General features: G+C 38.6%; 2 protein-coding genes across 2 annotated transcripts; both read left to right on the plus strand.

Annotated features, from left to right (window-relative positions):
* The first annotated feature begins 2981 nt into the window (after positions 1 to 2981).
* On the plus strand, positions 2982 to 4699 carry Gje1 (gap junction protein epsilon 1). The gene is made up of 3 exons (XM_005065855.1): positions 2982 to 3020; positions 3678 to 3860; positions 4304 to 4699. Exons 1-3 carry the CDS (start codon positions 2982 to 2984, stop codon positions 4697 to 4699), a joined length of 618 nt encoding a protein of 205 aa, XP_005065912.1.
* Positions 4700 to 9502: 4803 nt separating this feature from the next.
* Positions 9503 to 58113, plus strand: Vta1 (vesicle trafficking 1). The gene is made up of 8 exons (XM_005065856.4): positions 9503 to 9672; positions 27680 to 27774; positions 34173 to 34300; positions 35045 to 35120; positions 45327 to 45435; positions 48410 to 48586; positions 54966 to 55043; positions 57574 to 58113. The coding sequence occupies exons 1-8, from the start codon at positions 9561 to 9563 to the stop codon at positions 57717 to 57719; spliced, it is 921 nt and encodes a 306-aa protein (XP_005065913.1). The 5' UTR covers positions 9503 to 9560; the 3' UTR covers positions 57720 to 58113.
* The last annotated feature ends 10735 nt before the right edge of the window (positions 58114 to 68848 follow it).

A 68848-nucleotide genomic window follows, 5' to 3' on the forward strand; every position in this document is an offset into this window, starting at 1 on the left:
GTATTGTTTTGGAGGCTGTCATGGAACTCGCTCTGTAGACCAGGTTGGCCTTGAACTCATAGACATCCCCCTGCCTCTGCCTCCCGAGTGCTGGAAGTAAAGGAGTGTGCCACCAACACCCAGCTGCCATTATAAGTTTAAAGAGAAATCTGGCACTAGGGAAATGTCCAGAGATCTACAAGCATGACACCAACTAACAATCTAAGCAATAGTGGAAAGGCTACCTTAAATGCCCTGCCATGATAATGAGATTGACGACTACTTTATATGCCATCCTAGAGCCTTCATCCAGCAGCTGATGGAAGTAGAGGCAGACACCCACAGCTAAACACTGAACTGAATTCCTGAAATCCAGTTGCAGAGAGGGAGGAGTGATGAGCAAAGGGGTCAAGACCAGGCTGGTGAAAACCACAGAAACAGCTGCCCTGAACAAGAGGGAACTTATGGACCCCAGACTGATATCTGGGAAACCGGCATAGGAATGATTCAGAACCCCTGAACATAAGTGTCAGTGAGGAGACCTCGGCAATCTATGGGGCTTCTGGTAGTAGATAATTATTTATCCCTAGTACACGAATGGATTTTGGGAGCCCATTCCACATAGAGGGATACTCTCTCAGCCTAGATACTGGAGGGAGGGCCTAGCCACTGCTCCAAAGTATATGACATACTTTGAATATCCTCTATGGAAGGCCTCACCCTCCCTGGGGAGCAGAAAGGGGATGGGATAGGTAGTTAGTGGGGGGCAGAGGAAGAGGGGGGTGAGAGGGAACTGGGATTGACATGTAAAACAATCTTGTTTCTAATTTAAGTAAAAAAATAGGGAAAAAAGCAAATCATTTTTAAACACGGTAATAGCTATAGAATAGCTAATATTGTTTTAAAGAACTAGATTTGGTCAAATTATTGACTTCTGGTTCCCTGATTTTCTTGTGGAGGCCAGCAGTTAAAGAAACCATCTGGCTTCTAACACAACTACTGTTTTCCTAATAAAAGAGGGAAGGTGCTCTTAGCCAAGAGCAAAGTACAGAGTTGTAGGTCATTGCAGAGCTGCAAATTGTAGTAGCTGTGGATCTGGGAAACATTCCTGTTAAACAATAAAATTCCCAACTATCAATATTTTCCCATGTGAAATTTCAAAATCTGCTTTGCGGTCATGATGGCTGTACTCTCCTGCTCTTTGGGATTTGGAGTGGCCATGTCAATAGCTCTCCAGTGTGTTTCACCGTTTCCTGTGGATAGCAAGTAAAAGAAGATATTTACCTTTGTACCTCCAGACTCTAGAGCAAGAAGAGTCATAGGTAAGCCCTACCCAGGCATGGTAGCTTAAGTCTGCTATTAGACAGGTGAGAACAGTGAGAGAGAAGTGAATGTTTGTGGTAGAATATTTATAGTAGAAAACATTTGAGCACAGTATTTTCCTTATTTTGTGCCCAAACCCCTGTCAGGTGACTTCAGATGAAGCAGTAGAAACTAGTTTTCTCATTGTGTTACTTAATGTAACATTAGCAAACATGCACCCAGCAGATTCCCAAGCACTGCTTAAGCTGTGTTTTTAGGAACCTGCATGTAAAGAAACTCAGATGATCACCCAATAAATGACCCTAGCAACTGCCATATGTGCAAGGGCCCTGTCCCAAGAAGTGCTCTTACCTGGTGAGTTCACTATCCCTTTGGAAGCTAAGAGTGAATATATAGCATTTATTGATCGGGATTTTCCCCTTGTAATCAAGTAGCCCACAAAAGGATGTTATGATTCATACATGTATGCTTCTGTATATATTTAACTAAACATTATTTATTGTTGCACATAGATAGAATCCTAAACATGACTCTTCTGGCAGAAATAATTGCACGAGCTTTTACACATATCTTTCTAGGAAGAAAGTAAAGTATATCTATAGTCTGATTCTAAAGAGATGAGAATATGAAATAATTTTTTATTATTTAAGAAATCATTAATTTGCTCATTTTGACTGTTCCTATTAAAACAGCACTCAAGAATATCCCTGCATTTGCCCATTGGTTACAACTATATATAACACTGTCACGTCTTCACGTTGGGAAAAGAGAAACAGTCCGGGGTTAGTCTTCAGGATATCACAAGAGAAAGAACAGTGAATAAAAGAATTAGATATGATCCATAATTGGTTATGTGCTATTATTGGTCTATAGAAAATACGCCAATTGGTTTAAGTTGAAGTAGTTATTTATCTTTCTAGGTCCCTTGGACCTCAGTACTCATAACAATTTCCAGCAGATAATGTATCTCCTAAAGGACAAACTGAAAAGATTGTTATGATTCATGATAGACACTAGTCTTATCTTGATTATCGTTCCACAAATATATCCTCAGGGCACATATTTGCATCTTTTTTCCACATCTGTTGCAAGTATTCAGCAAAAAGATACATATCACAACACACTAATAATATTCAGTGTTGTAATAATCATCAAACTCCCGTGTTTGCAACTTCTTAGACGTCTTAGAAATTAGCAATATATGTTGTGGAAGGGAATCAGAAAATATCAGCAATGTTTCCGTGTACTTTAGGACATGCCAAATAACACTGTAGATTACACAGTGTGCCAATTCACATCTAAGCAATTCTCAAGAGATTGCAGGGCCCTGGGTGCTCAGGGCATCTGTCTGCTGGCCTGCTTTGCTGGCACTCCTGGCTGACTGGCTGGCTTTGCTGATCTTGCAAGCCAAGGGATTATTAGATTGACCACATGCCCTCCGCTTTTGTTTCTTTGTTTTTTGTTTTGTTTTGAGATGGAGATAGGAAAGTTGACTAGGGCCCCAGAGGTCTATGAGGAAAAAAGAAAGGAAAAGGAGGAGGGGAGAGAAATTTGCAGAGATAGGTGGTTTCTGCTGTACAAGTCAAGAGAGAATGTAAGAGTTTGATGCTGGTAGAAGCAAACTGACAACATATTTTAACAATAGTCCACAGGAATGCCAAGATAACATCTCCTGAAAGATGTCTCTAAACTACATCAAGAACTTCTACGAAGGATGTGTAAGTAGCGAACAAGAAACTCGATTGCGTGAATTTTTGTCTGTGTATATTTAACCCCATTGGCATGTGTGTTGATGAGCACATTCAATGTGCATTTACAAATAAAAGTAACATATCTAACAACCATGTTCTGTAAAATAGTCTGAACTTAAAATTCTAGGTAGATTAATTATTGAAGCACTTTCATCGATTGATTCTTTGAAGTAGCTTGCACTCTTAATATTAAGTATGAAAAAAATCTTGCCAACACTAAGCAAATAACGTTCTGTCATTTTGATAGTATTAGTCCTAAGTTTAATGCTGTATTTGTCATCCAATCTTCCAAAAGAGGCAGCCAGACATTCTAAGATATTATGGTTTCATTTCAAAGAGATTACATTGAATTCAAAGCTGGTTAAAGTGTTTCAAAACTCACCCATTTGATCGGCAATAGAGCCCGATTGACTCCTGCCCTCTATAACTGAAGAGTAACGAGGCACAACACTCATTCAGGCTTTAAGTGACTATGATCATCTCAAACATCTGTCTTGTTTCAAAACGTCTCAGATCTCAACATTTTTAAAATCTTTTTTAAATGTGAACATAAAAATATCCTTCCAATTATCCTTTTTAAATGTTCCTTTCCAACCCAATTCCCCCTCCCTCCCAAACCAACAGGTGAAACCTCCGACAGTGATCGGTCAGTTCCACACCCTCTTCTTCGGTTCCGTGAGGATGTTCTTCCTTGGAGTGCTGGGCTTTGCAGTTTATGGCAATGAGGCTTTGCATTTCAGCTGTGACCCAGACAAAAGGGAGATAAATCTATTCTGTTACAACCAGTTCAGGCCAATAACTCCCCAAGTAAGTTTTCGGGTATGCATGCAAACATTGACTCCTCAGCACATGTAGTTTTTTTTTTCCTCCTATAATTTTGAGAACTGTATTCCTCTTAATTGACTGAATATTTGAGAAAATGTAACTTGAGGTCCTCAAAAAATTCAAATCTAGTATTCTACTATCTCTGACTGTATTTAGCATAAAGACATGAAGCCGCTATTACCATCAAATAATTCATCATAATTAGCGGATAGTAGTAATAGTAAAATATGATGTTTTCCAACTGTCATATGTTTAAAGTTATAAAATCTTAGAAAATAAATGATATGTATCAGCGCTACTATGTTTGTTCACCATATTTTCATTTGCATCAGGCAATTGTGAAAACAGAATTTTTAAGTTGGCCCTTGCTACATCCATGACCTGTTGCTTATCTGATTTGACTAAAATAGTTCTGATACACTCAGGTGTTCTGGGCATTGCAACTGGTGATTGTCCTGCTTCCTGGAGCTATCTTCCACCTCTATGCGGCATGTAAAAGCATCAATCAAGAATGCATCCTTCAAAAGCCCATGTACACTGTGATTTACATCCTCTCTGTCTTGCTAAGAATCAGCCTGGAGGTGGCAGCGTTTTGGCTACAGATTCACCTCTTCGGCTTCCAGGTGAACCCTGTATACTTGTGTGATGCTGAATCCCTTGGTAAAAAAATAAATGTTCTAAAATGCATGGTTCCGGAACACTTTGAGAAAACTATTTTTCTCATCGCAATGTATACCTTTACTGTAATCACCATGGTATTATGTGTTGCTGAGATTTTTGAGATCATATTCAGAAGATCATGTTTCCTCTTTAAACAATGACAGGGTGGATTGCTTATTGTCACACTATAGTTCCTATCAATCATTTATGTTCAGTTTTCTCATCGAGTACCTCAATCCCATATGCTGTTTAAATTTTGCTGTGTCTGTAATTTATGTGTATTAGAGACTAAGATACCAAGTTGTAAACTAGGTGTTTTTGAGCAAATATCTCCTATTTTTATTTTATCACTTATTCTATGATAATGTACACATACATCTAATGATAATTCATTTTTAAAATAGGAATTGTGTAGGCTTCTCTCATATGCAACATTTTAGGTGATCACATTATTTTGTGACCAGAGAAACGTCTTACCTCAGTTAAAGACTGGAACGTTGATGTCCGGAGACGTTATGTTATGTGCAGCAAGTCACACAACCGAACCACAATCCAGGTCTTCCCTATCTTTGAACCATGTAACTTTAACTTTGAGGACGTGATTACCTTTACGTTTGTGTCAAATATAACTTTAAACACAAAATAAAATTAATTAAAAGTCATTACGTAGTTTTATCCCTAATTCAGAGAAAATGAGCAATTGCATCTTTAATATTAAACCCATATTGTTTTCCCGAAACTTCAATATTAAATGGTCATGGAGATAGTTAAGAAATAAATTAGAATTGCTATGAATAACACTGTGCATGGCTTCCTTGTTTTTTGTTGTGCCTATACATACCCTGCCTTTACATTAATTCTGTATTTAAAACTATCTGAATGGAAAATTTTGTTTACATTAAGCTATAATTCATCAATATTTTTGAAATTATCGCACAGGTAATTTTATAGAAAATCAGTGCACTTCTTTCTTTTTGTCTGTATTTTCAACGATCACCCTCACTTATGTCATTTAAGAATAGTTATAGCCAACTGTTTCATGTCGATATTTTAGTAGGGAACCATGCACACTCAGTCAAATACTGAAATTGTGGAAGTTTATTAAGCATTCTTAAGACTATATTTGATGTTACAAATTACATATTAGGATTTTAAATCATTGATGTTGCTTCATATGAAAGCATAGAAGAAAATCCAACGTAGTTTCACTCATGAATAGCTCCTGAGGACCTCTTATTTAATATGTACTACACTAATAGGTCAAATTTTTAAAACAAAACAAAACCCAGTACCTAAAGGAAACACACACTGTTGGGTGATTCAGTGATATTCAGAAAGTAGTGACTTTTCATAATGGAAGTAAATTGTAAATAAATTTGAAAAATAAGATGTTGAGCAAATATCTAAATATTTGAAAAGTCACTGATACATTTATATTAATCCAGGGACTCAGGAAGAACCGCATCAAAATTAAAAAGTACTATAAATCAAATGATAATGAAAACAACTTATTGAAATTTGTTAAAAGAATTAAAAAATTGTGTGGCTGCCTATAGAAGTTCTACATTGTCTCATTAAATTTATAAATTTATTTATCTTCACACTTCAAGAAATTAGCAAAACAACAGCTAAAAATCATTAAATAGGATAGCAATAAAAATAACATGAAACAGAAATATGAAAATGAAAGTTAAACGAAATGCATAAAAATGGTTATTATTTCACAGCTTAGCAAAACTAGTAAGTTTTTAGATAATGAATAAAAAAGAAATCACCATTATAATAAATGAAAAGTGATAGGACATTCGCATGATCACAAGGATACTTGAACAATGTAACAATAAGTTTGATGGAATGAAGAAATTCTTTGAAACCCATACTACTATGACAAGAGAAACTGACAAAATTCACAGAAAACATAAATATTCTTGAATCTGCTAAATAAATTAAAGTTAAAATCCTTTTCATAAAGAAAACTCCAGATCCAGGTGGCCTCTCTGTTCAAGTTCACCAAATGGTTAAGGAAGAGAAAACATTACAAAATCTCTTTACAAAGATAAAAAGAAGCTCCCAGCTTCCTGAGCAAGACCATGTCAGAAAAAGTAGAAAATATTTCCCATTTTGTTTAAAGAGAGTAACATAGCATAATTTTGTTATTGAAAGTTCTTAGAAAAAATTATATTAGCAAATGTAATCCAGCTATGTACACACAGAAAGAACATGTCCAGGTTGGGTTTATCCTGGAAAGGACAGGTTTTTTATAAACACTTAAAAGACAATTGATATAATTGAACTGTATTATAAGAATAAATAATATAGCCATCTTAACATATTAAAATAAAAGTATTTAATTTTTAAATTTAATAGTCATTTCTGATGAAATAAACAAAACCAAAACATTGTACTTGATAAGAGAATAATCTAAATTTGATGAAAAATAAAGCATATAAAGGAATCTTGGGAAACACCCAATAATATTGAAACTAATGAACAGTTTTCCCCATGATCTGAACCAAGAGAAGCATTTCCACTTTTGCTGTTTTGGCTTAATTTGAACTGTAATTCATTAAGAGCCAAATAACAAAAAATGTACATGTGCCAAAAGATCTCTTCAGTAAATTCACTAAAACCAAATAACAGATATGCAGATTGTAAAAGAAGTAATATCATCTCCTCTCATGCAACAGTACATAAAAATTCTAAAACATAAAAAACAATAAAGAAAAATGAAATGCATCCCCCCTCAAAAAAGTACATCTGTAGAGCAATAAAATACTGAAGTATATAAACATATTCCCATTTACAATAGGCTAAAACTCAGGAAACACATAAAAAAATCACACAATATTTGCTAGACAGGTACAATAAAAATAATGTGACATTACTGGAAGAAATTAAATTATAAAAATAAAGCCTCTCCTGGCCATCACTGTGTTGGTAGCCTTAATCACTTACATAGATCTATAAATTCAATATAATCTCAGCAAAGCTTTGTAAATACCTACAAGTGGCATCTAAATTTCATGTGGAAATACAAAACATACTGCAGAATGAATTTCATAAGAGGGAAAATTTGATTATTTAAATACAGTAAGCCAAAAACAAACAGAACCCCATTCCTAATAGGGGAAGAAAATAAATAAATAAACAAACAAACAAATAAATTAATAAATAAAAGACCTAACAGGCAGTATTGAATTCTAATGAACTATTATAGAAGAGCTGACAGCAATACTTCTCAGATTATTCTATGTTTATAAAGGGAAACAACACTACCAAACTCATTCCGTGACAGCAGTGTTACCTGGTACCAGGTAAGGCAAAGGAACACTAAATACCAATACTGGCAATGAACACAGATACAAAAACTCTAGTAAAATACTTTTTAACACAACTTGAGAACACATTAAGAAGATCATAAACCACAGCCAAGAAAATTTTATCCCAAGTAAGAAGGTTGGTTCAACATATTCCATATAAAACCAATAAAAGTTATATGCCATATAAATATACTTAGGGTCAGAAATCACAAGGTCATCTCAATAGATATAAAAAAGATTTTTGACAAGTCAAACATTGCTTTATTACATACTTACATATCATTATGTACTTTATACATGATTCACACCACACACACACACACACACACATATATATATATGAAAATGTCATAGCAAACCCTAAGACCCATTACTTTATATACTAACTTTAAATTCATTAAATTACATAAAAATAAGTAAAGCACAAACTCTAGGAAACACACAGACAAAATATCTAGAGAGATGCACTACAAGGACATTGGGAGGAGAATGATCAGAAAACTTTAAGTGTAGGAAATGTCATAGCTTTAGATTTTATTTCTGGGTAGTACTGGGATTTCAGTAAAAACAGTTCTAAGATACACCCTCAAAGTTAAGACCTGGGCAGGGGCGCGGAAGCGGTTACTGAAGGGGGAAAATGAAATGTAATTTCTTAAGATGCTACTATGGAATGGAGAGGAGGCACAAAATCATCATCATCATCATCATCATCATCATCATTACCATCATCATCATCGCTGGTAGAGAGAAAATGTGACGCACGCTGTAAAATGACCTGAATTGCAAGTGTTGAATAAATCTCCAGGACTCTGTTTTGACAAGGACTGAAACAGAGTACACTTCCTAAGTGTTCAACATCTTCTGTGATTAATAAACTTACACAGGATTATGTCACAGAAGTATACACTACCTAGATCAGAGAAAGTATTCAATTTTCATTAATTTCCACGTGTTCAGCTTTCAAGTTTGGAAAGGGATGCCTATTTAGTCCAATATACGACCATGCAGATTTCATGATGAAGATTTAGACATAGAACTTCTCATGCAGGAATTTAAAGCCTCTAAACCAAAAGGAGTGGCTGTTTCCAGGTCCAGCTTCCTTCACATCTGTCTTTCCAGCATCTCCCTATCATTTCTAGAAAAGCTGCAGTGGGTACTTTCTGTGAATGTTTATAAATTTCATTTTGTGATCATTTTTATTCTATTAAAATTAATGAGACACCCCACTCCAACGCGCGTGCGCGCGCGCGCGCACACACACACACACACACACACACACACACACACACACACACGGAGAGAGATGGGGTAGTTAATATATACAAACTTAAGGTTAGGAAACTGGAAGTTATATGACGCCTTTTCCTTTCTCCCAATCAATGAACTTTACTTTCTTATTTTCTCTTTTTTCTCTTTCTGTTCCATACCCAAAAAAAGAAAAAAACACAAAAAGTTAAATAAAAACGCTTCTTTCTCGTACCAGCAGAGGGCGCTGGTGCCGTGGGCAACACGGAAGACTCACTGTCACCGCGTTGTAAACGCTTTAAGCCAGGCAGCTAAGTTTGTCTCCTCCGGGCATCCGTCACCGACCCGCCGACGAGCCGCTGGGCAACCCGAGAGTGGGTGGGATCTGCCCCGCTCGAAGGCGGAAGCGGAAGTGTTTGTGGCCGGCGAGTAGGAAGTGGCGCTTCGGGGAGTGGAGATGGCCGCGCTGGCCCCGCTGCCGCCGCTGCCCGCGCAGTTTAAGAGCATACAGCATCACTTGAGAACGGCCCAGGAGCACGACAAGCGGGACCCCGTGGTGGCCTACTACTGTGAGTCCCTCCGAGTCGCCGCCCTCCGCTCTCGAGGCCCGCCCCGCCCCGCCCCCTGGCTTTAGACCTGAGCCCTGACCTCTGGCCCGCGCTGGGAAACCTTAGTGTCCCCTGCCTCTCCTGCCTCAGAGCCTGGGCACTGGCTGCCACCCGCCCCCGAGTCGTCTGCACGTCCTCCCGGGGGCTGTGTGTGCACACGCAAGCCGCCTGGGTAGACGACGGACGGGGCGCCGCGCAAGTGGGCGTCCCGGGCATGGGAAGGTAGACGCAGGGGAAACACAACCAAGAGTGCAGGGTGCTTATGACCGCTTCCGGCTTCTGGAAACGGTCCGGTGGAGTGTGTCTGCTACTAAAGGAAAAAAAAAAAAAAAAAAAAAACCTTGAATCTGACTGTTCTTGACTTTTGCTTCCCATAAGCCTCTTCCCCAGCCAGTAAGAATTTTCAGACGTCTTTCTGGCATCCTGAAAGTTGGAAAGTTTAACCAGTGTTCCCAGGGAAAACAGGTCTAAGTTTGTGCAGGCTTTTAGAGTTGGGAAAGTGGGTAGGGGTGGTGGTTTTAGGTAAACTATATTTTGGATTTCATAGTCATATTATTTTTGTTGCAAGAAATGATTGTACTGCCCCGAGCCTCTGAAGAACTTGCAGAATACGGTGTGTCCTGTATTGTGGACGTTGTTAGCAACAACCCGGACCAGGTCATCCCTTCCCTTCTCGGATGTCGTTGTCCTCCCTCCCCGCCTCCCATAGTTGCCAAACTCCTCATGAGTTCAGATCTGAATTGTCACATCTTCTGCAAGCCATAAGATGACTGTACTTCATCTTTGTAAATGCCTTGAGTATTGTTTTCACCGTGCATGCTCTCTTAACTTCCTCAACCAAGTCCTGCTAACCATTCAGGATGTGATTATTGAGCCTTTTTACCCGGTCCCAGGCATTCCTAGGAACTGTAAAAGAAGAAAAAAAATTCATAGAACTGATGGGAGCTGGTTGCTTCATCAGGGCTCATGGATTATATAAAGCAAGTCGGGAATGGGAATAGAAGGACCAGAATACCGCAATAGTGGAGAGGGGATTTCATTTTCCTTTGTTCAGAGGATTCTTCACTGACAGTTGAAACCAGTATTTGGGGAAGAATATACCTATAGACAGAATGAAAGTGTGACGGTCCAGGGGACCAGTCCAGAAGAGCTGGGATGCTGAGCATAGAGCCAGAGAGGAACTGGTACATGAACAAAGAACTCTGAACTGAAACAGGGTCCTTTGTTCCCCCTCCAAGCTGGGCCCCATTCTCACACCTATTACTGTGCACTTTTGTGACTACCCAGGACATTCCTGTGTCAATTGTTCATTCTTGCCCTCTGTTTCTAACCTTGCTCCCTGCTTCCTTTGTTTAAACATAAGAAATAAAAATTAAAAACCCTAAGAGAAGTGTTTCCCGTGACAGTCCCCTAAAATTGAGCCAGAAGATGGCTGTACTTCATCTTTGTAAAGTATCACTCCACCTTTTAGGCAAACTTGAAGTGGGAGTCCACTCTTGTCCTCACCCTTTCCTGGTAGGGACCTTTTAGCCTGTGCCATCTGGTTTTCATGCCTGTTTCTACTTCAATGGAATCCCTCTCCCTAGAGTCCTGAATGGTCATTTTCATGGCAAAACTCATTTGGTTGTAATGCAGTTTTTATTATGAGACCCATGTACAAGATAGTGCATGGTATCCATGCAGAGTTTAAGGACTGATAGGAACATACTAATGTATTCACATTTGGTGCTACTCAAGTTTTTAATTTTTGCTAATTTGGTGGCTGTGGATGCTGTCTCTTTGAAATGATATTTGCAATTCTCTGAGTTTTAATGAGGTTCAGGGTCTATTCATATGCTAATTAAACATGTGGCTTCCTTTTGAACTGCCTTTTTGTTGTTTTGCCCATGCTTCTATTGACCTGTCTCTTCCTAATAATATATACTGATCCTTTGTTGCATGTGTTGCAGGTATTTTTCTCCAATTCATGGTCTAGTTTTTCTTCAGGAAGTTCTATTTCCAAAATGCTTAATATAAATTGTCTATCAGTTTCTAGGATACATTCTAAGCCTTGATTTCTTCTGTGTACTCCCTTGGGATTTGGTTTCTTAAGACTGTAAATGGATCTTTTATCAATTATGGAAAATTATTACATTCTTATTGTTTGTTATAGTTGTGAAGTTTTTATTGCGTACATGTTATCCTTTTCCCTTTAACTTCCCTCTCTCAATTCTGCATCTCATCTGTGTTCCGTTGTAAGTCGTGAAGCCTGTCTTAACCTCCACGTACTCTGTTGCTTAGCACATCTATTATGTTGACTTCAACTTTTATTTTTTATTTCTGAGTATTTGTTTTCAAATCTGCCTGGCCATTTGTGATAGTTTCTTATTACTGAGTTTATTTTTAAATCTTTAAAATTAGATTTTTATTGCCCTCACACACATTCTGTATGCTCTAAAATCCAAAAGACTTTTAATGCCAACATGATGGCACCAATAGAAAATTTCACAGTGAGGAACATTGTTTCGTGCTTCAAGCTATTGAAATATATAAATTGATCTTCCAGGTTAGAGAAATGGGTGCTGGAGAGATTGCTCAGTAGGTGAAATGTTTGCTATGCAAACATAAGAACTGAGTTCAGCTCTCCAGCACATGTATAAAAGAAGGCAGGATAACGTGAGTCTGGGGAGGTCAGACAGGTGGATGCCAGTAGCTTACTTCCAGCCAGCCTAGCCACTGGGGGTGTAGGCCAGGTTCAATGAGACTCCGTGTCAGGAAACAAGGTGGAAAGCAACAGAGGAAAACACCTGACTTTGATCCCTGGCTATACATGCCTGCACAGGGAAGCAGATATATGCACAGAAAAAGTATCTGTGGTCTCTGTTTATAAAGTATTTATTAAAGGAAACTCTGTCTTTACTTGGATCCAATCCCTACGACAGATATCATTGTAGTTAAGAGTTCCTTAGAATATGCAATCCAAACTAAATTATGTGTTATATTTATTCCTGAGTAATTATGTGATTTCCAAAAATGAGTGAATCCTTGGCCCAATATGAATTTTCCTATGTTTTATATTTTTTAAGTTACCTTAATATTATTATTACATTTCTAGGTTGTCTGTTGTCTTGTTTTCTTTCTGTATCAAAAGTGAATACTGAAACAATATACTAGATTATTTTTTGTCCCTGTTTAGCAATACTATGATGTTTCCTTGCTTAAGCTATTTAACATAATCTCAGCGAACACAGTGAATTCTCCACAATGGAAAATCTGTCCATTTGAGGCACTAATCACAAGTTCATCTTGTTCTGTTGCAGTGTGTTGTGTTGTGTCTTTCAGACAGTCTTTGTGGCCCTGGTTTCCCTCCAGTTCAACAAGATCCACTTGTCTCCCCCCCCCCCCCCGATTGTTGAGATTGCAGGTGTGTGACACCATGGCCAGCGATTTCATTTTTTAATTAAGCTTTTTTCTTTTATGATTGCTCTTGGCCTATGCAAAAGTATAAGAAATAATACAGAAAAAGCCTGTTGTCCCCCCAAATGCCATACATTGTCAAAGCCAGAATATTGAAATCGGTACAGTCTACCAGTGTTTTCTCAGATTTCCAAGTCTTGCATGTGTTTGTTTATGCATATGCACACTCAGTTCTAAACACTTTTGTCAGTGCACATTCCTACGCTTACCGTGGCCGTCAAGACACAACAGCCTAAGAATCCATTCCAGAATGCATGGATGGCCTGTGGGCTTTAAGGCACTTGGTAATAGGATGTCCAGCCAAGATTTGTCTTTGGAATATGCTAGATTTGTTCACATAAACATTCCTTATATTATCATTCGATATAAAAATTAAATAGACATCTCCACAAGTGGTGAACAGTTGTCGTGGGAGAAATGCTACTGCAGGGTTCCAGTGGGGAATGTTCTTCTGCAAGGACTCCTCAGAAGCTTGCAGGCTCCACACACATCCACCACGAAGTCCTTGGCTGTGGCAGGCTGGGAGAATGGCGCTGACGGAGGTCCTGGAGGTCCTTGACAGCAGAGGCCAACTGCTAGTGTTGACAAGTGGGTCCAGCAACAGTGCTGGAATTCAGTGGTCACTGAGGCTAAGGCCATGCACAGAGTCTCAAGTCCACTTGGCAATAGATATCAACACAGGAGCCCGAGCAGCCGTGTCTCAGGAGCAGTGTGATCCTAGAGACCATTCCCAAAGTGGCAAGTTTTGTGTAATTTCATTGGTCGTAGCTGTCGCTCTCAGGGCTCTCAGCTTAGGGCTGGTTCACTAGCACATCAGCACCACGTTGGAGTTAGCGCATTAAACTATCAAGGCCTGTCCTGTGCTAGGCTGCTGAAGGAGGTGGCCTGCCAGGAGCTTGCTTTGAGGCATAGCTCTTATCAGAGCTGTCTGATGGCAAACTCAGCCATCATATTATTTCAAATCACATAAAATGGCTTCTACGTTCGTTACACAAAATGGTTTTTATGTTCCTTGCATCCATCATGGTGCATTTTACCACACCTGCCTTATTCTCCGCACCACCTTTGCTGTCTCCTAGCAGCCACTCATCTGTTCTCCCTTCTCTAAAATGCTAAACAGCCAGCAGTGGAGCTGTCTTAGCTTTTCCTAGCATGCACTGGGCCTGTGTTTGATCCACAACACTGTACATGCATATAAAAATGCTACAGAAGTGGTATCATACATTATCCGTATTTTGGGGGCAGTGACCTTTTTTTTTTAAGTTTGCATAATTCCCTGAAGATTCATCTAATGTTTCCCTTTTACATATTCATTCGTGGTCTTTTATGTGTATACTACAGATTGACAATTTAGCTCTTGAAGGACATTCATGCTCGTTCATGGTCTTTTATGTGTATGCTACAGGTTGACAATTTAGCTGTTGAAGGACATTCAGGTCATTCCCAGCTATTAGTGCTATGAATAAAGCTAGCATGCTCATGGAGGGTTTTTTTTAATGACATCATAAATGTTCATTTCTCTGAGATTAAAAAGACTAAAACTACAATTCCTCTATCGTTTTAATTCCCACTTACAAGAAGTATGAATGATGGCAGGTGCAGGGAATCTGAACATAGGACCTTATGCTTGCACAACAGCCTTACCATTGAGCCATATCCCCAGCCCCAATCCTTACAGACATAAGATTCCTGTGAATAAACAAACAAGAAAATGCAAACTAATGAAAGACAGAGTGCTAATTACTAACATTCAGCTTAGTGTCCCACCTAGTTTTTATATTACCTTGACACAAGCTAGAGTCCTCTAAGAGGAGGGATCTCAATTGAGAAAATGAAGCTTTGGCTGTAGGAAAGGCTGCAGGACATTTTCTTGATTAGTGATTGATAAGGGAGGACCCAGCCCATTGTGGTCCTAGGTTCTATAAAAAGGTAAGCTGAACAAGCCATAGGAGCAAGCAAGTAAGCAGCTCCTCTAACTGGCCTCTGCACCCTTCGTGTTGGCATTCCTGTCCTAACTGCTTTTGGTGATGAACTGTGAGGGAAATGAACCTGCCACCAAGTTGCTTTTGCTCATGGTGTTTCATCACAGCTATGGTGATCATAACTAAGACAAGCAGTGATTGGGGAAACTTGTGTTTATGAAATAAAAAAACAAATGTTGTAATATTGTAAGACCTTTAAGCAGAATTCCATGAAGTATGTTCTTTAATAAAACCAGAAAATGCATGAGTCCCTACAAACAACACACACTGAAATATTTTGGACACTGCTAGATCTGGTCCTGTAGGTAATGTCAAATGCAGGAAGATCTTCGCATTCTCAAGTTTGCTGAGCATCATGGCATATATCTATAATCCTAGTACTCTGGTAATAGAGGCAAGAGGATCAAGAGTTCAAACCCAACCTGAGCTACATGAGAACCTGTCTCAGAAAAGAAATAGCGTAGAGAAATATCTCATGTTAGAGCACTTGCCTAGCATGTGTGGGGCACAAATACTATACAAATTTTGCTATAAATAGAGGTGTAAAATTTCAAAGCACAAATTGTGCGTGTGTGTGTGTGTAAATGTATCATAAATGTACAAACAAATACTATGAAAACGGTGTCTTCGCTGGTAGAAAATTATATAATTTTCAAGAATTACAAAGTGGGTGGGTTTCTGTTAGTTCAAGGCCAACATGGTCTACAGAGCAAGTTCCAGGAGAGTAGCGCTACACAGAGAAACCCTGTCTCAGAAAAAAAAAGTTATATATATTCATAAGCAATGGAATGTTTGTATGTGAGTGGTATTTTTCCTTTTGTATAAGTTTTTGTTTCTTCCCCTTTGTGTAAGTTGGAGTATTTCATATTATAACAAATAAAGTCATTGAAAACAAAAGCCAAACATAATTAGAAGGCATAGGCAGTGAGGAAGTTCAAATGTTAGTCAGAGAAAGTAGCAGTGTCTTCAGTGGTGTGGTGCCTGCTGACTGGATTTTGAGTCATGCTTTGTAGTTCTGTTGAAACTGAGTGCGCTTGACTGACTTTTCTTGTCTCTATGCCTCACAGCCTCTGCTCTGCCCCATGACTCTTCTTCTCCCACTACACACTCCATTCTGATCCCTAAGGTCCCAGCGTGAATGCCACAGTTGTTCCTGGTAGCCCTTCCCTTGGCCCCTAGTTGTAGGTGCATCTTCTTAGTCCCCGTGTTTTCTCTGACTTTCCTCTGGCTGCCTGCTCATTTGCCTGTCTTCTCTTCTGATTGTGAACTTTGGGAGACTTGCTTTTCTTTACTCTTTACTGAGCCTAGTAGTGCTGGACCACCAGAGATAGTTTCATAGTAAAGAATCGGTGTCCAAAAAAGAGCATTTACTGAGTTGACTGAATTTTAAGGTAACAATGGTCCTCCGAGGAGAACGATGGCCACACAATTGTCACAGAAATTGATAAATAACAAAAGCTTATGCAACTCTTGCCATTATAACATTCTTTAGGGATGTTTGATTTGCAGCCATTGTGGTCCTCTGTTGCTGAATAACAGATGAAGAGGAGGAATGTTGAATTAAAAAGTTGTCAGTGATAACTAATTAGTAAAAAGATAATGATATAATCTGGGGAGAAATGTCAGTCTATATCATCAGCAAGTTCCAGGCTCAGTTAAAGAGCCTGGCTCTAAAAAGCGTGTGGTGGACAGTGAGGAAGACACCCAACTCTGTCTTCTGGCATTCATGTGCACATAGACTCACACATGCACCCCCCTCCCCACACACACATACACTTTTCCAGCTCCCTCTAGAAGCAATATAGTATTGATTTGTCACCTTTAAGAAACATTAGTCAAAATCATGCATGTTCATTTTAGACAACTCGAAAAACATACAAAAGCATAAAGAATCACTTGACTTCCCACTGACACTCATTACAGGGTAGCATTTGCCTGAAGGGAGTAAAGTGTAACGTTATGTGCAAATTCACACCTATCTTAGGTAACTCGCCACCTGACCTTCTTAGGATTCAGTTCTTCTGAGGGGAATGCATGACATGACTATGCCAATCATCATGATGACCCATGATTATATCAAGGGCTCTTACCAGGCTAGGGTCTTACTTATACTGAAATAGTCACTATGAGAAAATAGTCACTATGAGAGGAGAGTAAAGACTACGCTTTTTAACATGGCAGTTCAATCAAAGAAAGTGGGCAGAAAGGAGTATAGGGTAGTATAAAATGTCCAACATAAATCTATTTTTAGCCGTGATTTTTTTATGTTATGCTGAAATTGTAAAGCTAACATGGATAAGTTCAAATCCTCTAATTAATAAAATGTTATGTCACTGTGGAAATGATAATTACATTTATTACAGAAAATGTCCACAACATACTGTAAAAAACAAGTATGAAGAATTATATACTCTGGTATATAATTTGTGTTTACTTATGCGTAACACATATACAATGCTGTGTACCTAAGTGTGATGAGAGCTTGAGCGATACAAGGTTAGGCAACTTGAGGTCTACTATACCTAAGTGAGAGCCTAACCTGTTACTTAGTTGCATGATCTTGGGCGAATATGCTTCACTTTGTGAAATTTAGTTTATTTTTAATGTTGTATAAGTAGTGGACTTCGTTGTGACATTTGCATGCATAACATACTTGATAGTTCTTATCCATTACCTTTCTTACCTCCTCTCCCTCATCTCCTTTCTTTTTCACAGTCGTCTCCTTTTACTTTAATGTCATCTTTCCAATTTTCACCCTGGCTTCCACAGATGAGAGAAAATGTGATATTTGCTTTCTGAGTTGGCTTGCTTCACTAGCATGTTGGTCATGTAACTTGCCTACTGTAAATGGTGTCTCAGTACACATGGATGTACAGGTATCTATAGTAAGCCGGCCTTGTTCCTTGAGTGCATGCTTGAGAAGTGTGTAAGTAGATTACATGGTAGCTCTGGTTTTTGAGGAAGCTCCATCCTGATTTTTATGGTGGTTATACTCTTTCCCACGTATGGACATGCCTCTCACACATACCAGCATTGGTTTGGTTTGGTTTGGTTTGGTTTCAGCCATTCTGATTGAGATAACATGAAATCTCATTGTAGTTTGGGTTTACATTTCCGTAATGGCTAAGGTTGTTGACATTTTTTTCATGTATTTATTGACTCTTTGGCTTATTTTAAATGATACACATTTGTTCATTTATTTCTTGGATTATTCCTTTGTTTTATATTTTAATGATCTGTATATCCTAAATACTAATTCCCTGAATATATAGATGGCAAAGATTTTCTCATGATCTGCAGATTGTCTGCTTCTTGGTAATTGTTTGCTTTGCTGGGCAGAATCTCTGTAATTCTATGTAATTACATTTGTCAATTCTTGATATTATTCCCTAAGCTGTTTTGAAACCTATTCCAAAAGTCTTTGCCTATGTCTCTAATGTGAAGTGTTTCCCGTATGATTTCAAGTCTTTAATTAGGAACGTGGATCCATTTTGAGTTGATTTGTGAGTGACGTAAAGATCCCAATTGACACTTTTACATGTGACTCTCCAGTTCTCTCAGCACTATTTGTTTAAGAGTCTGTCTTTTCTCTGATGTGTGGTTTTAGTACCTTTGAGACTCAGATGACAGGAAATATGCACTTTATTAGTAACCTTGGGACAAAGCGACATCAGTTTCACAATATTTTTGTGGTAAATTAATTTGATTTTGCCACTCTTAAGTGATTATACAGATAAATGACTCTTGGTAAATATTCAGCTAATATTATTTTTAAGTTATTATTACTCCAGTTCACTGGAGTCTTGAAGACAGTATATTCTTGAGTCTTTTTTTTTTAAAAGGACAACCTTGGCCTTTTAATTGGGGTAAATCATTTGTTTAACATAATTATTAATGTACTTGAATTTAAGCCTACTCTTTTTTTAATTAATTACATTTTTCCTATATTTTCCATCCCAACTGCAGTTTCCCCTCCATTCTCTCCTCCTGTTCCCTTCCCCTGCCTCTCCTCTGTCCTCTCCCAGCCCCCATCCACAACTCCTTTGTTTCTGAAAGGGGCAGGCCTCCCATGGATGTCAGCAAAGCCTGGCATGTCAAGTTGAGGTAAGACTAAGCGCCTCTCTTTATATTAAGGCTGGATGAGGCAACCCAGTATAGTGAATAGGTTCCAAAAGCCAGCTCAAGCATTAGGGAAAAGCCCTGATTCCACTCCTAGGAGTCCCACAGATAGACCTAGCTACATAACTGTCACACATACATAGAGGGCCTAGGTTCGTCCCATGCAGGCTCCCTAGCTGTCAGTCCAGAATCTGTGAACTCCCATGCGCCCAGGTTAGTTGTTTCTATGAGTTCCCTTATGACGACCTTGACCACCTGACTTGTACAGTCCTTCCTCCCTCTCTTCAATAGGATCCCCGAAGCTTGGCTCAGTGCTTGGCTGTGGATCTCTGCATGGGTTTCCTTCAGTTAATGAATGCTCTCTGATAACAATTGGGGTAATCACCAATCTGATTACAGGAGATGGTCAGTCCAGGCACCCTCTCTACTATTGCTAGAGGTCTTAGCTGGGCTCATCCTTGTGGATTCCTGGGACTTTCTTTGTTACCAGGTTTCTCCCTAACCCTGGAAATGCCCACCCTAATCAATACTTCCCTTTCATTACTCTCCCTTTCTGTCCCACCTCCATCCTGCCCAACCCAACCCTATTCCTTATGTTCCCATCACCATTCCCCGCCCCCGGTTTACCCAGGAGATCTCTTCTATTTCCCCTTCCCAGGGAGATCCATACAAGCCTCTTTGTCTACTCTTGCTATCAGTGTTGTATTTGATTTTTCTGATTTTTGTCTCCTTTTTGCCTCTTTAGTAGATAATTGAGGGGTGTATGTGTGTATGCGTGTGCGTGTGTGTGTGTGTGTGTGTCTGTGTCTGTGTGTGTTTACCTTCATGTTAAACATCTGTGTACCATGTGCAGGCAATGCCTGCAGAGGCCAGAAGAGGGCGTGGAATCACTTACCATGGAAATTACAGAGGGTTGATCTTCCATAGGTGCTGGAAATAGAATACAGATGCTCTGCACGAACAGCTAGAGTGCTCTTAACTGCTAACATCGCTCCAGTGTCCTCAAGAATTGGTTTTTGTTTGTTAAGGATTCTGTCATGCTTCCAATGTGAGATTAATATTTCTCCATTTATTGGTTATTATAAAGTTTGCATTAGGCATCAGGATCTGCTGTCATATGATACAAAACTTCACAAATAAAGTATTTCATGTTTTTTCCTGCCCTTTGCTTATAGTTGGTATGTATTGTGTTGATACATATGTCATATATCCTATAATACATTTTTACTTAACTATTGTGTTTTAAATTTTTTATAACGTGAGAAACTAATTTCTCATACATTTAACCACATAAACATCATTTTCATAATTTCTCTTCCCTTGTAGCCTAAGCTTTAAATCTGAAGTTGTCTTTCTCTTCCAGAGCTGGATCCCTTCTTACTCAGTTTGATGCTGACATTATCTCAGCCTCTGCTGTGAAGAAATAGGCTTTTATCGTGGACTTTCTTTTTGAAAGATTAACTTTCACTTGCTGTACACTGGATTTGACAGGTTTTTTGTTTTTCCTTTACCCTGTTTCTGACACCTTTCTGGTTAGCCTCCTTCATTTGGGAATCTAGTCACATGTAAGCTAAACACTTTACATTTTCCTGGACTTCTAGAGGCAGGTTTTTAAGAGGTTTGTTTTTCTTAAGATTGCTTCCCCAGGTTTTATTTTGGGTGGGTTTCCATTACTATTTCCGAGGCTCACTAGCCATTTCTTTTTTAATGTTTATGCTGTACTATTAATCATATATCAAGTGAATTTTTCACTTTGCATAATTATTTCTAGGCATTACACATGAATCCCCTTATGAACATTTCTCTTTTTTGTTTTACTCACTTTTCTATAAATACTTTCATATTAGTTTCGAAGTATTTGACTGTCATCTTATGTTTCCATAATTTTGTAATTGCTTGATCTGCTTGAACTGTTGGCTTATTGCTTTATGCAACACATTTTCACAGCAACATAGTTAGTTGTTTCTGCTTGGACATAGGACACTTTGGAAAGGTCTGGCCAAAATTCAAGGTATTAGTGGTTCATTGAATCCCTTTGTGTTTTGTTCTTTTGTTTTCCAGCATTGTTTGTCACCATTTTTGTTTCTAGTTCTTTGGGGAGCATGGATAAAATAGTCCTTGGAGAGTATGCATAAAAGAGCCTGATTTTGTAGATATTAAAACCTAGATATATTAATTCATAGGTCAATTTAATTTCATCTTTTAGTAGGAATTAAGAGTTACTTTTTCTTAAAGTAGTTGTAATTTAAGAAAAGCAATACTCAAGAGAGAGAGAAAGACACCATGTGACAGGGTTCAAGCAGAGGAGGGTTTTTTAGTGGGAAAAGTGGAAGAATGGAGACCAGAACAGGGAGGGTGGAGGAAAGGGAGGTGGGCAGGGCCCTTTTAAAAGGGAACATAGTGAATGTGCACAGGTGATGCTCTTAGTGGCTGCTGCTGTGGCTGCAGCTGAGGCTATATCCTGTCACAACCCAAGAACAGGCCAGTACAAATGCCTGAATGCTAACACTTGTATCATGACAGGAACTCCAAAAAGCTTGTTTGATGAAGGATGAATGCATACCCTTTAGCAGACATTCTTTTATTCTCTCTTCTTTGTTCCTTGTTTTGATTTGATTTGTGGTCAGACTGTGTGTATTGGCAGGGGAGGAAATTGCTACTGTTGTTTTCCTTTGGAAAGTAGTAAGACATGTCTGATATAAAAACTGCAGTGTGATTCAGTGTTTGACTTAGAAGTTGCTTCACAAAGTATAATACTGACCATATAGCAGACATTTATTTATAAGTTCTATCTTTTGAAATAAATTTCATTTTTAAACATTGATGTATATCATAATATTTCAATGCTGTGTTCTTTTATTATAATAAAACCTTATTCTTTTCTGATATGCATGTGTAAAATTTTGTGTTTACATGTTAGACATTTTTACATTTCTCTTGGATAAGCAAGATCTGTTAAAACATTTATTTTCAGAGCCTGTGGAACTTTGAATAATGCATGCCTTCATGATTAGTGAATGTTTGTCTCCTAAAAGCCTCACATTAAATTAAACTTGGATTGGAAAGTACTTAATCCTTTTGCAAACATACCTCATTACTCATCATCAAATAATATTTATTCATAAAAACAAACAAAGAGAGACCATGAATTTGAAAAAGAACTGGGGTGGGGGTGTACATGGAAGTGGAGAAATGCTGTAATTATATTATCTCAGAAAATTAAAAACTCCTCCTCCTACTCCTAAAAGAAATTTTAATGTAAAATAAATATTTTCTTATAGGCAACTTTAGCTAAACATACATTTGTTCTATCTTAATAGAAATTTTCTGTGTTACATATTAATTTTCATCATATATCTGTTTCTACAGTGAATTGTTTGTCTCAGACAGCTCTGTGTGAAAGTGATCCTTTTTTCCATCCATATGGCAAAAGATATTTTCTAATTTTCATAAAGAGATTTAAGGTCTTATTTTAATTATTATTAGAGGATATATCTTCTATTACATTTTTCAAACTTCAAATTGTAAGTCACATAACTGCTGTTTTATCACCAACACTGCGGTTGTACCTGAATCTACTGTTGTTTCAGCCAGTAACTGTGGCTCCCGCAAGCTGGCTTCTCAGGCAGCAGCCCAGTAAGACTTCTACATCATCCCCTTCCCATCCACCTCCTGCTGCCACCACCAAATGTAATTTTTAACTAAATCTCTAGCATTCTATTTACCAGTAAAGACTTGGGAGTCTGAAGCTGGGGTGAAAACCTACTAGCTTAGAGAGGTTGAGTAGCAACTAGCTGATCTTTCATCTATGTTGCTGTCTCAGAAAGAATACCACCTCCATCTCCAAGCCAAAAGGACCGCTACACTCAAGAGTCCCTCCATACTACTGTGTGTGTGTGTGTGTGTGTGTGTGTGTCTGTGTGTGTGTCTGTGTGTCTGTGTGTCTGTGTGTCTGAGTCTGTGTCTGTGTGTCTGTGTTACGGACTCCCTCTGACTCTCTGTGATTGCTTTCTATCAAGTAATTGCTGGTTCCACCTCCTGACCCAATATTGATTTTATTCAATCAACACAAACAGAGGCAAACTCGGAGTTCACAGTGTAATCATATATCTCACAACATATAACCAATACAGAAATGTCAAATCAGAATCTGAGATCTCATTAGTAAGACAAGAATAATGCCTTTATAATACAGATTAATATATGTACAAATGAAGGGGACAAAGTTTAGGTCATGTCCATAAAATTTTTTGCACTGTATTTTAAGTGTTCCTGAAGAATAAAAATAAGTGGTTGTGGCTACATTGAAGTATAAACAATTTTATCTTTGCTTCAGAGGACATAGATACACCGTTTTCTGTATTTTAAACAACAGAAGCCAAGTAAACTAATAAGGGACTGAGATCTTTCACATGAAAATAAACTACATATGGTAGCAAGAAAGTGCTGATTTAATTTTCCAATAGTTGCCCTGAGGCTGTTTGAGAAGACAAGGTAAGTCTAGGAATCAACCTCACTCCTTCTCTATCTGGGCTTTTAACTACGTTAACTAACCACTTGTTCCCCCAGTTGGTCTACTGGGTAGCTAACTGTTCTCCTTGAATGTTAGACCTAACATAATGTCCACTGTCCATTACTGTGAGAGAAAATAAGAAAAGGCATACAAAAATGAAACTGTCACTATTATGTTGCATTACATTATCATGTTATAGTGTCAGTGTCTCCATAGTAGCTATTGTGTGCTAATTTTGTGTATGTTTATAGATATGTTTGTTTTAAAGAGGTTAAAGTATGTTTAAAATAAAACTTGGCACTTTGGTGAAGTGTGTATCAGGTTTATTTGGAATTAATCATTGTATTTGCAAGCGTGACAGTTTGCCAGCAGTCTGTGCCGCTTAGATGCAGACATAGGGAAAAAGGGCAGTTACATATTTAGCCAAGTCTGCTTTTGCCAGAGGGCTATAATAAAAGGATTTACAGGTAAAAGTACAGTCACAGAGGATGCTCACACTGAAAACTATATTGTAGACAGGTATCTGAGTTACTGTTCTGTTACTGTGCAGAGACACCATGACCAAGAACTTATTTAATTTAAAAAAAAAAAGCATTTAATGGGGAGGTTACTTCACAATTTCAGGTGGTGAATCATGACCCTCATGCAGCAAATAGGTAGGCGTGGTAATTAAACAACAGCTGAGAGCTTACATCTTATCAACAATTTGGAGGCAGGGAGAAAAATTGGGAATGATGTTGGCTTTTGAAAACTCAAAGTCTGCCCCCCCAATGACATACTTCCTCCAACAAGGCCACAACACTTCTAACAAGACTGCGCCTCTTAATTCTTCCCAAACAGTCCACCAGCTAAGGACCACATATTAAAATATTTGAGCCTATTGGGTATTCTCATTTAAGCCACCACAGCAGGCATGGGGACACAGCTGTCTAGCCCTAGCAGTTGGGGAGGCTGCACACAGCAAATGCCTGCAAGATTAAAGCTAGCATTATATTTACATAGTGAATCCCAGGCCAGCCCAAGATTCATAGCAATACTCTTACCTCAAAATTTTTAAAGGAAAATGCATGGTAAAATTAAATCTGGTTACAGACATAGCTGAAAGGAGACATGTTATAATTTAAAATGAAAAGTGCCCATGAACTGGAAGCCTAGAATTGTACATATAATTAATGTTCAAGAACAGAGTGTTGCATTCACAGAGTTGTGCTTGACAGACTTACTTCAGCTGTACATTAGCTTGCTGTGGTAATTCTTTTGTAGAGTGACAGTGTGTGAGCAGAACACATAACATTTTAGAGGTCAGTAAGCTTGTCATGGTATTTGCATTGAATTTAGATTTGCTTGCTTATTGCAGAAAACCCGAACTAATAACCTAAGCAAAATAAGGATTTGCTCCCTTGTTTAAAAGAAAGACTTGTTAGCAGTACACATGTCAGTGTACATCTCTATGAAATTACAGGACCTCAAGCCCATGGAGTTTCAGAGCTAGCAAAGAGCGCATCACAAAGGTTGTATATAGTCCAAGTTGAATCCTAGAGCTGAATTACTGAGTAATAGTAGGAAGAGATGGCAAGGAAGAGATGGTTGTAAGGAGATTTTACTACACATAGAGTTAAATTTGGAAAATCAAGCCATAAGAAGACAGGAAAATCATGTAGAATTTAAATGTCTATAGATAGAAGGAAGTTCCCAAGCTTTGGTTAATTTGGTGAAGAAATGGCAGTATCTTATCCAAAATTTAAAAAGTGCCCATAGTGTTTGTAGCTAACATATTTCTATCTAGAGAGTCTGTCATGGACTGAAATGTAACCAAACCCTGGAAGAAGACACAGACAGCTCTTCAAAGAAGTGTTCATAATCTTTTAAATTCAAATACAAAAGAGCTGACTAAAATAGACTCAACCTTGGCCTGAACAGAAGTAGAAGTGGTTAGACAAGGAGCAAACCTACTTTAATAGGGGTTGGAGTGGGTGAATACTGACTAGCGTAGTCTTCCTAGATAAAGTCCTAGACAAGTTACTAAAGAACATGGCTGACCGAGGGGGTGTCTGCAGACTGGAGTTCCATAGTTCATTGAGATTGTGTTCATTTAACATGATACCCCGGTTTTAATTCCTACCTCTTCCTCCCACCCTCTAGAAAGCCAAAAACAATAGTTCTTCAAACCAGTTTCTTAAAAATAAAACCAGTTTGGTAGAAGATTTTAACTTTCATAGCAGTCCTAATTCATAAAGTAGAGTACCAAGATATCTAGGAAATATGTAATGTCATTAGGAAATGCAGTGAGATGCTACTTTTAGTCCCCAGATTGACACAGTTTATGTTTAATATCAGCTTTTGTGAGTTTAAGAGATATAGGATCTTGCATAAATTATGATTATAGAAGTAACTATATAGTGGTACTCTTTTTAAAGCACACCTTAAAGTAGCTCTCAAAAACGGCACTAGGGAATGCTAGCTCTTGCTTCCCCCAACCCAACTTGTACATATGTCCACTAGGAGGTGCCATAACACAAGACCAACTACGACAGTGAAATTTGAGAATTGCCCTAGTGTGCCTTTACTAGAAGAACCCATGTGTACTGTGAAACGCTAGTGCTGCCATCTCCAGGACATCCTGTGTTTGCAGAAGGGGGAATTACAGACATATTGTGTGTGAGTGTTCATCCCGTAAAATCACCACCATACACATTTCCAGTTCTCAGCAGTGGAAAAGTGTTGAAGCAAGGGTGTTTGTAAAAGAGGTCTTCAGCATTAGCCTTATCTCAAATGCTTTTTTTTTTAAAGAGGTGTATTTATTTAGAGGAAAAGCATACATTGAAATGACTGGAGCAGTTCTCCCAATAAACTTCAGCTCAAGCCTCTGTTGGCACCATCCTTGCTCAAGTTGTCTATCAGCACCTCTAATCTGGCTCTTGGTGGGCACTCTTTGCATGGAATGTATTTTGTCTTGTCTTGACTTGTCTTTTAATGCTTTGACTCAACAATACATCCTTATGACAGCAAAAGAAGGCCTTTCTTGTAAAAATATGTTAGCATAGTGGTTCTCTTGCATTGTTTAGGTGAGATATGTGTGGCAAAAGCCAGAATAAGTCTAATTTTATTTTAGACAAATTTTTTCTTATTAGGTAAAATTATTTTAACTATTCATTCACTTAAAAGAAAAACTTAAGTATAAAAGTTCAACTGCTTCCTGTGTCATAAAATGTCGCTTACAAAGCCAGGAAGGCAGACCAAAGGTGAAGCCTGGAGCCAAGAAAGCAGTGTTGTTGGCCTGTCTCGACAGGGTAAGCGTGAGACAAGAACACACAGGAATGTGAAACCTTGTTTAGAGTATTGACAGATATTCCAATTTTCTGTCTGTTATAGAAAAGGCATGTAGAAGACATGCTCAGCTGGTAAGTCCAAGGTTGTGAGGAATAAGACCGCTCACAAACCACTGGTGGGAGCAAGATTGATGGTTCCTAGTTTGTATACTTAGCAGGATGACTAGGTATCATTCTATTCAAGATATGACGCAAAGGCTCATGAGCCTCTGGGGGTTGTGGGAGTCTGCAACAAGCACACATTCCTGGTGTCCAGTCAGCAGTGCTTGCCTTAAGGTCAGCAACTGTGGAAGCTCAGACACATGGACCATGAGGTCGATGTCATGGAAAAAGGAAAATACCAAACTATAGAGCAGCTATGGGTGATCAGAGAGTAGACATTTTACCAAAGATGGAAGCTGTTCCCCCTCCCCAGGTCTGCATGCCATGCAGTTTTATTTTAACAAATGAAATTTGTCCTCATGAATGGGTGCCATAAATCGCTTAGCCATGGATGCAATTAAGTAACTGATGGGTGTTTTTTAAATGTATAGGAATTTAAAATCAACATATTTTTCTTTTCTGCGTAGGTCGTTTATATGCTATGCAAACTGGAATGAAGATTGATAGTAAAACTCCTGAGTGTCGTAAATTTTTATCAAAGCTAATGGATCAGTTAGAAGCTGTAAGTTAAACACTGATAACTTACTATCTGGCTATTGTATATGGCATTTCTTTTTGTGTGTTTGTGAATGTGTTTTCTGCCATTTACGTCCTTCCCTTAGCAACACTTAGTAATGTCTTTGTACCTGAAGAAAATGAGGGATTTTAACACTGTATCCAAGGGCATTTAGTGTAAAGTAGGCTTAGTTATCATTGCATATGCATTATTATAGATGGCTGTCTGCTCATCCTTTCTTGCCTTCATTCACATAGTCTTGTGAGTTATTGATTGAGGAATTCTTTTCCTTTTTGGTTTTTCGAGACAGGGTTTCTCTGTATTGTTTTTGAGGCAGTTCTGGAACTCGCTCTGTAGACCAGGCTGGCCTTGAACTCACAGAGATCCGCCTGCCTCTGCCTCTTAAGTGCTGGGATTAAAGGCATGCACCAACAACACATGGTTTTTTTTTTTTTTAAGAATTCTTTAAAAACCCGTACTGGAATAAAATGGGCTGTTTAGTGAAAGGAATCATGAAGGAGGTGTTACTAATTGCTTATCCTCTTCATGGCAAGGCACGCTCCTCTCCTGGTTGGATGGAGGTGGGTGAGAACGTCTCCCTCTTCACCATGGAAGAATATTATAGGTTATTGTGCAACTTCACTGACAGAAAGTTGAATTGTTTGAATTAAGTGTCATAGAATAAAGAAAATAATACCAACTATTAATAGTCTTAGTAATCAGGGTCCACTCAGTGACTCCTGTGTCCTTCCATCCTGGTATGGTTAATTTGTGTTGTCACTTGGTGAAATCTGAGTCACAGGAAGGAGGAAAATTCAGTTGAAGAATTGCTTTGATTAGATTGGCCTGTGGGCATGTGAGAAATGGTCTTGATTGCTAATTGGTTCAGGAGGTTTCAGCCCACTGTGGGTGATACTATCCTTAAGCAGGTAGGTATGAACTGTATAAGAAAACTACCTAAGAGAGTCAGAAAACAAGCCAGTAAGTAACATTCTTTCATAGTTTCTTCCTTGAGTTCCTGCCCTGATTTCCTTTACGATGAATTGTGACCTGGAAGTGTAAGCCAGATAAACCCTTTTCGTCCTTAAATTACTTTTGGTTTTCATCACAACAGAAAAGCAAACTAGACCACCTAGTTTATCTCTAAGAAAGACAGACAATGACACAGTCATGCATCCATTCCAAGTGTTCCCTTGCCAGCTGGGTGCTTACTTTCTGTCTGTTTAGGTGTTTTTTTTTTTTTTTTTTTATTGACAGAAAACTTTTATTCATAGCAATTGAAATTAGGGTACATCTGATGTAAATTCTATCTTGACCCATTTTACATGCAACTTTTCAAACTTGTCTAATTGTTTTTGTACAACATTGTATCGTGAAAATGTCAATCTGTGATTTCCCCTGCCCCTGCCTCATGTCCCCTCTGAAAATCTAGAAAAGTAATTTCAGGTACAAAAGACAACACAAACCTATTGTATTTTGGTTTCAATTTGGGGATGTAAAATTCAGGGAACTGTATCCTCAGTTAAATTAAGCATGTCATAAATAAAAACTCATAGTGAACACTTTGAATTAACATGACCTAAGTTATTCTAGTGAGGGAAAGAACCCTTGATATATGGACCTATTACTTTTTTTTTTTCATTTTTTTTTAATCATTTTTTATTTTAATTTTAAATAGCTTGTTTCACATGTCAATCCCAGTTCCCTCTCCCTCCCCTCCTCCCGCACTCCCCTTCCACCCTCCCTCCCACCCTATTGCCAAATCCCTCCACATAGGGGATGTCTAGAGTCTATCATTTCACTCTTGGTAGGGTCAAGGCACTCCCCTAAGAGTCCAGGCTGAGAGAGCATCTCTCTTTGTGCCATAGGCACATGAAGACAGATTGTATACCAGGGATAGACACTGATCCACAGCTCAGAGCCCCATAGGTTGCCCAGGCCTTCTCACTGACACTCACATTTGGGGGGTCCAGATCAGTCCCATTCTGGCCTCCCCACTGTCGGTCTGGGGTCCAAGAGCACTCCCCTGTTCAGATCAGCCGTCTCTGCTGGTTTTGCCAGCCCATTCCTTGCCAATTTGCTCATCACTCCTCTCTCTCTGTCACTGGGTTCCTTGGGTTCAGTTCAGTGCTTAGTTGTGTGTTTGCCTCTGCTTCCATCAGTCCCAGGATGAAGGCTCCCGGATAGTTATAGACATCAAGTTCATTATCAGGAATGGGCATTCGAGGTGGTCCTTCCACTATTGCTTAGCTTGCCAATTGATGTTATACCTTTAGATCACTCGAGGTCACTCTGGTGCCTGATCTGTCTTCGATCCTATGATTCCCTCTTCCCCCTATTTTACCCCCACCCCCTCAACTTCCTGTTCCCCCATGACCAACTCCCTTCCTCTTCACCCCTCTCTTCTTCCCAGGTCCCACTCCCCCACCCTCGCCATGTTCCCCATCCATTCAGAGGATCTTGTCTCAATCCTCTTGTCTTGGGTACTATGCATATATGCATATCTTTTAGGTTCTTTCAGGTTTCCCAGCCTCTCTACCAGTGGAAGTGCAGACTGGCACTATCCTGATCCATGTCTAAAATCCATATATGAGTGAGTACATACCATGTTTGTCTTTTTGCGACTGGGTTACCTCACTCAGGATGGTTTCTTCCAGTGCTATCCATTTCCCTGCGAATTTCAAGATTCCATTGTTTTTTTCTGCTGAGTAATACTCCATTGTGTAAATGTACCACATTTTCTCTATCCACTCTTCAGTTGAGGGGCATCTAGGTTGCTTCCAGGTTCTGGCTATTACAAACAATGCTGCTATGAACATAGTGGAGCAGATGCCCTTGTTGTATGAACCTGCCTCATTTGGATAAATGCCTAAGAGTGGAATTGCTGGGTCTAGTGGTAGATTAATTCCCATTTTCCTGAGGAATCTCCATACTGATTTCCAAAGAGGCTGTATGAGTCGGCATTCCCACCAGCAATGGAGGAGTGATCCTCTCTCTCCACATCCTCTCCAGCATAAATTGTCTTCGGTGTTTTTGATTCTAGCCATTCTGACAGGAGTAAGATGGTATCTCAGAGTTGTTTTGATTTGCATTTCCCTGATGGCTAAGGATGTTGAGCACTTTCTTAAGTGTCTCTTGGCCATTTTAGCCTCCTCTACTGAGAATTCTCTATTTAGCTCTGTACCCCACCTTTCAAGTGGATCCTTTGGTGTTTTGGAGACTTGTTTCTTGAGTTCTTTGTAAATTTTGGAGATTAGCCCTCTGTCAGATGTAGGGTTAGTGAATATCTTTTCCCATTCTGTGGCCTGCCTTTTTGTCTTTTTGATTGTGTCCTTTGCCTTACAAAAGCTTTTTAGTTTCAGAAGGTCCCATTTGTTAATTGTTGATCTCAGTGCCTGTGCCACTGGTGTTATGTTTAGGAAGTGGTCTCCTGTACCAACTCGTTGAAGAGTATCTCCCACTTTCTCTTCTAAAAGTTTCAGTGTGGCTGGATGTATGTTGAGATCTTTGATCCATTTGGACTTAAGTTTTGTACAAGGCGATAAACATGGATCTATCTGCAGTCTTCTGCATACCATTACCCAGTTATGCCAGCACCATTTGTTGAAGATGCTTTCTTTTTCCACTGTACAGTTTTAGCTTCTTTGTCAAAAATCAGGTGTTCATAGGTGTGTGGGTTAAAATTAGGGCTTTCGATTCGGTTCCATTGGTCTACCTGCCTATTTTTGTGCCAATACCAAGCTGTTTTCAGGACTATAGCTCTATAATAGAGCTTGAAATCAGGTATGGTGATGCCTCCTGAAGTTCCTTTATTGTATAGGGATGTTTTGGCTATCCTGGGCCTTTTGTTTTTCCATATAAAGTTGATTAATGATCTTTCCAGGTCCTTGAAGAATTGTGATGGAATTTTGATAGGGATTGCATTGAATCTATAGACTGCTTTTGGCAAGATTGCCATTTTTATTATGTTGATCCTACCAATCCAAGAGCATGGGAGATCTTTCCATTTTCTGGTATCTTCTTTGATTTCTTTCTTCAAAGACACAAAGTTTTTGATATACAGGTCTTTCACTTCCTTGGTTAACATTATCCCCAGATATTTGATGCTGTTTTTGGCTATTGTAAAAGGTGATGTTTCTCTGATTTCTTTCTCAGTCACTTCATCATCTGTATATAATAGGGCCACTGATTTTTTTGAGTTTACCTTGTATCCTGCCACTTTGCTGAAGCTGTTTATCAGCTCTAGGAGTAACCTTGCGGAGTTTTTTGGGTCACATATGTAAACTATCATATCATCTGCAAATAATGAAAGCTTGACTTCTTCTTTTCCTATTTGTATCCCCTTTATCTCCTTTTGTTGTCTTATTGCTGTAGCTAGAACTTCAAGTACAATATTGAAGAGATATGGAGAGAGTGGACAGCCTTGTCTTGTTCCTGATTTTAGAGGAATTGCTTTGAGTTTCTCTCCATTTAGTTTGATGTTAGCTGTTGGTTTACTGTATATTGCTTTTATTATGTTCAGGTACGTTCCTGTTATCCCTGATCTCTCTAGGACCTTTATCATGAAGGGGTGCTGGATTTTGTCAAAGGCTTGGATCACCTGTATTATAAGAAACAAAAGTAATCCATACTAAAATTAAACAATTTATGTTAGCCCAGAACCTTTGAAGGTTTTCGTTGTTTTGCTTTATTATTCCAAAGTTACTGTTCAGATCAAAGGGCCAGTCCAATGTAGAATTTACAGCCTAGTTGTAATTGGCAACCATACATAAAGTGTCCTCTGTGACTTGCTGTCACTCTCTACTGACCCAAAGTCCCTGCTTTCAAATGTTGCTTCTGTGGATATGTGGTGAATTAGATGAATTAGACTGCTGTTGCATGTCTAATTATGCTGCTGCGGAAGATGGACAATAACTGTCACATTACAGTGACTTTGGAAAGTTCCACCTTTCACAGACACTTATACAGACTGTGTTTCCTTCACACTAGTAATAACAGCTAAGATAAAAGCTTCAGACTAAGCAGAACTCAGTTCTTTACAATGCGTACAACCATGACAAGTGAGGAAAATACATTCACATGAGTGCATATGTCTATGATAAAGTGTTTGCATTATACTTTGAAGCATTAAAATATGTCATGATTTTATCAGAATTTTTCTTGATCATAATATGAAGTAGCATATTTTCACCAATTTTTTAGGACTAAATCTACTTTTATAATTCAGTTTACAGATTAAACACTGTAGATTTCTGCTGCTACTCAGAATAAGGTTTGGAAAAATTACCTTAAATTCCAGCATTACATACATCTTTTCTGGAGATTTAATTATTGTTTTAATTGTTAGAGTTTTTATTTTGGCTGACTTTTTAGGCAATCCTGAGTGTGTGTGTGTGTGTGTGTGTGTGTTTGAGAGAGAGAGAGTGTGTGTGTGTGTGTGTTTGAGAGAGAGAGAGAGAGAGAGTGTGTGTGTGTGTGTGTGTGTGTGTGTGTGTGTGTGTGTGTGTGTGTGTGTGTGTTCCCCATGTGTGCAGTGCCTGCAGAAGCCAGAAGAGGCATCAGATCCCCCTGGTACTTGAGTGACAGATTTTTGTAAGCCATTGTGTGGGTGCTGAACCCATGTCCTCGACAAGAGCAACAAGTGCTCCTAAACTACCCTGAGCCATTTTTCCAGCCAGACTCTAATAAAAGCAATTTTAGTAATATGGCTGCCTAAATCTGATGTTCCTGAAAATAATTTTATTTCAGTTTAATGGTCTTAGACAAGCAAAACAGAAACTACTTTGGTTTCAAAACATTTCAAATTGCTATATGTGTAATAGAGGGATATGCAAACTGAAATCTGCGTAATTGTAAGTTGTGTTGACTGGGCTATATGTGTCTAGGTTTAAAATAATCTGGTAATGCATTTGTCACTTTACAACTCCTAGTTTTGTGTGAGCTGTCCTTTAAACACTGTGTCTAGAGGCACTATTTTAGGGCACAGTGATGTGTATAGTCTTATTTTTTATATTTGATGCAAACTGAAATAAGTCAAAGTTAAATTTTAAATTATGTGCTTAAGAAGTTTCTATTTCCATTTTATGGTAGTTGTCTGTGGATAGGTATTATTTTTAGCAGGGTTTGATTGGTTCTTCACCTGGATACTTGGCAATGGTGTCTTTTTTTTTTTCTTTCTTTTTTGGTTGTTTTCATCTTTAAAGCACCATTGTACCTCTACATCTTCATCCCAGTGAGGGAGTCAAGTTTTTTTTTTTAATACAGGAGGCTAGGATAGAGCTATTTTATAAGATGTGCTGTTTTTATTGAAATGAATGTAAAGTAATTTACTTAAGTAAATTGTGCTTAAGCAGACCCTTTTGGGAATAAAAAAATCATGAGCTATGTGTCTGATTTTATTTTAGCTTAAAAAACAATTGGGGGATAATGAAGCTGTTACCCAAGAAATAGTTGGTTGTGCCCATTTGGAAAATTATGCTTTGAAAATGTTCTTATATGCAGACAATGAAGATCGAGCAGGACGATTTCACAAGTAAGTGAAGAAAGCAAATCAAATCTCTTTTATAAGTTTGATTACTTTCTAACATGAATTACCCAGTTTCCAGTTGAATACTTTCTGACCTCCTGAATAGTGGTTTCTATATTTTTGAATTATAATTCACAGTGATTTTTAGGTTACAAGTGGGTCCTTTCTATTTGAAGAGAGCAGCTTTAGGAACTTTTTATGTCAAACACATTTCTTAGTGCATTTATCCCAGTTAGCCACTGTAGTTAGTGAAAATCTGAGTTGATTTTATCCAAACAAATTTGTCCTGAGGATGTCAATTTTAAAAGCATACCAGCCTAGCTGGGTGTAGTGTACATAGCTATTTCGAGATAAGAGGATCATCAAAAATTGAAGGCCAACAGAGATTACATATAACACTCTGCCTCAAAAAAACAAATGATACAAAAAATCATGGAAGAGTGCCAGCCAATTTAGTAATTGACTGGTCATTATTACAGTATTTAAAACCATAGAAATACATTGTTGTTTTCTATAGATTCAGGTAATAGTTGACATTGCAAAATCAAACTCCAAGATAAAACCTGGTAGCATTTGCGTACGGTGTTAGTTTCTTCTGATGACATTAACAATGGGCTCCCATGTATGTTTTTGGAATAGAGTTTATTTCAAGAATTAATTTCATTATTTTTAAATGTATTTTTTCTTATGGTTACATGACTGCATTTCAGTGTTTGTTTGATTTAAATTAGAATACCTTTTCTCTTTCAGAAATATGATCAAGTCCTTCTACACTGCAAGCCTTTTAATAGATGTCATAACAGTGTTTGGCGAGCTGACAGATGAAGTGAGTATGCACCTGTCTCATAGCTGAAGATGAGGAATGTTGCTTTTTATTAGTTTTCTACTGCATTACTTATTCAGACCAGCATGTCTGTCAAAAGTGAAATGGACGTGGAAACTGTGTATTTTTTTTCTATCTACATTTTGAAAGTCAAATGAAATAACACTTTACACACAGGATAGCAGTGTTTTGGGAAGATAATTGATTTCTCATTTAAAAAAAGAAAAGAAACAAGAAAGTAATATAATTGTAAATACAGTGCTTAAAGAAAAAAGGAATGAAAAAAAGAAGCAGAAACAAATTGTTCATCAGAATTCTATCAATACAGCATTCACTTGAAAAAGATGAAAACGAGGCAGGAGAGACAGCTCAGCAGTTAGGAGCACTAGCTGCTCATTCTAAAGTAAAAATGTACAATTTATATGAGACATTTCTTAGCAGTCAGGAGTCATTTCATGGAAAAAAATGGTACAGTTACAAATGTCTGTACCCCATAATAAGATTTTCACATTACATGAAATACTTAGTGTAAAAATTTTTTTAATTTATAATTAGAGTTCGAGATTTTAAAAACATACTCAGTCACTGTTTAAAAAAGAAAAACACAACCCAAAACCAGCAGCTTTAACATCACTAAAATTAACCAAACAAATAAAGACTAGCCCCTGAAATGTTTAGAGTGAAGAGAAACCAGACCTTTCAGACTTTGCTGGGCGAAAATGTTAGATGTTGTAGCTACTTAGTGGAAAGAATTGGCAGGTTTTATAAAATTAAACATACTCCCACCTTTTTTACCCAGCACTTCCTTTTCTGGTACTTACCCAAGAGAAATAAAAACATATGTCTAGAAAAAGAGCTTGCTCATTGGAAATTTACTCATAATAGCCAAAACAACATCTGGAAACAACCCAGATGTCAGCGTCTAAGCAATTGATAAGCAAATTGTGGTGTTACTCAGTATAATACATAATTGACAACTGATGTGGCCTGGAATATGGGTAAATATTGTAGAAATTCTGGTCAAAAGAAGAAGCACATGGTTCACTGTATATTTTGCCTGTATATAATGTATAACTATAGACAAGTTCATTCTAATATGAAAGAGGAAAAAAATACTTCTAAGGTTTTTTTAGTGGGGCAAGGGAAATTAATCTGGAAAGGGCTATAAAGGAATATTTTGGTTAGTTAGAAATTATTTAGGCCAATATCTGTTTATCAAAACAATAATTTATATACTTAACATTTATACATCTCAAATTATATATCAGTTGTATTGCAAAAATCTCAGTACTGAACTCTTTGTAGGTTTATTTGGAGTAAGTTGGTAGTTATAAAGTGACTTACTCTACTCTGGGATTGGGCGGATAGGTAAATATAGAAAGAAGCAGGTTTTCACTGTGGTAGAAACTAAATACCAGAAAAGAAAGAGGTATATTGTATTACAAAATTAGAGGATATTTTATGCTTTTTAATACATTGGTTTATATATACACATTTGTATATATATATATATATGCTATTTTGTGTATATAATTTGCATGTTTTTGTGAATATGTATTTACAGTGTGTATGTAATGTTTGTAAAAAGCACATACAGTCTGGGTCCTATTTCTCCATACCAAGACAAATCTAAAACAATGAAGCACCAGTAGCAGAGAACACCCTGAGTACCTGATTTGATTCTCAATACTAGTCTTTTGTAACAGGATCCAGTAGCTGAATCATAACTCGGGTTAGGAAAGCACTGCATTAGGTTGGACCTTCTTATGCCAGGAAATCATAGTGTGGTTATAATCAAGAGACACAGGAGACACTTTGAAGGGGCCTCATTGTCTATAAAAAGAACAGCTGCCTTTAGGCATGGTGGTACACTCCTATGGTTCTACACTTGGAAAGTTGAGATAGGGAGATTTTAAGTTAGAGGCCAGCCTAAGCTATGTTGAGACCCTGTCTCTGGATGGATGGATGGATGGATGGATGGATGGATGGATGGATGGATGGATGGATGGATGGATAAAAGAGAAGAAAATTTTGAGGATCAGTGCAAATCTGATATCACTGGACAATACCTGTGTTTATAATCAATGGGGCCATGGTGTTAAATAAACTGAGGAAGTGATTAAAGAACAGAGAAGCTCTTTATATCAATAAATCATATTAACTATCTCCCTTCAAATTACTTAATAGCTTCAAAGAGAGAAACAGTAAATTTTTAAGGGAAAACATGGACCTCTTTAACCAGGTTGAAACCTGGCATCACTAGTATTAGAACAAGCCATTCTCCTATTCAATATTAAATAGTCTGTGGCAGTGCTGCTCAAAATATATAATGTGAACCAGGCATGAAGAAACATCCAACAGATCTAATCAATAGACATTTTATAACTACACTAGCAGTTTTTAATGTCAGGGTCAAGAAAAACAGTCTTTGTCAGATTGAAAATAAATAGACATGATTTGTAAATATGACCAAATAATGCATGCTTCTTAGATTAGATCTCTGCCTTGGGAGAAATAATTGCAGAGGACATTACTGGTACAGTTGACACTATATTGTGGCTGTGGAACAGATAGTACTGCTGTGTGTGAATGTTCCTGATCTTGATATCTATTGTTTATGAAATTATCTTCCATCTAAAAAAATTATGATTACAAGATATGTGGAATATCTTTACTAGATAGACTGTATCTACCTATATGTAATATGCTATACACTGTTATTAAAACTTTTCCATAAGTTTAATGAAACTATGTTATTGAATAGCTAACATCCATACCTTGTTTGGACATCTTAACTACTTTGAACATACATACTAATGCTATGATAACAGAGTAGATAAATTCAAATATGTAGATTAAATTTTAATTATTTTTGAAATAAAGTTTTGCTCTCTTTAAAATCTTGTTTTGTAAGATTATGGTTGCTTTGAAAATTATGCAACTATAAAACTTTGGTATAAACCTGTCAGGAAGTATATGTAATAAATAATTACAAGTACTTCAATATATAGTCATTATTATAGCAATTTTATATTGCTTGTTTCTCAAGTATTTCTTACACTATTTCATTGCTCCTGTCACTGTATAGACCATCTATTGTTTGTATAATACATTTTAGGGACCAGAGGTAAATTCCCTATAGATACTAAGAGATTGCTACTCTTTTTTTTTTTAATCATTGCTTTAAAAATGTTCAGAAAGCTGTAATTACCTCTCAGGAATTTTTTTTCAACTTCTATGTATAACTTGAGGATCTTACAGATATCCTTAACACTATCCTCAACCACAGGTCAGAGTGTATATTCAAGTTTAATATACTTGTATTCATTAACAAAAAAAAGTTTATTGCTACATTTCAGTAGCTGTCATTGAGAAATTGAAGGTAGGAATAAGAGTTTGTAAGTAAATTGATTTGAGCAAAACCTTGCTGACAATCAGGCAGCATTTTAGCAAAGGCAATAAGGGGAAACAATCATAGAGATAGTTCAGGAGGAGAGAATTTTATATGGAGAACAATAGAGGATAAGATAAGGGAGAATTCAAGCATAATTGATAAGAATTGTCTTTATGTAAATAGTTATTTCCAAGGTAGTAGGCAATAGGGAAATCAGGCATTAGATTATCAATATGAGAGATATGGCTTGTTCAGACGTGAATTTGCAGCGGAGGTCATGACGGTAAGTAGTTGGATTCTGAATGTGTTTCTGTCATAGCACTGCTAGAAGTTGATAAGAACATTACTGAGAGCTTGGCCAGGAGCAGCTGTTAATGGCGTTGCAACCTGGTGTGGTAGCATAATGTAATCCTAGTACTCAGGAGGCAAAGGCAAGAAGATCATGAGTTCCAGGCTAACTCTGTTTAAATCTAGCCTGGTTAGTGCCTCAAAACAATAGCAAATAACAAAAAAGAGAACTGCCATTCCAACATGTCAGAATTGACATGAGAAGGAACAGACTTAGTGAGCAGGATCAGACAATGGTGCTGAACATTAAGACTCTGTTAGTGTATAGTCGTGGCTCATGGTCAGGTCTGTGAGGCTCATTGTAAGTTTATGACTTTAGGGCTACAAGGAAGTTACTTTTTCTAGTATAAATATATTCCCTAATGAGATTTCCCCCAAATCATCTAATACTTTTTACTAAGTTTTAAAATATGCTGTCCCTCATATATTGCCTGTAAGTAATAAAATTATATGGAGAATGGGGCAGGAGAAGGTTACCAAACCTACAAGTGAAATGTTGAGTTAGATGTGTTAGTCTTGAGGTTTGAAAAAGTGTGAAAAGAAGATATGAATTTAGGAGGTTTTTTTTTGTTTTTTGGTTGTTTAAAGCCAACATGACCAGGTCAACCTTTATGAAAGAAAGTACTTAAATGGTTAGTCCATTATTATGATGGCTAGAAGCATCAGAACACACTTGGTGCTGGAGCTCAGAGTTTTGCATCATGATCCACAGGCAACTCGCACAAACAGAGTGCAAAATTGGGCCTGTGGGCCTTTGAAACTTCAAAGCCCACCCTCAGCTGCACACCTCCAGCAAGGACACAGTTCCTAATCCTTCCAAGCAGTTCATCAACTGGGAACTAAACAAACTTCTGAGTCTCTGGGTGCCATTCATTCTGATTGAAACCATCACCCCGGATCAGAGAATCAAGTTTAAATGGGGAAGAAGGGATATCTAAGAGCTAACTAGTAGATGTCCAGGCCTTGTAACAAGAGTGAGCCAATAGAAAGGACTGATTGCGATGTCATCAAGGTAAGAAGAAAATCAGGAGACCTGGAGAGCCAGTAAACCAAATACACAAATGGAGACTGAAGCAATGGAGTGGTACAAAAAGGTCTCAGGGTCCAGAAAGTGTACAAATAGTAGAAAGTGGACCTAATATAAGATGCATAGAGAAGTTTCAGAAATATCACGATGACAGCAGCTAGAGTGAGAAATGATGATATTTGAATCTAGGTTCAGAACAAAAAGTCAAGGAAGAAGAACTAAAGGTCACTGGGGCTGTCCCCAAAATGAAGTCTGTGTGTGCCAGAAACTGGTTATATTGGCTTTCCAAGTCCACAAATTTGTGGCAAACTTGTTTTTTGTTTCTAATTAAATCTCCTTTCATTCCTGTGCGCACTTAGTTTGAGAACACCTGATCCAGCTTTGTGTTTTCCTACCAGTCACTCCGTGACCTATTGCAGGTGATGAATTGAGAAATCAGTGGAAATCTTCGTATCCGCTGCTGACTCTACTAGCTGAGATTTGCCATTGTCAGTGATTTTCATCAGTTCAGTTACAAAACAGGAACTTGGGGACAAGAACAAAAGTAAAAGCTCCTTTTACAATTCCTGTTTCCCAGAAAGGATGTCTTAATCAGCTAAAGGGGGTGAATGAATTTTACAAATATTGACATCTTGAAATTTTCCTCTTAAAATACTGTGCATCAGCAAACATTCTTTATTTTTACAACAGCATTCAGATGTCCATTAACTCAACTTGAAACTGTCAGAAGTTTCTCTTATATATTATTCGTGGCAGGGTTTTGGAAAATGGGGACTAAAAGCAAATTTGTCTTTTTTATTTGCTATTGGAATTTTTTTCATATGTTTACTAATATAAACCCTCTTTAACTTAAACTAATATTTTCTTAAACTTTTACATACTTAGTAAAGGTGCCAAGAATGCTTTAAACTTCTCACAATATGAAACTAGGAGAGAATCTTATACAGTCATAATACAACTCTTCCACAAACTCCACAGACAAGGTTAACTCATATAAAGATAAAGTTCATTTGTTTGCAGCAGTATCCTCTTTGCTAGATACATCCTAAATACATATATTTCCATCTGAATCACAAGTTGTAGCTTCCCAAAGCTTTCCTAAATAGTGTGCCTGCTTTTATTACTAAAACATCATGACCATCAACAGCTCTGTAATGATGAGATAATGGACCCGAAGGGGAAAAGCTGAAGAAGTAATGTCTTACTGCTGTGGTTTGAATAAGTTCTCTCCAAACATCCAGGTGGTAGATACTTACTTTTTTGGACCCAGTACATGGAAACAGTAGGACCTCATAGAAATCTTTTAGGCTGTTGAAAATCTGCCACCATGGATATTGTGGAACCCCGGGCTTTTTCTCTTATTTCTTGGTAGTAAAGCAAGAAGCTAAAGCAGAACCTGGATGAAAGGGCTCACATTTAGAGATGGCAGATACTGGCTGGCCTCATGTTGGACTGTAGGTAATGTTTGTGCTGTCTCCTTCATCCTGTCTCCCTCAGCAGTTAGTGTAGTGCCTTCCTTGAGAAAATTAAAAATAATTATTAACGTCCTGCAAGCCAGGGGGCCTGTTTGGGAGTAAATATTTGAGCTGGATCTTGAAGAAGAGACATTTGACCACAAGATGATCATGGTAGGGAAGGGAGAATAGCATACAGGAAATGGCATGGCTGAGGCTGAAGCAGAAACATAAATGTGGAAGGTTTAAATTCCAGACTAAATGTCTCTGAGTCTTAGAGGAAGTAAAATGTAACTTGCTTGCATATCAGATTGATTATAGAGGACCAGGAGGAAAGTGCATAGAAGTTGTTGGCTGAAATTTTAATCTTGCTTTGGATTTCTCTCACCCAACTCACCTGTCAACTACTTACCGTAGCAGATTGATTTTCCATTCATCTTAACTCTTTTTGCTTCCACCTTTCTGGCAGCATAGACTTTCTTTCTCCCCAGCCTGGTCTTGCCCTTCTCTCCAACTTTTCATGTCATGCTTGTCTGGAAAGACCAAACAGAAATATTTCTGCTCCCAGGGATCTTTGCGCATACTGTTTTTCTTTCTGGGTCTGTGGTGGTTTGGAAGAAAATGGCCACCAAAGGGAGTGGCACTTTTAGAAGGTGGCTTGTTGAAGTAGGTGTGGTCTTGTTGGAAAAAGTACCTCACTGTGGATACAGGCTTTGAGGTCACTTTTGCTCAAGCTTCCCTCAGTGTGATAGTCAGTTGACTTCCTGTTGCCTGCAAGATGTAGCAGTCTCCACTCCAGCCCCATGTCTGTCTGCATGCTACCGTGCTCCCCGTCATGATCATAATGGGCTGAGCTTTTGAAACTGTAAGCGAGCCCCACAGCTAAATGTTTTCCTTTGTAAGAATTGCTGTGGTCATGGCATCTCTTCACAGCAATAAAGACCCTAAGACAGAAGTATTCAAACACCACAAGAAACAAGCTCAATGTTTTCGACTTGTTGTAGCTAAAGTTATATGCTTTCTGTGTTTATGGCTGGATGATTAGTTCCAGGGGCAGATGGAACACATGGCTTACTTTATATCTCTTTGCTTGCTAATTTAAAGTCTTAGTCCCAAATGTTTATTATCAAAAATACCCATGGTAATTACATATATTTGAAATAGGCTCAATCCTAAAAATTCTTAAGTTAGATAAATTAGTGTTTGTATGCCATCAGTCCTGGTTTGCATGGGATTTTGAAAACATAAAGCTAATGGAAACTCAGTGCCTTGGCATTTTTGTTTTGTTCTGTTTTTATTAAAAACTGAAAAAGAAGGGAAGGAACAGCAACCCATATGCTAATGATGTTTGTGCGGTCAGAAACTGCGAGTCTGGTGTGGTGGCTCATGCTATAATCCTAGCACTTGGGAGGCTGAAGCAAGATAAGTGCCACAATTGTAAAACTAGCCCAGATTATAAAGCAGTCGCTAGCCTGGACCACCTAGCCTAGGCCTTGGAATGATACCCTGTTTCAAAAGTCCCCTGCTCCCAAAAAGTTCAACAGTCAAACTTTGGAAATTTCACATTGTACTATATAACTATGTAATCAGTTCAGTTAAACTTTCTAACCTGAATAATGTATACATTGCCAAGCAACTCTACTACATTATTGGAGAACATGATAATCTCTGTTAGCACACATTCATCAGATGGGAGATATTGTTAAGCGGCTAGTGTGTGCTAGAACAAAACCAGATACATGGTTCAGAGGGCAGACAGTAGACTCCCTTCAGTGATGTCAGTATAGGCAAGGAAATGTTTTATAAATATAAATATGTAATTAATTATAAATTATGGCAAATATTGTTAAAAATAAGTTCCTTCGTTTTAGATTGGATAGGTCAGGAAAACCTTTGTGATGAGTTAGTATTTGATGCACCCCATAAGGAATGAGTAGAGGTAAATAAATTAGAAATAAGAAAAAGTAAAAACAGCCAGTGATAGCAGCATATGTGGGCCTGGCCATGTTTAGAGACAGAAACTATCCAGAAAGCTACATGATAGAGTGCAGTGGATAGGAAGACTGAGAAGCCTGGACAGTTATGAGCCAAGCTGACCAAGTGGCTGGGGAAGCCACTGCAAAGATTGATATGAATGGGTTTATATTTTAGAAGAGTTAGCTGAGTTCTGGACAAGGAAAATAGAGGAAGGTAGGTTAAAAATATAGATATAAAATATTTTATATAATATAAAAATACTAGTGGATTTAGGGGAGTCTTAGAATATGAAGATAAAGAACTTTATATTTTCCAAAAGTAAAATCAGGTGAATTAGGTGGAAGAGGCCTGAGATAAGGTAGAGGTGCTAAAAATGACTCCCAACGATACCTGTCACCAGTGGATGAAGTTAACTGGGAGGAGGGGACCCTGGGGAGAATCAGGAAAGCAGTTTGGGGAAGATTCATTTTAGTTGTATATGTGACTTCATAGTGGAAATAACCACAGTATCAAATATTTATTAGAAGCAAACAGACTAATTCATACATTTCGGGTTAATAAAGAAGCCGCATAAGTTAATATGTAGACACAAACAAGTTCAATAACTGCTGTCCTGATGCTTGTAGGAAATGCATAAGTAGTAGAGAAAGGAAGCTATGAGGTAACAAATGGTACCTGATAACAGATGCTAAAGACATGTGAAGCTGGGAATGCAGGGTGAGCACAGTGGGAGAGCAGGGGAGAGATGGTGTGTTTATGGATCTGCATGAGTGCATCATCTGGAGGAGCTGCCGCCAGCTCAGACACACTGCCAAATAAAGGGAACCCCAGTGTTCCAAAGCCCCATTTTCAAAAAGTTAGCAAGAATGGGTTTCTGTAAATTTGCTAATACTGTGGAAAAACAGGTGATGTTTTAAAGTCCTCTGTGAGTCACCCAGACTGTCCTCTAGTTTACAGTCTTTGCTAGAATAGGAACGAACCTTCAGGCTATTTGGAGGTTGAGTAGGGGCCTAGGTAGTAGCAAAAAGGGAGGAAGGAGAATAAAAGAGTCCCAAAATGGGACTGACGGTTTCACAAGCAGAAATGGTCCAGGGCTTAATATACTGCTGTCAGGTTTGACCAGGGGAGGTTACAAATGTCTGCTGGGCTTGCCTAAGAGAATTAGGTTATTGGCGACATTAGCAAGCGAGGCTCCTCTTTGATAAGGTACAGACCCATGCCACTAAAGAGGTGGGTACATTCAAATTGTCTGACTTAGTGTGTGACAAGAGTGAACCAAAAAGAAATAAAGCAAGCACACATGCCAGTGAGCTGAACAGGAAAATCAAGAAGACTTTAAGTGTGGGCAGTTGTTTGGAAAATTTGTTAAAGAAATGGTTGCAGTCAAACCTGAAGGAGGGAAAAAATGGGAACCAGGCCTTGGAGCTGAAACAGGAGAGAGAGAATTCCAGGCTCCTTAGCAAGTGGTGTTTCATTTCCTCCTTAGACAAGTCCTGCAGACACCCTCCCCCCCAACCCCTACTGCCCTTGAGAACTGAGGTGATCAGATCCAGCACTTAGGTAGCATATGACAATTTAGGAGTTAAAATTAACCATATATCACTTTTGTCATCTTAGTTTTATTTTATTTTTGTGGAGACATATAGATATGGATATAGATATACATATCTTTACAAAAACAAGCTATCTGTTGTCATTGTCTCTTATATTTTAGCTTAAAATTCTGCTTAACCTATTTCTCTAGGAACCCACGAATTAGAATTTTGCTGGACATACAAACAATTCCCTTGCAGCCTTTTTCTGTGATATGATGCCATGGTGTTCTAATGAAAAGACCATCGCATGGAGTCTTCCAGGCCCTGACCACTGGGAGAATCAGCAGTGGAATGTAGGCATGGTCTGCACACACAAATAGAGACTTCATCTCAGGAATATGACTTAGCGTGCATTAGTACTTCTCATTTTTATTTTGCCGTGGCCTGATGGTGCTGCAAATATATTCCCTTTAGAATGTGAAACACAGGAAGTATGCAAGGTGGAAGGCAGCATATATCCACAACTGCTTGAAGAATGGGGAGACTCCTCAAGCAGGCCCCGTTGGAATAGAAGAGGATAACGGTATGTATGTAGTAATCCTATGTAGAGATGTTTCAGTAGAACCTTGAGTTTTCAGAAGACTTAAAAGTTTTCAGAAGGTACTGACAATTTTTTCATCTACAGTGATTACAAAGCCAGGAGCTTGGGGACATTTAAGGTTAAGGCTTTTCATGTGCTGTGTCTCCATGTCAGCTAAGTGTCTTCACTGTCTCCTATATCTGCCCAAACCTGATCTCTGCATAGAAAAGACAGTCCACTCACAGTGTGACTTAGAAGTGTTCCCAAGCCCCAATAGATATTGTATTAGTGCTGTGATGATTTTGTGTTGTTTTCTTGTTTAAGTATTCTATATTAGCAGGGGACAGAGTAATACTTTACATGGCTCCAAAAATTACATATCATACAAAAGTGGGAAATGAATTTCTAATTCCATATACTCATTTCCTAGACCCTACCAAAACTCATAATAAATACCTTAGTTTTGTCTGTCTTTAGAGAGACTATTTTTATAAATTTTCAAGCAAATAGAAAAATGGATGGATGGATGGATGGATGGACAGACGGACGGACAGACGGATGGATGGATTTTCATATATAGTGTCTTTTTTCCACGCAATTTATAATACAGTGTTTTGCACTTGACTTGTAAAAGGAAATCTTTGTACAGAATTTTGACATTATTACATAATAAGTAGGTTTATAGAATTTAATCATCTGCATTGTACTAGCAGATCTGAAGATCTGCACCAAGGATGTGTGATTCACAAGTGTATACTACCTGATCTTTTAGGGAAGCTTAATGATTCCTGCCATAAATAATCATCTCCACAGATGCCCCAAATCATCTAATAAAGTGCAAGGATTAGCTGAATTTTTCTCAGTTCAGAGAAAATGGTATATTGACTATTTGTCTAATGCTTTTTTTTTTTTAAAGATTAAAACTTTTTTTCCTTTCTTTTTCTTCCATATTAAGTACTGGTCAGATAAAATAACAAGGATTTCATATTTTTCATGATTAAACTTCACAGGGTTTGACTCAGAAACACCAGAAAATATATTTACACTACAAGTCATAACCGTAGCAAAATTATAGTTATGAAATAGCAATGGAAATAATTGTGTGGTTGGGAGCTGTATTAAAGGGTGGCAGCATTAGGAAGATTGAGAAACACTGCCCTAGAGACAGACAAAAGGACTGTATGTTTGTAAGAACCTTACAATTGCCTAAAATCTAGAAATAGCCCAAATAGCACTAGTTTTTTTAAACATATTAGCTATGGAACTTCCTTGCAGTTGAATACCACTGCTTTCTTAGCTTTCATTAGTTGCTTTCTTTGACAGTTTTATACATGTACATAATGTGTCCTGATGCTTTGTCACTGCCCATACTCTCAAACACCCCAGATTCCTTTTGCCTTCCTTTCTCTCTACAAATCCCTTCCCACAATGGTCTTTTTTTTTGTTTTGTGACTGGCTAATTTTAACAAGGGTCATCTGTGTGTCCATGGACTTGGAACTAATCATTAGGACCTGGTCAGCTCATCAGTTAGAATGTGTCTTCTCCTGGAACCTATCTATCAGCAATCCATCATTCAGCAGGAAAGTGCAGAGCCATGGGAGCCCCTTCCCCACCCATGTTTGACTGTTGACAGGCCCAGTCATGTACAGGCCCATTATTGGTAGCCCTGATGCTGTGAGATCGAGATTGCGTTAGCTATGTCATTCTCAGAATTTAACGTTTACCAGAACTTCTCCATATTTTCCTGGTGCTACATTCTTTTCTCCTCCTCTTCATGACATTCCCTGAGTTTTGGGGGTGTCATATAAGTGCCCTGTTTGGACCAGCCACTCAACTCTCACATTGAGTAGCAATGAGTCTCTTATATTCACCACTATTCATTTCGAGGAGAACCATCTTTGAGCTAGGCTGAGAGTAGTGTTTTCTTTGGGTATCTCTAGTTTCATTTCTGTTGCTTTGACCAAAAACAACTGAGGGTAGGAAAAGTTTCATTTCCATGATGGCCAGTCATTGAGAAAATCAGGGCAGGAACTCAACAGGGGCTTGGAAGCAGAAACCATGGAAGAACACTGCTTGCAAGGTTGCTTGGAAATGTGTACTTTGCTTGCTTTTTCATATAGCCCAGGACCCCTTACCCAAGAAACAATACTGCCCACAGTGGGCTGGACTCTCCTACATAAAAAATAATCATGGCAATCCCTGCTAGACATGCTCAAAAGCCAACCTAATCTGAGAAAACCTTCAATTGAGACTCTTCTCAAGTGACTAAGCTATTACCAAGTTGGCAGTAAAGGCTAACTAAGACAGAGCTAAATATAGATGTTTAGAAGGAGGCCTAGTACCATTACAGTTAAGTTCATCAGCAGTAATAAGTTCTCCCCAGGGCCTGAGTTATCTGAGCACATAATAGTTATTTCTTTAAAACAAACTTCAAGTGAATAATAAGGACATTTTGACAAAATAGGTCACACTTGTATTGTCCAAAATGTACTGTTTTTTGATAGTTGTCTTTTATTCAAGCTTTGTGTAGCCCATTAAATGATTATGCTATTACTATTGATAAAAGATTAATAAAAATTAAAAATGAAATTTCACATTTAGGTACCTATTTCATAATAGGTGTTTGGAGAAAAGTGGACTCTGGGACTTTGGATTAGAAAAGCAGTTGAATGATTTAAGTGGGGCTTGATGGGCCATACGAGTAGGAACACAGAAGACAGTGGTCTGACAGTGATTTGAACTGTGTAGACCTGGTGGGTAACATCTTAAAGAAATGCTATTCATTGTGAGTCAAAAACTTTTTAAGAAAGTAAAAACATATATAACAATGGCTTCAAGAAACAGGAGGCTTATGAGATGCATTAGGTGGAATTGTATTTGTAGATTCTACTTGTCATGTGAATAGAAGAAAATAAAAATACTTATCAATTGTAATTCACAATGCCTGCTTCAACATTGTACATTTATTATATACAGACGTTGAAGAAACTGAAGATGTTGGTGCCACTTCTCTGCCCACTCAGCCACCTCAGCCATCATCATCTTCAGCATATGACCCAAGCAACTTGGCACCAGGCAGCTACAGTGGGATACAGATTCCTCCAGGTGCACATGCTCCAGCTAACACACCTGCAGAAGTGCCGCACAGCACAGGTATGACTCAGTACCGTGTCCCCATTTTCATACAAACTGCATAGTTCTGAAGCTGGACATTGCTCAGTGGGTAAGAGCAAGCTGCACAAACATGAGGACCTTAGTTCAGATCCCAACACCCACAGGAAAAGTTGGCCATGGCCTCATACGCAGCTATACCCCCAACATTAAGGAGTGCAGAGGCAAGAGGATTTCTGGGCTTGCTGGCGAATAGCTTAGTTCCAGTTGTTTCTAAGAGACACTATCTTAAGGGAGGCAGAGAGTAATAGAGCAGAGGATGCCCAGTGTCTTCCTGTGACTTCAACACACCCATGCGTATACCACACACACACACACACCACACTCAGGCACCACACATATATAGGCACCATGCACTTGCATCACACACTCACACATGCATATGCCTTACACACAACACATACACACCACACACAGTCATGCATGCACATACACCACACTTAAGCATACACACACAAAAGGTTTTCAGAAATAAGAACAACACTATATTTGGTCCACAATGATGTTATTTGATCCTTAAATTCTGTTTTACTACGGGGCAGTGGTGGCTCACGACTTTAATCCCAGCACTCGGAAGGCAGAGGCAGGCAGATATCTGTGAGTTCAAGGCCAGCCTGGTCAACAGAGTAAGTGCCAGGTCAGGCTCCAAAGCTACGCAGAGAAACCCTGTCTTGAAAAACCAGGAAAAAAAATCTGTTTCACTTTTGTTTTAGTATTTATTACGGTCTACATTTCAGGCAGTGACAGGAGCTTACATGTAATTAATTCTGTTTACTTCTTATGTTACTAATGTTTTGTGTACATTATAGAAATGGCTCTTTCCCTTTTGTCTTCTTCCCTATCTGTCCCCTCCACTGTAGCTTGAGGATAATTCTGTGATTCTGTGATTCTGCGATACCAGTTTCTCACTGGGTTGGTTAGTCAGGATCGCTCTGTGGCAGCAAGGTTAGGATGCTGCCTCTGCTCTGCATGGTCCTATTGATACAGATGATGGAGAGTAGGCCTGGAGGTAAAGCATCTCAGAGACAGTAGAATCACAGGTGAACATAACAAAAATATGACTTACAGATGGCAAGAGGCAATCTCTGCTATCCTTGACTTAATCAATGCATTATATGGAACAAAACTCATGTCCTCTAATGTCAGTATCAGTAGATGAAGACGCTTGCACGTAGCTGCAGGCACTCTTCCATTTACTCGTATTTCTGACAAAACATCTGCCTTACTTCCAAAGAGAGAGCCATTTACAACTAATATTTAAGTTTTCGTATAATTTGAGTTTGTTGGTTTTTTCCTTAAAAATTGTTTGCGAACTTTTGCTTTTATCTCAGCACCAGAATAACCTGTGGTATTAATTTTACAGTATCTCTCCAGTTTTAATTACTGGAATGAGAGTCCAGCTAAGAGCCCTGCTGTGTATTGTTTCTGTGACACTGTACCCTTACTTCATGGGCTTCCATATGTCAACCTTATTTTGCCCATACCACTTAGGGCATCATGCAGGGGTTTCACAATAGTTAAAATGTATTTTCACCATTGAAATAGCAATTATATCTTACTTCCTACTTTAAAACACTATGTTTTCTGTTTACATTGCTAATACATTGCCTTTATTATTGCTGAAATTGATTATTGTGTCACTGGTCTCTCTTATGTCATCATTTAGTATAGTTCACCTGGCTTTCCAGGCTTTACTGTATGTGTCATGATGTAGCTATTGCAGCCAATGTGAATTTGTTTTGTACATACAGTTCATGAAACAAACACTGTCACTGTTTTAAATGTTTTATAGTCTTTATAAACATCATTTCTAGAGTACTTAAACAAAACCAGCTAGCCCAGTGTATCTGCCACAGGTAACTACTGCTCGGGATGTACCTGAAAGAGTAAACACTGGCATTCTTACAGAATAAGCATGTCATGCATTTGGGGGCAGATCACAATATATGTTTTTAACTACTAAACCGTAAACTTGCCATAACTCAACTGGCATCGACTTCTCTCACCCTATGTTTTTCTACCTGTTCCTCGTGTTTATTTTAATTATTAACAGAGGAAAAAGAATAGAATGACTAGTACTTAGCCATAGTATAAAAATAAGCACTCTACAAATTAGTTTCTTTTCCTTTTCTTTTTTCATCTTCCTTCCTTCTCTGTGCCAAAGACATGGGACTTTCAATAGCAAGTAAAAATTCAAAATCGTTTTGTGAATCAAGACAAATATCCTGCATCAGTATAGGGTATGCAGAAAGATTGCCTGAAAGGTACTACTGGAGAAACAGATCTAGTTACCTCCTCTCTACCCTCTTCTCTATTCATCAGAGGAAGGAATAAAAGTAAAACTTCTGAGACGCATGCCCAGTGAAGAATGAGGATTTGAATTCAAGACTCTGGCTTCATTTAGTTAGCTAATTGCTGCTGCCTTTCTGTGATCCGAGGTAGATGGGGGTCTAAAATCTTCAAACCCAAAGTTGTTCTCTCATTGACATGCATGCATTTAGTTCTTACGTTTAGGTGCTGGGTCTCCTCTTAGCTCCAGGTTGTTTGCTCAGTCCATAGCTGTCAAATCAAAGAAAGCAATAACATTTTTCATTTACAAACATAACAGATGTTTCCCCTCTTGCTCACTTTAAGAGTGATTTACCTTCTCTCATGTAAAGTCCAGGATGCACTTTTATCGAAGGGAAATCCTTCAGATAGCTGAAAAGAATAGTATGTACTCATTTACAAGTTTTAGTTCTTCCACAAAAAAGCATTGGGTGCAAGGAGGGCAGGAATAGTGGTTGCTTAGCAGTGTTTGCTTCTGTGCCTGAGTCACTGAGCAGATGATACCTGGAGACACTATAATGTCCACTTTATTCTTGCAGTCTGTATTACAGAAGGCCTTAGCAGAAAATCAGACTAGATAAATGTGACAGAGTTGTACTATTGCTGCTAACATTTTGGTTTGGGGTTTTGGAGTTTTGTTTTTTTTTTTTTTTTTTTTTTTTGAGACAGGGTCTCGCTGTGTAGCTCTGTCTTACCTGGAGCTCTCTATGTAGATAAGCTGGCCTTTAACTCACATAGCTCCTCCTGCTTCTGTCTCAGGAGTACTGGGATTAAAGGTGCTCCACCACACCCAGCAGTGCTCGCCCTTGTGCCTCTCACCTAATGGACTGCAAGCCTGAGCTCTGTGAGGGAGGGAGAAGTCATGCCCTTGGGTTCTGTGAGGTGTCATTTGCTTGTTGACATCCTGGCCTGTGTTTCCTTCAGTACCATTTCCGCTGGATACATGGAGGATCTATTGCATCTGGTTTCCTGCTTTCTATTCTTCATAGGTTAGAGAAGCTGTGTCCTCCTCCCTTTTCAGGGCCTCTAAACCCCACTGCATTTCAGGGCTCTGTTTAAATTTGGAGAGTCAGTCTTCTTTAGCTTCTTAACCAACTCTCATGTCTCCCTTCTCGGTTTTGTACCATTTAGTCTGTAGAACAAGTTCACATTTAACTAAAAATGTTATAGTATTCTTGAACATGTATGGATACCTTCTAATGTATTGCCTAAGTGTAACTCAGAAGTTACTTTCTGACATAATGCTTGCATTTTATTGAGTAACAGAAAAGAATAAGTGCTCAAGCTCACTGCTTTCCTCCAGGAGTGGATTTTAAAAAGATCACCTCACCCCAGCACATTGCAGTCTAAAAGTTGCAACCATTGTGCAGATTGTCCAGAGGGACCTATCCAACTCCAAAACAGAGAAAAAAAGTAGCAGATTAGAGCACCCAGTGAATAAATAGTAACCTAAAAACCATTACCAATTTACCAGGTATTTTTGAGTTTACGTCAGTCCATTATTTAGTTTCGGCAAAAGGGCAGATGCCTCTGTGCTTCAGGACAGACAGGAAGAGACATGGTCAGACTATACCGCCTCAGGCCTGAGCAGCTGAATGACTGAGGAAATTTAGGAAGAGTCACACGCCTTTTGAAATATCATTCACATGAAGTAATCCTGCATAACTAAGTAGTCCAAATCCTACTGTGTTCTTAATGCAGCCTGTCACACATAGTTATTTGAAAGTTATCACGATGCTGGCTAGAAAAGTGCCCTTCCATGAAGGAGGTGGCTGAAAGGTTTAATCTGGGGAAGAGTGTGAGTTCCTTGGGAGGAATGGTGTCGCCTGCTTAGAGGAGGTGTGGATGCCGTTTGCACTAAGATATGGCTGCTGTAAAGCACTAGTTTTGACAAACAGCCTCTCCAATCCTCTAACTTTCTAATATTCTTTTTTAATTGTGGTTTTGTTTTGTTTTGTTTGTGAGGCGAAGTTTCATTGTGTAACCCTGGCTGGTCTGGTACTCAAAGAGATCTGCCTGCCTCTGCCTCTCAAGTGCTGGGATTAAAGGCATGTGCCACCATGTTCATATGTGCCTTTAAATATTCGTGGGGAAAAAATAGGTCACATGTTAGTAGCTTAATATGCTTTGTTAGCACTCATGAATATTTAGCAAAAGATCACTTGTTCCCCGTAACCCTACTGGGACACCCCTTGGGGGAGGGGGAGAGAAGACACAGCACCAATGACTCAGGCGCCGGGAGTCAGTGAGTAGCAGAGCAGAGCGTGCTGCAGACTCGTTTGTTCAGGAAGTTAGGCTGCCTTTATACCCCTCCCAAGGCCCCATTGCTTAGGAGCTGATGCCTTATGTTGTTTTCCCATTGGTATCTCCGGGTCAGATGTCTCTTCGGGTCAGGTGCCCCTCTGGCGCATCTCTGGGAGTTGAGGCAGGCTCGTCAACTTCGCTCAGGGAGGAAGTGACTGCTGTGCATGTGCATGCAGTTGCACATGCGGGGCTGGCCTGGGCACTGGGGACAGGGCAACTGCCGTTTAGGTAGGCAGGCCGCAGTTTCTGCTACAGTCACTGAATTGTTCAGCATAGATTTCATATATCTCCTGGCTTTCCAGTGATAAGTACATTCACTGTAGTACTGTTGTGTAGTAGCAAAAGGTGTAAAAACATGAGTTTGTCAGTAATGAGTTGTTTTGTGAATCATAATCCATGCATTAAAAAGGAACATTGTAAGGCCATTAAAAAGATAGCAAGGATTATATGTAAATATGTAATAATCTGGAATTATAGCTGCTAAGCCATCTGAGCTGCAGAGCACACAGAACAGTATACTATGCAGAACTAATTACCATTTGCAAGACACATGCCTTTTCAGAGAGCACTTGGCTTCTGGAGGTAATTAGCTTGTCTGCATTTGCTTTTCCTACGGATTGAATCATTGTGGGAGTATAGTGCTAGTCACTCATTCAGGATGACAGTGTTGAAAATTTTTAACAGGAAGTCAAGCTAATAATCCATTTACCTATAAGAAATACCATCTTAAAAACATTAAGTGGGGTGTCCAATTTCACAGAACTGTACTCTTCTGCCAACTTAAAGTAAATCATATGTCTCACTTTGACCTCAAGGGTACTTACTAGGCCAATAGATTAAAAGGTGAGAAGGGAGTCTCTTCCTTTAAAGACACATGGCAAGCTTTAAGAAGCAATGTGACCACTTGGTCATATATATAAGTAATATGATATGGGATGAGCAGGTCACTGTTATATGTTTATACATATATAATATGTATATTATATACATATATAATATATAACAATAATTATAGAAAAGAGGTATTAAATTTGAGAGAGAGCAAGGGGGAACATAAGAATGGTTATAGGGAAGAAAAAGAAGAGAGAAATAGAGTAATTTTTTCTCTTTTTTTATTTTTTTATTTTTAAATTTAAATTAGAAACAAGATTGCTTCACATGTCAATTCCAGGTCCCTCTCCCTTTCCCTCCCCTCCTCCTGTGTCCTCCCACCAACCCCCCCAATATCCCCTCATTTCCCCAGGGAGGGTGAGGCCCTCCATGTAGGTGTCCATAGTCTATCTTTTCATCCAGGGCAGGGCCTAGACCCTCCCCCAAGAGTCCAGGGCGAGAATGCATCTCTCATTGTTGGATGGGTGCCCTATCCCAAGTAATGATTTTTTAATTTCCAAGAATTAAAAAAAAAACAATTTGAAGCATTAATCATGAACAATAATTATAGAAAAGAGGTATTAAATTTGAGAGAGAGCAAGGGGGTACATAAGAGTCATCAGAGGGATGAAAAAGCAGGGGAAATGGAGTAATTATTTTTTAATTTCCAAGACTTAAAAAAAACTTTGAAGCACTAATCATGAAGGTTAACACTCACATTTTCTTGCATGTTTTCTGTTCCTGCATCAGAATGAAGAAAATGTTGAAACAGTGAAGTAATTGTCAACCCTTGACTTCTTTCCTAATACTTTATTAGGGGATGAAGCACCTTTTGCATATCTCTGGTTTTGATTCACAGGTGTAACGAGCAATGCCGTGCAACCTAGTCCACAGACTGTCCCAGCCATCGATCCTGACATGTATACAACTTCCCAGGGTGAGTCATCTGGCTTTCTGTAGGCTGCATTATGCTTCTCTGTACTTGGGGTGGTGCAGGAGGGGTTATGAGAAAATGCCTCTTAATTTTGCTTGAACATAGAACTCCTCTAAAAATTGGTCTATTTTCAGGAAAGCAATGCATATTTCTATTTCTTTACTGACTCCTCATGCCATCACCATGAGGTGCTTTCTCACCTTTGCTTAGAGGAAAAAAGCTTTTACTTGGCACAGTAACACTGTTTTTATGATACTGACTACAAGATTAGGTACCCTGAAATTAAACTGTCTCCTTTCTTGTTTCTTCTACCATCTCTATTGAAATTTTATGTGATAATTTTCAGGAAACCTAAGTAGGTGACAGATTTTATTTTTAATTCATATTAAAAGTTAAGTTCTTATATTTCACTATGGGTGACTTAATTATATTACAAAAGTAATTATTTTGCATGGCTTGATTAAGTTCTTTAAGTTGTTGGAAATAAGCCTAACATCTCTATATGTCTAGAAATTACATTTTGAATATGAATCTACATGTTAATTTTTATCATCTAGTTACTGTCTTTTATAAATGAGTTAATGAATGTCTTATGGGTGTCAATAAGCTTTATATGTCTTTTTTCGGTAGTAATAGTTTATTTACACTTTATTAATATTGAGATAACTTCATAAAAAGCTAAAATGTACTTTAAAATAGTTTCATTCTTGGTAAGTTTATAAAAATAAAAATTAAGTTTATAAAAATAAAATGTCAGCTTGGCTATCGTGCACCTTTTCTCTTACTAATGAGTAAGTTATGCCTCAGCAAGACAAAACTGACGTTGATGCTGTAAAGATGAAGTTTTTCTGAGCATCAGAGCTTCCTTCCCGATGGGTGTGATGAATATCAGGCACTTGTCTTTGCATTAAAATTCTAAGATGGGAGGAGAAGCTGTTAGAGACCAATTGGGCAGCATTAAGGTACACTCGGCCTCCACAATGTTATACTCTCATATAGATCCAAGTGGACAGAGCATCCATTATTTTGAAAAACCATCGAAGAATCTAGTAGATATTTTTTAAGTCAAGAATAAACTGAAGTTCACATGACAAAATTGTGAACAGAAGTGAAGGTTGGTGTTTTTAGGTTTGATTGATGTGGTGAATAACAACTCCACTAAAATACTAACAAATGGTGGTGAATTATTCTTGAGTATTTAGTGTATGATTGTAGTTTTACTTATTTGTTGGTTGTATTACTTTTAAAGGAAGAGAGAAATTCAAAAAAATTAAACACTTCCTGTTAAAAGATTCTATCTAATTGCTTCAGTCTTTTACTAGTTCAGTGGCTAGTTGAATGCTCATTCCATGGAGCACCCTGCATATTTATTGTATGGAAATTTGTAAACTTATTATCTTAAATCTGGGATTTAATTAATATTCAACTGTTCATGCGCTATATTTAGAATATAGGGAATTAGTGGCAATAAAGGTAGCCTTTCCATACTTATTCAGTGAGCCACTGAGCTGGGAGCCACCAGGTACCTTCTACAAAATTAACACTAAAAATACATAGAGTTTATCAGTACTTGCTTTGGGAGATAGGAATATTGGTTAGGATTTGGTATCAGTCTCCCAACAGTTGCAGTTGTATTTTGCTATTTCCACCAATGGCAAAAAAATAAATTAAAAACAATTAAAGACCATTTAAAAGAAATCTGTCTGTCAGTGTAGCCTTAAAAACAAAGTGTGCTGCCTGCTCATTTTCCTGTCCCTCTACCTTCTAGTCAGGTTACCATCCTCAAGGTTCTCCACAAAATTAATAAATGAATAAACAAACACCCATTTGTTTGCTTCTTCTCCAAAGACAAAACACTGTGTGTCTTTATCTTACTATAGAAATACATAGATGCAGACATTTGTGTCTTAGATTAAGTAAATCATGTATTTTTACCCTAATTTATTTAGTTGAATTCTTGCATATTTCTCATCTGTAAGTAAAAAACTGCTGGAAATAAATTTTGATGTTTTGTTGTACATTTTAATGATAAGAATTTTTGGGGAGGGTGGCCTTAAGTTTGTTTGTTTGTTTTTTACATAAATGAAGCGAAATGTAGACTATTTTAACGCTTAAAAAAATGACAGTGTTCTGCATAGAATATGTCAACAGCCCCCCCCCATTTTATTGGAGGATATATTTATATTCTAGCTCAAATGAGGGCTGAAGGGTTTAGTCTGTCGGTGGTGTTCCATGAAGTGAGCCTCGGCAGTCTAGTATAAACACCAAACTACTTTTCTTGTTTCACACCACCAGTCTTTTTCCCCCTCCCAGTGAGTCTCCTAAAATACAGACTTCTGGTTTGTTACTTATTGATGGGAAATTGTATATGTCTGAGTTGGTTTTATTGCCATGTGTCTGGTTTATATAAGTAGAAACGAAGCATAATCTTTTTACATAAGCGTGAATGTGTTGTTTCATCTTGAGTATAAACATGCTGAAGGAGCAACACGGCATGTGTCATCTGTGATGTGTCTGAATGTGCTTCCTTTAGGGGATATCCGCCTGACACCAGAGGACTATGCTAGAGCTCAGAAGTACTGCAAATACGCCGGCAGTGCTCTCCAGTACGAAGATGTGGGCACTGCTGTGCAGAACCTCCAGAAGGCTCTCAGGCTGCTGACAACAGGCAGGGAGTGAAGCCTCTGCAGGGGAAGCCATGCGTCTTCAGCCTAGGAACTAACACTCCTTACACTTTCCTCAGCCTTTTGGGAGCAGGGTTCACAGAAGACTGCAGTTCCACTGAGTAAGACAATGACTCCTGTGTGCTCTGGATTCCTTCAGCTGCTCAGCCAGCCAGTTGTCATTGTCCATTTAGTGGATCCAGTTATCCCTGAGTACATAGAGCTGATGTTAGCATCAAACCCTGCTTCAAAAACTGAAAATGTCCCTGTAGAAAATCATGTTGGGTATAAGCTTTCTTAATTTATATACACTAAAGAAAGTTTTTGAAAAATCTGTAATATTTGGACAAACAAACCATATTATGTTGCTATAATATTCTAAATTAAACTTTTAACAAAGATTGACAGAATATTCTGGATTGGAGTTCCTGGCTTTTTTTTCCCCTTAAGATTTGTAAGGCAAATATGAACATTCAAAAACGATGAATGATAACAGAGATTACATGCAGCTTATATTCATGTTTAGATATAACTCAGTAAAAATAAAAGGTCATGGAAGGAAATATAAGGTAGAAAGTAAAAAAAAATAACTTTATCACTAAAAATCAAATTTGGCTTCCAGTGACTTCCTATCACTGACACGCACTGCAGGTCACTGTCCTTCAGCAGCCCTTGATTCATGTATTAGAAAATGAAGAAAAGAATTTTGTTCAAATTCTAGCAGACTGGTGCCGTACCGATTCTCTTCTGCTCTTGTGGAGTTGTAGAGGCGGGGTACAAAGGGCCATGGGACTTTTAGTTCCTGATAAGTTGATGAGTTTTCTAGGGCTTAAGCACCACCTACAGGTGTGCTCTGTGGACACTAATACAAGGATTCTTTTAACTTTTTCAGTGTACCCCAGAGCCAACCGTGTTGTGATTTGCATGACAGAAAAATCGTTTTTATTACATGTTTTTAATTGAAAGGTGAATATGACAAATTCACCTCAAATTTTCTCATCCATTTCAGTTATGCCATTTGGACTAGAATTCTTTAGTAGAGGACATAGACTCTATTTGTCATAGGGAATGGCAAGCCCATGGCCCATAGGCTCTGTTAACATAGGAGATATCAGGACATGGCCCATAGTATGTATTTAACATGAGACAGCAGGTCAAGGCCTATAGACTTTATAGTGACCAGTCCCCCATTTTAGCAGTCATTACAGGCTAACATGTGCTTGCATGACCTTGCCACGCTCCTGTCCTGGTCACTAAGGTCAAATGTCCTCCTCGTGGCAAGGAACCAATCAGAAGTTAGCTGGCAGGGCTGTGCTTTACGGCTCTGGGTGTGCTTTATGGACAGTATACAACAGTCACGTGCAGAACATAGCAACCGCCCTGGGAGGGCCTATGGGCCATAACAACCAGTTGACCAATCAACACAGGGCAGGTCACCCAAACCTGGAAGCACACCAATCCTGAGACTGTTTCATGCCCCTAGGCATTCCCCTTACGCTGCCCTTTAAGGTCCCTGCCTCATGGTTGCTTGGGGTCTTTCTCCAGCCATTTGCCATGGTGGCGGGGTGAAGGACCCAAGCTAATGGGGTTAGCTCGTTAAACATCTACAATAAAAGATTCTTTGCTTTTACATCAAAATGGGCCTCTTGGTGATTTGGGTGTTCAGAATTTGGGCACAACAACTTCACCTATAATCTAGGATCTTAACTGAATGACACAATACCCATTTATTTAAATTTTGTCTGGATGGCTTTCACAATTGTAGAGTTATATGGCTTGTAAGTCTGAATGTTTACTATCCAGCCCTTTAAGAGAAACATTGACTGAAAAATCTATTCTAACCTACTTGAGAGAAAAAGCATCACTAACTCATTATTTTTTGTGTCAGTTTTTCTCCACATTAGTATATTATTGTGCACAGTCTGGTAGAATGGATATATATAGTGACTGACTGTCAATATCATCACAAAGAATCCACGGAACACATCTCCTGGAAAGTACACTGATGAAATAAACGTTACTCCAGCTCAGCATTTACATCTGGAAATCCAGTGCTCTGCTATGGTTCTATAGAGTATCAGAATTAAAACATTCTGGGATGCTTGGTCTTCTCAAGTGTAGCAAATTTTAATGCAAACCGGAACACGTTTGCACATTGGAAGTAAAGCTGTCACTTCCTGTTTCGCCCCCAGTTGGCAGAGCACATTCGGGTCAGGAAGCCACCTTGAAGTACACGGCTACAACCCAGAGCCCTGCTCTGTGAGATGGAAGGGACAGCACTGGCATGTGCTTGGAGACATACATGAAATGCCATGTGTAAGGGGCTTAGCACAAAGTAGCATTCTATCCATGTTGATTATTCATCCAGATGCTTTAAATAATATAAAATACTAATGATAATTTATTTTCCAAATAATCAGGAAATGTTTTCTTGCATGAGGGGGTGAACTGTATTTAATATCTTTGTATGTACCTATCCCTATGAGTTAGGGTGCATCTTCTGATGTAATGGGATGAGCACTTTTCACTCGTTTGACATGCATTTATTAAGCTGCTGCTTTATGCCTGGTATTGTTCTGTCAAGAGCAAATGGCAGAAAATAAAGTCAGCCTCAGTTTTCTTTCTAGTGGGGAGGAAATGGCCATCTTTAATAAAAGTTTCACATGGTAGGAGTGGTTTTCAAGGATTCTTACTAGAAATGTAGTACTCAGGTGCTTCCTCTGCTGTATCAGTCAGAAATCCCAGCAGTAGGACTCAACACTCTGGCCTTTCAGAGACACTTTGTCTAGTGACCCTAAAGTTTTAGTGCCTTAGCCCTGCACATATCAAAAAGAACAGGAGACAAAGGTAAGCACCCCAAAACAGTACTTTGTAAAGGTGCAGACTGTGGGAACACCAGACCTTGAGCAGAGACCCACTTCCCCTTCTGCCTGGGAGTAGGCAGCTGTAAGACAATGTTTAGTAAAAACATGTTTACTAAAAACGATACAATAAGTTCCTGGCCACTTCCCCTTCTGCCTGGGAGTAGGCAGCTGTAAGACAATGTTTAGTAAAAACATGTTTACTAAAAACGATACAATAAGTTCCTGGGAAAGGCCTTCCCACGGAAACCGCCCTGACCTCGACCTTGTCCAAAGACTAACCGCACCTTCAAAAACCCACACACATCCACCTCTGGGTCAGAGCAGAACCAGCCAGGGTAGAGGAGAGAGCAGAAGCTTCTCTGGTGGGAGCCTTTCTTAGGAAGTTTTTCTTGAACCTTTTTGGAGCCTGTTTAAAGTTTTCTTTATATCATTAAACGAGTCTCTGTGTTTTCAATACCCGACACCCTCCGCACGTTCTCGGACACAGGCCGCGCAGCAGACGTGACAGCAGACCATCCATAGTCCGCAAGGCATCAGTAGTAACTGTTAACACTCCACAAGGCATCAGTGCCACCTGCATATTAGTGAAAAAGTTCAGAAACTACATTCAGGGAATTTTCTTGGTGGAGAGTAAATGCTGTGGAGAAACTAGGGCACAGTCTAGGAGCCTCTGTGTATATGCAGGTGCGTGTATATTTGAATTGTTCACTTAGATGGGCCTCACAGAGGAAAGAGTGGACGAGGTAGCACGCAGCTACCCTCATGGCTGGTCACAGAGTGTATGTAGAGGAAGACTGATTAGATGGAAGGAGTCTTAGGTTTCTATAAGGGACTTGGCTTCGAATAAAATGAAGAGCTGCAGGTAGGTGTTGAGCAAAACAATGGTCCGGTAGGATAATAGCAACCTTTGAAAGGATCATATGGCCATGCCTGTGAAGAGAGGCTAGGGAAAGAAGCGTTGGTTGCTAAGAGACCAGTTAAGTGTATCACATTGATTATAGTATGAAAAGTTGGCTTCAGCCACCATAGCCATAGAGAGAGTAAGAGCCGATTGTATTAAGTAGATCCAATGGATTTCTGTGAGAACTTGGCATGAGGGAGAAGAAGGTGGAAGTCAGGATTGACTCAAGTCTCTTAACTTGAAGTGTAATCTCAGCTAGGAGTATGGCAGAATTTATTTTAACTGAAGCACGGTGTTCCTATGTTCTTGTGACCGTCCCAAATAAAACTGATAATGGTGTTTTACCAGTGTGACAGAAAGGGATGAAAAAATAAGATAAATTTCTGTCCACAGTGATTGTCATGGATATCTTGCCAAGGCACTGTTCAGGCGAATCCAGAGCCAAGAATGGTTCCCCATGGTCAGCCTGACCAAATAGACCTACTGGCCTCATCAAGACTGCGTCAAGAAAACATCCCTCCATTTCCGCCCCTAGAAATGCTAACCTACTGTGTGTATGACTTGAACTTCTGGAAACATGAGACTTCTCTGTCCTCATTAAAGGAAGAAGCAAACTGAAAAAACAACTTCATTTCCGAAAGAAAAGGGACTGGAGAATTTTGGTTATCTGCATGACTTCCTCTTCACATGTCCCGCTACCCTTTTTATCACAACTCATTTTGTACAGCAAAGCAGTTATGTCAAAAGCTTCTGGTTTGTGCCCTAAACAAACCTTCATCCATGTGTTTTAAAAGAGGCCACAGAATTCTACTCTTAGCCACAGGGGTTGCCTGCTTGATTAGTAACCAGTGGAATTTTATTCAAGCCACATTGCCAGTTATATAGGTGTCAGTGTTGTGCCCAAATTCTGAACCCAAAAATCACCAAGAGGCCCATTTCTATGTAAAAGCAAAGAGTCTTTTATTGTAGATGTTTAACGAGCTAACCCCATTAACTCGGGTCCATCACCCCGCCACCATGACGAATGGCTGGAGAAAGACCCAGGAAACCTCCAGGCAGGGGTCCTAAAGGGCAGCATAAGGGAAGTGTCTAGGGGCATGAAACAGTCTCAGGATTGGTGTGCTTCCAGGTTTGGGTGACCTGCCCTGTGTTGATTGGTCAACTGGTTGTTATGGCCCATAGGCCCTCCCAGGGCGGTTGCTATGCTCTGCACATCACTGTTGTGCACTTGTCTGTAAAGCACACCTAGAGCCATAAAGCACAGCTCCACCAGCTAACTTCTGATTGGCTCCTTGCCATGAGGAGGGCATCTGACCCCTAGTGACCAGGACAGGAGCGCGGCAGGGTCATGCAAACACATGTTAGCCTGTAATGACTGCTCAAATGGGGCACTGGTCACTACATCAGGAACATGCCCTTAAGAAAGAAAAGGACATTGGCTTTCTCTCTTACAATGTGCATGTATTATATTCTAAAACCAGCAAGGATCTTTTAACAGTAACTTGGAAAAATTACTACTATTTTTACCTGCGCAGAAACTGAACATTGTTTATTTTGTTTATCCCTCTACCACATGCTGAGCATGTTGATTTTCCAAGGTTTTTACACATGTGTGACTATTAGTAATTCACATGTAGCCTGGTGTGTACCGAGTGTCTCAAGTATGAATGATTGAAAGAATTATACAGAAATCAAATAAAAATGAAGATTCTATAACCTGTGCTCTTTAGAATTACAGTATAAGGCTGGATATGTTTGGTGGCTAAGCACTTGGTTCGCATGTTCAAGAGGTGATTTTCATCCTTAGCACTGGGGTTAGTAGAGCCTTTCTAAAAGTATTTTTTAAATTATGTTCTGAAAGTATACAATCATACACATAAGTACATATATATTAACATATATACACATATATTCAAGCCCATTGGAGTTAAGAACAAACGGTGTGATTAAAAACAACAAGCAGATCACAGTGAAAACTGAACATAGTTATGACAGCTGAAAAACTTATTAACATTTTTGTAGATGAATGGGCAAATAATGTAGAAACACAGTAACTACCATAGAGCTTTGAAGACTAGAGAATACAGAAGTCATTTGATTATGTTCCCCTAAGGGTATAATAGACTGCTTACAAATTCAAGGCCAAGTAGTTGAAGACAAGGTGTGAAAATCATAAAGCCATGGGGGAGAGTAATGTAATACACTGTCCTAGGATAAGCAAATGTGTTCTCTTTCCCTCACTGCTGAAATCTGCTCTGCCCAATGGAAAAAAAATTGCCCTTCCAACCTTCCTATGCTAGTTTCACATTAGCTTTCCTGTAGAGTTGAATTGATAGCATCACTAGAAGATCTGAAATTCAAGTCTAAACTTGAGGTTCGGCTGATGAAACTCAGATGAGGCTGTGGCCCTTGAACCTTTTCTCACTGTAACCTGAAACATAGCATGTTTTAAAAACCTAAATGCTGGCATCAATCCTAGGGAGTAAGTAAATAGTCTTGAACATCCTATGACATTGTGCCGAGAATTCAGTCAATAAATGCCTTTGAGGAAAATTGAAACCGTAGACCATGACCAACAAAAATTTGCTATTTGGGTGGTAGGGAGTTTTCTCTGCCAGGGCCAAAACTGCTAGGAAGTAAGCCTGATGAAGACAGAGCAAAAAAATATTATTCAGGATAAAGAGTTACTCCTAATGATTAGGTGATTAATCAATCAAATTAACCAAAGCAACACAATCCCCTTTTTCTTTCCAAGAGTTTCAAAATATGTAAAACAAATACTATTCAGGTCAAACATGCCTGTTGACAGGATACCCAAAATCAAATGTTTAGGTAGGATTACCTATATAACCCTCAATAAATTTTAAATTTTGGAGCATTTTACATGTGAACTTTCCATGTTAGAAATGTTCAACCAGTGAAATCTATAGAGGTACCCCAAATTCTGAAAGCACATCTGGTCCCAAGTATCTCAGATAAAAACTGCTCTACCTGTGCTCAAGAGTTCAAGGAGAGGTAGATTTTTCAAGACCATCTCAATGGATGCAGAACAATTAGAAAATATCTGCCATAAGTAATGCCCTATACTGGTTCTGAGGAAGAGGAAACTCAAAAACAGTCATCGCCTTTTGTTTTCCCAGTGGGCTTCCTCCCTTCTTTGCATGTGATTTTTTGTGTCTGGTAGTATGATGATGAATTTTTTTTCTCTTAATTCTAGGTATTATTTTTACATATGCAAATGTTATAAATAGACATGAACTTGAAACATCATTATCCACTTGTTTACAAACATACATAGACTTGTTGAGCTTAAATACTTTTCAGTCCTCTCCAAAATTTTGTTGGCTTGTTTTTTGGGAGAGGGTTTCTTTGTGTAGCCTTGGCTGTCTTGGAACTCGCTCTTATAGACCAGTCTGGCCTCACAGAGATCCACATGCCCCTGCCTCCCAAGTGCTGGGATTAAAGATGTGCCCCACCACTGCCGGCCCTCTCCAAATATTTTTTATAAACATTCCCAAATGCTAAGTATATCAGAAAGATGGTCTAGCAGCTTTGAAAGAGAAATTTATTGCAAGTCACTGTAATGAAAGTTCCCAGACTCTTCATTGTGTTCTCATATCATTTTCTTCTTCATTATTTTCTGATATCATTTATGAGAAAAAAATCAAAGTATTGCAGTTAGATTATCAGAGAGCCCTCTTAATATGTGTGCATAAGTGCATGTCAGTATGAGTGTCAGAAAACAAATACACAGATGAGATTACAATCATTGGAAAACATATTAATCAAACAAAAAAACAAAGAATGAGTAATTCATTTGCTCTCCTACTCACATCTGCGAAAATCAGAGATGAATATGTTTTGTTCCTGCCATGCTGCCCAGAAGAGTGAGTGACAAAGGTAAGGACATTTCTGTTGAATGATGTTTGAACTGTCAACTTTAGGATCACCAAGCAAAGAAGTTATGAAGTGCCAAGCACTGGGTGTGCCTAAAAGCAAAAAATTCCAGTTAGATGTGACTGGTCATTTAAACACAGATATAAAAATAAAACCTAACTGGTGGCCTAGTTTCAGTGCTATTGGGGTAACACTGGTGTGCTATTGGAATAATTATCATTTCCCAAACCTGGGTAACTGCTAGAAGACATAAAAGGACTTCTAAGAAAACATGAAGAAAATGCAAACACAGTACAACAGATACATTCAAATCTAAATCTTCCCATGGTTTTATTCCTCCTGGATGTAAGCTGCATATTCCAATACGATGTACCTTATAAAATGAGCAGGGATCCGATAGAGGGAGTTTGATGGCCATTAAGAATGACAGAGAAGTGTAAGAGGAAAATGAAATTATGAGAAGTTGGGTGAATTTACAACTGCAGCAAAATGTTCATTTAGTCCTAAGGCAAAACCTCCTAGCAGGCCAGGTAAAGTGGATCACACTGTTCCCAGCCATGGAGGTAGCAATCTAATTTCAGTGTCCTTGTTAATTTATAGATCTATTCAATATATCACTGAATAACTTCCTGAAGGAAAACCTTTACATCCAATGTGGTTTACTTATTGGAATAGTAGAGTTCACTTACTGTCTTGTCATAAGTTGTACAAGCTGCCACATCAGAATAACTGTATGCAGTAGAAATAGCAATAGCTCTGGATACTAGGAAGTCTAAGATCAAACCAGCAGCACTTTGAGTGTCTAGTATGGGCCCATTCTCTTGCTGTGTCTTCTCATGGAAAAGAAGTAACATACTCTATGGGGTCGCTTGACAAAAGCCCTAATCCTGAAGGCTCCTGACTCATTACCACTGCCCTAGAGATTCATTTAATGTGTGACTTTGAGAAATACAGAGTTTCAGACCGTAACCTGCCTACAGTGCATTTCCTGGACACAAATATGAATCCTTTGAGGATAAGGTAATACTATGTCTGTCTTCATAACTGTAATTTCTATTATGTCAAGAAAAATGAATGTGAAATACTGTGCACATGACTATAGAAAACAAAAGTCAGTGGGCAGTTCTGTCTCCATGTTTGTTTTTGAGATAAGGGTCTTGTTCTTTACTCCAAGCTGGTCCTAGAATCTTCCTGCCTGCAACCACAGGCCTGTGGCACCAAAGCTCGAGCAAAGGGGTCGAATCTTTTTGTTTTGGTTTTTCAAGACAAGGTTTTCCCTGTATTGCTTTGGAACCTGTCCTGGAGCTCTCTGTAGACCAGGCTGGTCTCAAACTCACAGACATCTGACTGCCTCTTTCTCCCGAGTGCTGGGATTAAAGGTATGTATGATTAGAAATTCCTAGTGGTTAAGCACTTCATAATTAAATTATTGAAGTAGTTCAGTAATCCTGGAAATTTTAATTGTGTCCTAATGAATTGTTACAGTGACGTTGACACTGATTCACAAGTGCTTAAAGATGGAGTGACCTTAGAACATAGTCAATTAAACACTTATAAGGCATGGAACTGACCGAATGGATGTAGTTACTTGCCCCATATTACAGAGCTGTTGAGGAGGGAGGGAGAAGAGAGGAGAGAGAGGATGAGGAACATACCCCTGACCCATGAACCACCTCGAGCCACCACTCACCTGTAGTGCCTGCACGATCAGGCCATAAAGGCTGCAGGGTTAGGAGTTCAAAGCCAGCATCTCATCTATAGCTAGTTTGAGACCAACCTGGACTTGATGAGGCCCTTTAAAAAAGAAATGATTAATCATCAGATAGTCAAGAAAGTCTTGAAATCTACTGTAGTTGCCAACATATATATATAAATTCAGTGGAGGTCTTTAATTGGTTATTTTTTATCACTTCAGAAGTGTTCACTCATTGTCTTAAAATGGCCTCAGCCATGAGAAATATAAAGGGCGTATCAGATATCATTTCTGCTCACAAATCTCCCAACCTCATTAGGAAAGGAAGAACTCACAAATCAGGTACCTCGAGTTCCCAGGCAGTGTCTGATAAAACACCAAGCTAGTATAAGGAAAAGCAAAGCTTGAGGTCAACATTGCCTCTTACAAAAAAATGCACATGGTAGCAGAAAGACGTTCTTGGATGTAATTGGATTTTTCTGTGATTATGGAAATTCATTCACTTGCTGTCTGGTGGACATTGCCATGGCATGCCTTGATAGCTCCTTTGAGCATAAGAGCAGGGCACTACAAGGAAAGTCTCTAGTAGTGGATGAGGACAAGCATAAATCTTTAATGTTTTACATCTTCATCTGAAGCAGCATTTCCCATAATTACCAATAAAAACATCAAAGTGTTATTCGCTGTGTCTCTGGCTGTCTTCATCAAATTATAATCATGTAGTCAATGTAACAATTACTAATATAGTCTGATTCTCCTGCCTCCTGAGTGCTGGGATGACAGCCCTGTTGGCTAATCATATGCATTCTTAAAAGCAGAGAACTTTTCCCAGACTTCAGCAGAGCATAGTGGGAGATGTAAGAAGGACCAATCTGCCTTTGGAGACTTTGAAGATGGAAAAGGAGACAGAGAGCCAAGGAATACGGGTGGCCCTGGGAAGCTGGGAACCACAAGGAAACAGCGTCAATCAAACATCTTCCAAGGGAAAAAAGTAACTCAGCCTTGTTACACTTTAGTATTAGCCCCCCGAGGTTTCTATCAGACTCTGGCCTCCAGAACTGTCAGATAATAAATCTGGTCTGATTAATGCACTGAATTTCAGGACCTTGTTACAGAGGCAAGAGAAAACATCAAAGTTGTTAAAGTGCACGTTATTTAAAAACAAAAGAAGAAAACAAAACCTGCCCAGGAGTATCTGGAAGCTACAGTTAAAAGTCAATTTGTACTAGTCTGATATTTACATAAGGGAATGTTTAGTGCTACCTAAAAGAGTGTGTGTGTGTGTGTGTGTGTGTGTGTGTGTGTTCACAATTATCTAAATGTCAAACGTATTGGATAAAGCTTCTGTAGTAAAATCACAAGTGTAATTTTCGTTCAAGCCTGACCTTCCACTCCACTTTCTCAGTGATTCAGGGTTTTTTTTTTTTCTGGCTTCCCTCTTTTCTGCATTTGGATTACATTTACATAGTGCAATTCATTCATCCTGGAAGGAGGGCCAAGGGAAGAATAACTGCAATTCTTTTAATCGGCATTATCTCATTATGAGCTTCCAAATGAACCTATCAGCTTTTACAATAGCATTCTGGGTAATTGCTATAGGAGGACGGAAACCCATGAAGAGGATGTATGTCAAGGGAGGTCATATTCCAGAGGTTACAGAGTTGCTGAACATTTCTTGATTGGAACCCTTGGGCCCATCCTAATCCTGTTCTACTATCGAAATAAACTTTTAAAATAGTTTCTATTCTTCTAGCTGCTAAGTATACATAGCAGCTTTTGAAGTATTTGAC

The sequence above is a fragment of the Mesocricetus auratus genome, unplaced genomic scaffold (genome assembly GCF_017639785.1).
Source record: "Mesocricetus auratus isolate SY011 unplaced genomic scaffold, BCM_Maur_2.0 Super-Scaffold_100018, whole genome shotgun sequence".
In the NCBI taxonomy this organism is placed as follows: Eukaryota; Metazoa; Chordata; class Mammalia; order Rodentia; family Cricetidae; genus Mesocricetus; species Mesocricetus auratus.

Coding starts and splice junctions, on each gene's coding strand:
- Gje1 (XM_005065855.1), top strand. CDS start 2,982: ATGTCTCTAAACTACATCAAGAACTTCTACGAAGGATGT. Junction 3,021..3,677: donor AGAACTTCTACGAAGGATGT/GTAAGTAGCGAA, acceptor CCAAACCAACAG/GTGAAACCTCCGACAGTGAT. Junction 3,861..4,303: donor TCAGGCCAATAACTCCCCAA/GTAAGTTTTCGG, acceptor TGATACACTCAG/GTGTTCTGGGCATTGCAACT.
- Vta1 (XM_005065856.4), top strand. CDS start 9,561: ATGGCCGCGCTGGCCCCGCTGCCGCCGCTGCCCGCGCAGTTTAAGAGC. Junction 9,673..27,679: donor CCCCGTGGTGGCCTACTACT/GTGAGTCCCTCC, acceptor TTTTCTGCGTAG/GTCGTTTATATGCTATGCAA. Junction 27,775..34,172: donor TAATGGATCAGTTAGAAGCT/GTAAGTTAAACA, acceptor ATTTTATTTTAG/CTTAAAAAACAATTGGGGGA.